The sequence below is a fragment of the Lissotriton vulgaris genome, chromosome 3_1 (assembly GCF_964263255.1).
Source record: "Lissotriton vulgaris chromosome 3_1, aLisVul1.2, whole genome shotgun sequence".
NCBI classification, from domain to species: domain Eukaryota; kingdom Metazoa; phylum Chordata; class Amphibia; order Caudata; family Salamandridae; genus Lissotriton; species Lissotriton vulgaris.
In genome coordinates this window covers 488552759-488624847 of record NC_141689.1, presented here as the reverse complement: position 1 = coordinate 488624847, position 72089 = coordinate 488552759, and positions in this window count along the sequence as shown.

Below are 72089 nucleotides of genomic sequence, written 5' to 3'. Positions count from 1 at the left end.
CTCTCGGGAATTTTTTTTTTTTTTTAAAAATGCTGCCTCTGAACTTTTAACTAACCAGAATGAATGTTTATTCATATGCAAATTTGTCTTCGCTAGACATATGCTAAGCATGCTTTATTAACTGCAGTATTCATATTTGCCCATGTTGTATCTAGGTGGTTCCTGACGCGATAGTGTTACAGCTTCAAGAATGAGAATAGCTGTACCTTGGTATGTAATTACACTCACTAGCATTAATGTTGCAATGTCTTTACCTTATATATGTTTGATGTGCTTCTTATTTTGTTTTGAAACCGTGCATCCTGAGGCACAAACGAGTGCTAGAGCCACCATTAATTCTATTTGGACAATTAAACACTCATCAAAAGTTAGACGGAATATGAAATGGTATTCACCACACGTGGAAAGTACCATTATCACATAACTCTTGATTCCAATCCCCGGTAAAACCTTATTTTTTTGCCCAAGGGTTGGAATTTAACTTTACACTTTTCAGGAGTGCATAAGTGTAAGACTTGATAGCGATCAATTTACAAAGGGTGTCTGGAAATGTTTCTCTGGTTAGCTTGGCACGGGATGTTGCATCATATAGTTACCTTAACCGCCATATTGTGCCTTCCATAATTATAAACCTATAATTTACCAAGGAATATACATATCGCCCTTGCCGCAAAATGATTTGCTCCAAAACATTTATCAAAACAACTCTCCATTCTGCCCCTGATACTGTTCCAAATCTTGAGAAAAACGGTTTATTTTTCTGTGAATTGTACACGAAAAAATAAAGGCTGAATTGGCTTGAAGTCCAGTATACGTCAATGTCTATCGGTCTAGTTTTACCAACCACATCTGAGTTTCTGTGTATACACTCCTGTTGCTCTGTCACAGACAGCGTGGCTGGTATCAGAAGACAGACAACGGTATTGTTTCTAATTGTTTTGATTTAGGTCTCGCTCAATCACAGCTTTAGTGTCTTGCAAGCCTCATGTAATATATAAAAAAATACATACTACTCCTAGTTCGCTTCCTTTAGGCTCTACTATGGTCTGCACAAACAGTCACCATAGTTTCTGGCCTGCTGTCCTACAAGTGACCTCCATGTGACTCAAAGGCACTGCAGGGTCAATTACCTCGTATGCTTTCTTTTCTGATACTTGTTTCTCCAGAATCACAAGCTATTTCAACTTCCTCGTTAACATGAGCTCGTCATCAATGCAATGATGTGTCCCAGTGCACAACGAGGGTGGCTGAATTAAGGCTGAGTCACCTGAGCAGGTTTATGTGTGGAAAATAGAAAAATTGATGTACATAAGGAGCGTTCATTTGCCCTCTCCCGTCCCCCTCCCTGTAGGCACCACGTATACCCTGAAATATTGACCGTATCACTCCGCCAGTAAAAGCCCGTGCCCATATGTACATGACAGCCATTTTAGGCACCTTGGCCTCTTGCCCACTCATTAGAATCACTGGCTTCCCTCCTGCGCGCATTTGAGCACCCCCCTCCCACTCTCACATGCATAGACCATGAAACCCAGCACTCTGCGCGACCCTGCTATGAAAGGCAACCCTCCTGCTTGACCCAGACACCCCCCCCCATTTCCCTCTTGAAGAAGCATCCTTCGCCTCAGCTGACATAGCCCCCCAGCTGTATCTGACTGCCCCTGTTCTCTCATGTACGGGCCATAAGACCTCTCTCTCTCTGTGCGACTCTGACCCTGCGCGCACCCTGACCCCCTCCTTCTCCCTCACATGGACAAGTCATAAACCTTCCTCCTCTGCAAGACCCTGTCCTTGGGAGTCACGGCCGCGCCTGACCAACATCTCCTTTCCTTTCATGAATAACCCCTCTGTTAGCAAACCCTCCCTCCGCGATGGACTGTCCACACATGTCCGAGGCCATCGCCTAAGCCGGGAGACACTGTTTACTGCCCTTTATTGTATGGAGTCACTCCTCTTCAAAGGACCCACTATTGATCCTGGCCTCCCCACCCCCTGGGCTACGATCAGGCGCACACATCCTAATAATCAGCGGAACATTCAGCTGCGTCATTGCCCCCTCTCTTATCAGCAGGTCAAGGGTCCCTATTGTGAACACATGTGGGGTAGGATTGACACGAGGATTATGGAGTTGTCTTTTCTTTGTTTCACAATGCTGTGACTGTAATGCCAAGTGTTTTGTAAAGTATAAAAGACAGAGTCTCAGCTCACTTGTTAGAGCACCTCCCGATGGCACCTTGTTTCGTGTCTGACATGACAGGCTCTCCTCATGAGAATTAAACTCTGTTCTTGATTCCTGCTTCCAGCGCCCGTCTCTTTATTTTGGTAATTATTCAGAATGGGAACTAAGAGGCGTCTTGCGCCAGCAGCCTGGGCATCGATACTAGTATGGGCTCCTTTTTCACATATGGTAGACCCAAGTTAGCAGGAGTAAGTCAGGCATGCTTCACCAGCAGCAACAAGGACCTGGGCGAATGTGGTCATAACTCCTTTGTTGCTTTCATTTACTCTTTTCTAGTCTGAAGTTAGCAGGAGTAAGTCAGGGACATAATGCACCCTTCACCAACATCAAGATGTGACTGAGGTTACTCCTGAGGACCTGGGCGGATGTTGTAATAACTCCTTTGTTGCTTCAAACTACCCTTTCGAAGACCCAGGTTAGCAGGAGTAAGTCATGGATATAATGCATTCATGACCAATAGCACAATGTGATTTTGATTGCTCCCAAGGACCTGGGCGGATGTGGCCTTAACTCCTTTGTTGTTTTCGTTTACCCTTAATTTAAACTGTGATTTACCCATGCCAAAGCCGGTATTGAAGTTATTTCTAAAGAAGTCAATAAGCACGATTAGTACGGCAAGAGATATAGCTTTACGTCATCTTAAAGCCCGTAACGGGGTGATCTGTGCGAGTGCGATGGGGAGCAGACCCCAGCCCTATCTTTCATGGAATATCCCACACGGAATCAGAAGGCTAATACTACTTTTAAGAACTAACTTGCTGCCCCTGAGAGAAGTAACGGGCATTTGGGAAAATACTCCTAGAGAGGAGAGAATCTGTGAACTCTGTTGTTCCCAAATACAGGATCTCAATCATGTGTTATTTGTGTGCCCAGAACTTCTAAGGGCAAGGCGAATGTTTTTGAGACCCTTATTTATTAAATGTAATATTCGTTCTGCTCAGGAGGCACGATCTTTTGTGTTGTCCCCTCCAAATGAAATGATTTGTTATAGAATATTTCAATTTTTTAAAACATTCCTGGATATTTATTAGAATTGTATTTGTTATAAAGTATGTCTTTTTTATTGTATTGGTGTATTTTTGTGGACCTTCGTTGGAGGCCCGTAACAAATAAACGAATTGATTGATTGCAATAGGTTTACCCTTTTGTAGACCGAGGTTAGCAGGAGTAAGTCATGGATATAATGCATTCATCACCAATAGCAAGATGTGATGGTGCTTGCTCACAAGGACCTGGGCGGATGTGGTCATAACTCCCTTTTTGTTTCCATATACCCTTTTGTAGACCCAGGTTAACAGGAGTAAGTCATGGATATAATGCATGCATCACCAATAGCAAGATGTGTTAATGCTTGCTCCAAAGGACCTGGGCGGATGTGGTTGTATCTCCTTTGTAGTTTCCATCTACCCTTTTGTAGACCCAGGTTAGCAGGAGTAAGTCATGGATATAATGCATTCATCACCAACAGCAAGATGTGACGGTGCTTGCTCCCAAGGACCTTGGCGGGTGTAGTCGTAACTCCTTTATCGTTTCCGTTTACCCTTTTGTAGACCGAGGTTAGCAGGAGTAAGTCATGGATATAATGCATGCATCACCAACAGCAAGATGTGACCGCGCTTGCTCCCAAGGACCTGGGCGGGTGTGGTCGTAACTCCTTGGTTGTTTCCGTTTACCCTTTTGTAGACCGAGGTTATCAGGAGCAAGTCATCGATATAATGCATTCATTACCAACAGCGAGGTATGCCGGTGCTTGTTCACATGGACTTGGGCGGATGTGGTCGTAAGTCCTTTGTTGTTTCGGTTCACCCTTTTGTAGACTGAGGTTAGCAGAAGTAAGTCATGGATATAATGCTTGCTGCTTGCATCACCAACAGCAAGATGTGACAGTGCTTGCTCCCAAGGAGCTGAGCGGATGTGGTCTTAACTCTTTTGTTTTTTTCGTTTACCCTTTCAAGACCCAGGTTATCAGGAGTAAGTCATGGATATAATGCATGCATCACCAACAAGATGTGACAGTGCTTGCTCCCAAGGACCTGGGCGAATTTGGCCTTAACTCCTTTGTTGATTCCGTTTACCCTTTTGTAGACCGAGGTTAACAGGAGTAAGTCATGGATATAATGCATTCATCACCAATAGCAAGATGTGATGGTGCTTGCTCACAAGGACCTGGGCGGATGTGGCCATAACTCCCGTGTTGTTTCCATCTACCCTTTTGTAGACCCAGGTTAACAGGAGTAAGTCATTGATATAATGCATACATCATCAACAGCAAGATGTGATGGTGCTTGCGCTAAAGGACCTGGGCGGATGTGGTCTTAACTCTTTTGTCGTTTTAATTTACCCTTTCAAGACCCCGGTTAGCAGTAGTAGGTCATAGATATAATGCATGCATCACCAACAAGATGTGACGGTGTTTGCTCCCAAGGACCTGGGCTGATGTGGCCTTAACTCCTTTGTTGTTTTCGTTTACCCTTTTGTAGACCGAGGTTAGCAGGAGTAAGTCATGGATATAATGCATGCATCACCAACAGCAAGATGTGACGGTGCTTGCTCCCAAGCACCTGGGCGGGTGTGGTCTTAACTCCTTGGTTTACCCATTCATTACAAGAGGCCGAACATTGACTCCCAAGTAGATGGGCACTTGGGTCATTCTGCTCCAATCTCTTCCTCACAAACTCACAAATGCCCTCACTGTCAGACTCCCTCTCATACTACTTCTCCCCTGCCACGCATGCACACTTCTCACTAAACCCTCTTTCATGCTCTCTGTCTCTCACGCACAAATGCTGCTCCAGTATGACTCTCTCTCCTTTTTTGCTTTATCGCCACCCTTTAATGCAACTTATTCCCTATCTTTTAATTCCTTTTGCAATTTGTGTCATTTATTTTCCCCTCACTCATAACCTCTTTTCCATTTTTGATTCTCCAGCACCACGCGGTCATATGAATTGCAACAGCGCTATGATATGATCACTTCGCTGCAAACATAAAAAAGTAAAAAACATTGTCATTTAGAACGCCAATAGCTCTAACTTTTAGAAATGCCAGACTGATTGCATTGCAAATGCTTGTTTTCTTTTCATTCATTCCTAGGTGCATTAGACAGATGACAATGTCCTGATGAAACCTGTTCATTGACATTGGGTTGACTTCCTATTGGACATACATATGTTAAATTATTCAGTATCCTACAGTATCCCTAAAACGTTCTGCACATTTTATCAACTTTGGGTCCTGACCAGTATTTCTTCACACTTTTGTATATGTGTATTTTCACTAATATGACCACCGTGCCACTTCTTTCACATATTGCACCTTTCTTAGTATCAGATTATGTATAATTCTGAGCAATAGAGAAAAGTGTGTGTTTTAATGCGTCCCACGTGACTGTTATTTTTACCCATCTGTGTGCTGTGCCTGCAGTTGGATTGGACGGTGCGCATGGAGGACCACTCTAGGAGGGAGCCTATGCGTGTGCGAGGCTTACATTGTATTATAATTGCATTTACATCGGTGGCCGCCATATTACAGAGGGTGGTGAGGCCCCAGTAGAAGGGGTCACGCGAGGGGCGGGGGGGGGGGGGGGGGTGATGTTAGAAAAACATAATTTAAAAAAAAAAATACAAAACTTACTTTTTTCCACTAGCTGCCTCTCATCTTCTTCCTGGGTCCCAGCAGCCACTGGGACCAGGACTACCATCCAATCCCTATGCTGCAGAGCAGCCGGTGATTGGTCTGAGCAGTCAGAATAGACGCCCTGCTCGGACCAGGGAATCTGTGGGGTTTCTCCATCCCGGCTGCTCAAAGGAGCTGGGCTGGAGAAAAAAACCTGAGATGGCCGACCGAACACACATGAGAACTTAGGGAGTGGAGTGCACTTGCCCCACCCCTCCCAACACGGCTGGCTAAGAGCCGGCAACATAAAATGATGCAAGAACATAATTTAATTTTACATTTGTTGGCTCTGAGCCAGGCAGTGAGGCGACGCTCCTCCGCACTGTGCATTTATTTAACTCTTACTGCCCCTGACGAGGGGTCGGCTCGGCAGCGCTTCTTATTTTCATTGTGTTTGTTTGTTTGTTTGGTGGGGGTACTAATATCTAAGTGCCCTCGATTGTAGTTTAATAACGGCTGTAAAAAAGCCCATCACCCATGGCTGGTACCTATAACTATGGTGAGGGTATTTCACAGCTGTTATTCTCCAGGTGTGGGCAATAAATCTAAATATGGCAAGCAGACGCACATTGAATGCCATGCAGTGACTCAAGGTGAAAAGCAGAATGCTGCAGATGCCTGTCTTGTGTGGCGCACTGCACATCTGAGGAGACATTTTCAGATTGGATTTCATTGGCTCCTATAACTGACCGTTGTCAATATAGGAATTTGTCAGTAGCTCAATTTACAATGTTTGTTGTTAGGACAACTTTGCACAATATGGTGTATGTTGTGGTGTTTCAGCACATAGTATTTTTCAAAATAATTTCAAGTAAAGCTAACAGTTTTTACTACCCTTTTTTCAAATACCACTCAAAAGAGGCAGCATTAGCGTGCCAAATTATGCAGATGTAATGAGAAAAGTAAGTGACATTAGATATAGTTATAGTCAAAATAACAAATGGAAGCACGTATCCTTGCCTTTCAAATTAACTAGTCCCGATAGCTATATCATTCTTTTGAAATTCCAGTTTCACATATGATCAATGAGCTCAGAAATTCTAATTCATTGCTCATGATTTTACATGAGCGAGACTTGTCGGAAAAATAGGTCTTTAGTCTAATTCTCAATATGTAGAGTTTTGAACTGATTGGTGCCATGTGTACATAAATTGTTGTGTAGAATTTATTGCTTTTTAATTATTATTCATTATTATATGCTTACAAACCTACGTTTTTTCGTGTCTTTTCCTGAAGAAGGCGCTGGTCGCCGAAACGAGCATCAGAGAAGATATTGTATTATGCCACAAAAATTTGTTTATATTATGCTGTATTTTTAATCCCCTATTTTGTTGTATGTATTTATATATTGATGTTTATGCATTGTATGCCCCGGTCAGGGTCATTTTTTAACCTTCGTCATTATTAATTATTTGTTTTTTATTTTAGAATTTATATTGATGTAACGTTAACACCTTAGCAGCTATGGAACGTCCAGCTCCAGTGCTGAACGTTCCATTGCGCAGGTGAGGTTCGAACTTCCAACGGCCGACGGCAGCACTCCTGAGGTAGTGGTGCCGTCGGCCGTTGGACTAGGCGCAGCACTTATTAGGGTAAATAAAATATTTTGGTACCATAACTTTGAGAATAGCCTTTAGACTTTAATTAATTTTTTCTGTGCGACAAGCTACTACAGTTGCCTAGATGTTTATTCTCACACATGACACATGTATACAGCAATATACTGGGAATTGTATGATTTTTAATGTAATTAAGAAATTTTAATTGATTGCTGACCGTTTTTTATCGTTTGAGGATGATGTATTTTGATCATGTGTTCTGCTTTTATGGTTGCTTTGTTCACCGAATAAAGCTTATTGAATCGAATCGAATCGCATACAGCAATAAAAAGCCAATTCTATGTCATAATGTGTGGAAGAAATATTTCGTTATTTTGTTAGTCCTACACTTATTAATAGCGTCAGGGGCAAAGTTGCACCTTGTTACATTAGACTAATACCGAAAGACAGAAATCGGCAACAGTTAACTTTCACAGAGGGTCTGCCATTGCACAGAGGGGGAACCACGTTTTTAGGGCTTGCCCCTTTCCTATTCCGCATGAATAGGAAAAGAGCCCTAATGCAGCCAAACCATACTTAAGGCCAAGGGCTCTCCAGCGGATTTTGGGAAGTGCACGCCTCGTGCACGAGCTTGCCTGAGCCTTCTGCCTATCAGCCTGCCAGTTCTCCTCCCCTAATTATTCACTTCACTCACTCTGGCTCTTCAAAGGCTCTGCTTCCCGCCCCCCGCCTGCACTTCACGGCCGCTTGCCTTCTGTCCCTTAATCTCCCCGTGACTCCCCCCTCACCTCTCCCACTCCACTGCTTCAGGCCCCCACCATTTGCTCAGGACATTGCTTGTTAATGCAAGCACTTAATTTAATTAGTCAGGCGAGGAACGCAACTAGTGATATCTGAGTGTTACATTTTCAGTTTCTTTGGTTAAGTTAGAAGATTTATTTTTCGTTAAATGAGATATGCAAGTTTTGCTTTTTGAAAGGCGTAGACGTGAAGAAAAAATTAAATGTCTTCCAAACCACATTTTCCCACTACATTTTCCAAGTTGTGTATAGCCTGAAACATATACACACATAAAAATATTTTTTATTTAAAAAAAGTTGCATCAAGATAGTCAGTCTCGCAACTACGGAGCAAGGAATAGGGACATTCTGATAAGCTGCCTAGACTAGAGCACAACAGCGGTCCAACTTTTATCCATAAGACTCACATCTATGTCAGATTTTCCGCATATTTACGTCAGATAAATCCATGTGAAATAAATCTGAATAGGAATCCATGTTGTTGTTGAAAGGTTCTAATGAAAAACAGTATGGCATTGAACCTCGTGGAATAAGACAGGACACCCACACACTTTCTTCAAGTGAGCACAGGGAGTGATTCACCTGCTTTCTACAGCATTCAAATTTCAGTTGCCATCAATTTTCAAACAAACTGTTCATGCTAAAAAAAAATCAGCATCATTCGCTTGCGTACACATGGATTATGTTTACACCACTGTCCAATCGCAAAACACTAAGAATTCTTCCCAGAGGCACTTCTGCTTTATTGGTGAGGCACTCGGGTTACTGCAATGTAATGGAGGATGGAGGTAATACACATGTCCCTTCTCAAAATACGTTTATGTCAGATGAATCTCCAGATCTGCCCATTAGCTATGACCCCTGTCACGACACACAGGTTACGGATTAATGTGGGGTTCAGCTTCATAAGTCACTGGGGTATTCCAGGAAACATCAGAGTTTTAATACGTCATCTCTTATGTCTGGCACTATTGTGATACGTTAGGGTATTTTTTTTCTTTCTCACCACAATGGTTGTATCTGTGTCCCACCTTTCTGCTCATTCCGTGTTCTCCCTTTTCCGTTCTACCATCTCCTCACCCACCCTTCCTTCACCCCTAACCCTCTCTATGCCACCTCACCCACCTAACTCTCTCTTCATGCAATCTCCCCACTCTCCAACTCCACCACCAACTCCACCTCCAACTCCACCACCAACTCCACCACCAACTCCACCACCAACTCCACCTCCAACTCCACCTCCGACTCCACCCTCCAACTCCACCCTCCAACTCCACCCTCCAACTCCATCCTCCAGCTCCAACTCCACCCTTCAACTCCTACTCCACCCTTCAACTCCTACTCCACCCTTCAACTCCTACTCCACCCTCCAACTCCAACTCCACCCTCCAACTACAACTCCACCCTCCAACTCCAACTCCAACTCCACCTCCAACTCCACCTCCGACTCCACCCTCCAACTCCAACTCCACCACCAACTCCACCTTTAACTCCACCTCCGACTCCACCCTCCAACTCCACCCTCCAACTCCACCCTCCACCACCAACTCCACCCCCAACTCCACCTGCGACTCCACCCTCCAACTCCACCTCCAACTCCACCTCCGACTCCACCCTCCAACTCCAACTCCAACACCAACTCCACCCCCAACTCCACCTGCGACTCCACCCTCCAACTCCACCTCCAACTCCACCTCCGACTCCACCCTCCAACTCCAACTCCACCACCAACTCCACCTTCAACTCCACCTCCGACTCCACCCTCCAACTCCACGCTCCAACTCTACCCTCCACCACCAACTCCACCACCAACTCCAACTCCACCTCCAACTCCACCCTCCAACTCCAAATCCAACTCCATCACCAACTCCACCTCCAACTCCAACTCCACCCTCCAACTCCAACTCCACCCTCCAACTCTACCCTCCAACTCCAAACCCACCCTCCAACTCCACCCTCCACCCTCCAACTCCACCTCCACCCTCCACCTTCACCCTCCACCACCACCTCCAATTCCACCCTCCAACTCCATCCTCCAACTCCACCCTCCATCACTCAGGAACACCACCACACACCCTCCAACTCCACCCTCCAACTCCACCCTCCATCACTCAGGAACACCACCACACACCCTCCAACTCCACCCTCCAACTCCACCCTCCACCCTCCAACTCCACCCTCCAACTTCACCCTCCAACTTCACCCTCCAACTCTACCCTCCAACTCCACCCTCCATCACTCAGGAACACCACCACATCACTCAGGGACACCACCACATCACTCGGGGACACCACCACATCACTCGAGGACACCACCACATCACTTGGGGACACCACCACATCACTCTGGAACACCACCACATCACTCTAATACACCACCACATCATTCTAATACACCACCACATCACTCAGCCCAACCACATAATCACTCAGCACCACAACAGCACTGTTCTTGCTTGCTGCCAACAAGCATTTCCATAGCCAATAGGACTCGCATTAGGAAAGTGTAAGCTATTGGCTTTGTGAATAATGATGCTATTAACTTATATATTTTCAAAGCCGACACATATTAAAAAAAGTGTCATTTACAATACCCATAGCTCACACTTTCCTAATGCGAGACCTATTGCATTGCAAATACTTGTTGTTTCTTTCATCCGTTTGAGCTGGAATAATTTTGGGTGAAATCTGCATATTAATGAAGCCGATCCTACCAACAGAAACCAGTTTACTGATTTAGCCAGTACTGCTGACAATGCAAGGTATTATAGACACAGGGCCTGATTCACAAAGGCACACTTACACTTTTGTGTAAGCTTACGTTTGTTTTGGTATTCATAAAACTGTACTTTAATAGTAAATTTACGTGTGTGGAGACTCCAAATTCGGTCGAGAACTCCGCTTATAAAAATATACGAAATGCCTATCTTATTATGTGTGGAGTCTCTACCCTCGTAAACTTACTATTAAAGTGCGGTCTGTGAAATCCAAAACAAATGTAAACTTACACAAAGTGTACATTTACCTTTGTGTATCAGTCCTAGTACTTTCTGTGTGTCAACTGGCCAAAAGGTACTGGAGGCCTATTTGCAAAGCTTTTTATGCCTGTCAAGGAAGCTCAGAAGTAGCTGGGAGGAATAAATGGTTTCCCAACTGCTTAATTGTATACCATGGCTGTATTAGCAGGTATGTAGGTTTGGGAGGGGAAGGTGGAAACATTACTTTGCCTTGAAAGCATCCTCAAACGTGTGAATTAAAATCATTCACAAACTCCTCTCTTGCCATTTCCCACCTTAAAAAAACAGAGGGAGGGTTACTCCACCAGCGGCTGAAGTAACTTACTTTTCAAGAGGGGTCAAGGGGAAAAGTACCCTCCCAAACTTTGTGGGGGCATTGGGGAAGTGGTTTCCCAAAGGAAAAATAAAATTACAACAAAAGAATGTGACGATTGCATGGTGCACTGCAGTCTACGTTTCCCCAATGTCGATGGGGCACCCTGCCGTACATCTCCGATTTGGGGAAATAGCTGACATTCGCATGCACGTTGCCAGAAGTACACCTGGAAAACAGTGTCTTGACGTGTAAACGTATAGCCAGGGCTTTCAGTTGGATGAAAAAACTGGAGGGTCCCGCAAAGGGACATGGCCAATGTAATTAAGTGCGTGGCTTTAAAACACTTAAACGAAAAAACTTGTACTTAGCACAGTGTGCCGCCCGCCTTGTATTTTGCTGTTTCTGTCATTGCATCTAGATATATGATACAACAAGTATCATCATACCTACAACAAGTCAGGACTATTGGCTGTGTCAATGTTTGTTAGTTGCATTAGATAAATAAGCAGCAACTATGGCTTGTTGTGTATAATATTGAAAAAGCTTCCACTTAAAGCCCTGGTGACACCACCAGAGCAGTGTTGCTGCTCCCGAGTTTCAAAAAGAGAAGGGAAATCCAGAGAAAAAAAATGACTCTCTTTAAAGGATTTCCCTTCCTCTACAAGGCTGACCTGGCATGACGTCATGCTGTAACTTCTCCAATAGTGAGAAGTGAGCAGTGTGAGCACATGCACATCGATGTGCCTGCTGTCACTGCAGTCTGGGAAAAAACGGAACGCCTGTGCCAGGGCACAAAACAGAGCCCTATAGAGACCCGTTTCGAGACCCCCATTAAAAAACTACCGATGCATAGACCCAGTGAGACCCGACCCACTTAAAGCCCTGTGGATAGCTTTTTCGGTCTTGCCTGAGCCTGCACGCATGCGCTGCTCTGCGAGACATTTTGTAAGGGGGGCTTCAAATTCTGACCACACACTTGTGCATGTGGGTTGTTTTTGGTCAGAGGCTATTGGCCTTTGCATGTGTCTTTCTAACACAATTGGGCAAAGGCGGGTGCATGTCCCGAATTTGCTCCGCCCACGGCCTATTGCTTGCGGTTACCCGCACAAGCACCATCTGTTTTGAATTAATGTGCCCAGACGTGTGTGCGATAATTCAAAACAGATGTCTTGCTGTGGCGCGCCCACCACTCGCGTGTTTGTTGTAGTAGTTGTTGCATCTCAGCTCATCCACTGTCTGTCTGTCTGGGTCCCTCTCTCTTCAGTATGTCTCCTCTCTTTATATCAGTGTGCCCTTCTCTCTCTTCCTGCCCGCTCGTTCCCCTGTCCTGACTCTCTCAAACCTCTCCTCAGTGTCTCCGCCTGTCTTCCGCGCTCCTGCTTCAGGGCCGGTCCGTTTTCCTATTCTCTGTAACTTTCCTTTCTCCGTCTGTGCGCCGACTCCCAGCCCGACTCTCTCTTGCCCACCCGTGTGCTCTGGGTCTCCTCTCCCCATCAGGGACCGCTCGGTGCGCGGCTTCTGCTGCACATGCGCTCTACCTTGTCTTACCTTTCACTCCCCGTCCCAACAACAGATATTATTGCCCCACTCTCTCCGGTGTCTTCTGCCAGCTTCCCATCTCTTTCTCTCCAAACTCCTGCCCTTGTCTTGAAGGCAGGTGTCCTGTGCCGGTCCGTCCTTGATTTTGGTGCTCTGGGCTGCTGGGTCCTGATGCTGGTGCCCTAAGCTGGGAGGTCCTGGAGGAGGGAGATCTGGTTGGTGCAGAAGGCGGGTTCCTTCCTATACGTGAGCGCTGCAGGAAGGTTTCCTGCACCGGTCCTGTTCTCTGCTGCACAGTCTCCTTTTCTCTGTTCCAGTACTGGTGGGCTGCTCCCGTCCTGCCTGAGCTCCACGGGCTGCTCTCCGCTGCCTCTGCCCGGTGCAGCCCCTTTCCCCTGGCCGGTACTGGCAGGCTGCTCCCGTCCCTCCAGAGCCTGTCTGCATATCTGTACATATATGGGGTTACCATATGTGTGTGCGCGAGCATTTTCTATTTCAACCAGTGTACCTGCACATATATAGATGTATACACACAAGCTGTACTTTCAGTGAGCGAGAGTTCAGACTGTAGACTCACAGATCGGAGCCGAGTGCACTCATTTCGAGGGACAGGATTCAGGAGCAGAGCAGGCCACGTTCATCCTAGGGGGGAGGCCACGTCAGAACAGACTAACGTTTTAGTACCGTGGGCAGGCGGTGCCACTAGCAAATTATGGGAAAAAGTGACGGGTGAAATGCTTCAGTTAATCTCAGCGTGGTTCTTCTTCGGGTACATTCTAGTCCATCTTTTGTGTTTTGCCCACCATGCCACTGTGGTCTCTTTTGTACTACATAGGTAAACCCTTATAAGGTCCCAAAGGCGAGACCTATTGGCTATGCCAATGCTGTTTTTGTAAATCGGGCACACTCCTTCTGAGATCATGGTAGCATCAAGGAAAAAGAGACCGCTGGATCCACATTGTGCTCAGACTGAGCACAAGTTACAGACCTTTGCAGCTATTCATAAGTGTAAGTTTAGCCATCACTCACACTCACTCCTGTTACCCGGCACACGAGACGTGTACCTGGCGGCAGGAGATAAAGGGCAGCAGAGTCCATTCAGTCAAGAACATGTTCCCCTAGCATGATGGCTGCTTCACTGACGCATCTTTTCCTCAAGAGCACATATTATTTAATTAGTGACTGTAAAAAGTATGTTTAACTGTGCCAGCCAGTCTAACATACAGCTTGTTTTGAAATGTTTTCTCTTTGAGTGACTTCTAATTCAAATATCTCTTAAATGAGACAGAAGTTGACAATAACTTTTAATTGTCATTGCTATGTTTATACACGCTGTCCTGTTGATCATATTGTAGAGCTGAATCAGGCCTGGGGAGGCGTGACAGGTATATCCCCATGCGCTCGGGATGGCTGCTGAGATGTTTACTTATAAGAGCAACGAAGTCAGCTTGCATTGTGTTTGTGTGTGTTTATCAATGTGACTACTCAGCTTTCTGCCTCGAGCGGCGCCCTCAGAGCAGCACTACCCAATTTCAATTAGCTAATCCTTTTACTTTTTACCTTTCCTCAGAATATTCCAGGGCTTGTTTTGGAATAGTAAATAAGAAGCCCCTTGGAGATGCAAGAAAGTTGCACTTTCCCCAAATAGTCACACACTGGAATTACGTGCAAATTCGCCAGCACGTTGCTTTAAGCATTTCACTATTAAAGTCTTAAGACCTGTTTTGCATTTTACGTTGTACATCAGCGCCATCGCGTGGAACTAACAGGTAATACCTATATTTTTACTGTCCCAGTTACAGGATGTCCTTCATATCTCGGGTTGGTGCTTCACAGATAAAGAATTACCAACTTTTTCAGTCCAACATTGATTCCGGTCCAGGTAATCATAAACCAGGGGTCTCCAACATTTTCTGTAAAGAGAGCTACTTCTGATCAGTGAAAATCTTTCTGAGTTACTGAAGACCAAGGGCCTTATTACGAGTCTGGCAGTCTTGCGACTGCGAAATTCGCGCAGGCGGTCCACCGCCCACCGTATTACGACTGTTACAACGCAATATGATGAGCAGGGACTGTTGCAGTCCCGCTCAGCATATTACGAGTTCCAGGATCGCCAGCCTTTCCATGGCAGAGCACTGCAATGATAAGGCTGAAGGTCCAGGAACCACGTGGTCCCTACAGGGCCCCCATGGCCCCACCGCCATGGGGATACGTTCAGGGTGGTACAACATGTGCCCCTCTGTCTGTATTCCCACAAAGTTCTAGCATGGCATGGACGTCCACGTCCATGCCGTGCTGGAACGTTCTGCCGTTCCCATTGCAGTGCCTGCTTTCCAGGCACCGAAAACCATATCACGAGTTGAACTTGTGTAACACAAGTTCAACTTGTGATATGGTCAGTGGTCCTTGCGCAGGTTTGACGCAGCGGAGCCGACGCTGTTTCGCCAAACTCCTAATCAACCCCAAGTAACTAGCGAATTGTTGTTACCAGACACCCCCCTCGCCCAGCTTCTCTGACTTTAAACATAATGCTCATGGAGCACGATAGTATGATCTGAACCTAATATTGTGACAAGGGTACTATGATAGGGCTGCCATGTGCATTAGTGAGTGCATGGTCTGTGGGGATTTATGAACATGTGTTTGAATGAACGGGATAAATGTGTATGGGCGTCTTAGAGCCTGTGTCATATGTTCTTATGGCATAGAACATACCTTTCACCATATGGGGCACCATCAAGAGTACAATACAAACATACATCCATTTTTTCTTAAAATGGGAAACATTTTAAGTGCAGAAAAAGTTTCTGCAAAAATGTTTGTAATTTTCTGCACTTTAATTTGTACTATTTAAAAATAATGGATGGATTTTTCAGTTACAAATATGGCAGTGTGTCTACTAGCCACTGGAAGCAAAATGCCTGCTGTGTGTAAATGAGGCACTTTGAAATGGGAGAAAAGTCTTTTGAAGAGTAACTTTATGTTTATATGCATTATATAAAACTAATAATTTTAATTTTCTCCCATGTCAAAATTTCTTTAGAAACTTCAGGCATATTACTCCCAGTGGCCTGTAGACATGGTGTCATGTTTGCAAAAGGAAATGCAGCGATTTGTTTAAATGAGAGGAATTTAGAGTGAAGAAACATGCTTCATAAAACATTAGGCCTTTACTGAATTAATTTAAAGTAGAAAAAAATATTAAATCAATGCTTCATAGAATCATTTTTCTTCACTTTAAATTTATCCCATTTGAAAAACAATGATTGTATTTTTCAGTTATAAATATGGCACTGTGTCTACCAGCCATTGGAAGCAAGATGCCTGCTGTATGTAAATGTGACACTTTTAAAAGGGGGGGGGGGGACATTAAAATGCAGAGTTAACTTAATCATTAAAGGAACTCTTCATTTTAATTTTCTCTCATTTAAAATCATTCATAAATATCATGTTGTTCCCATACTCCAATATTGAGTTGAGAACAACTTTTATTTAAGAGTTAAATACCTCAGTGCTTCTGTTCTGAACCTCTGTGACCCACCTGGGTCATAAATCTGAGTGGCACACTGCTCCTTATCAGGCTCTGTGATCTGCTGCCTGATAATAATGTAAAACATAGCATTTCCTTACTTTCAAAGTAAAATGCAACACTAATTTATTGCAGACTGGGAGCTAATCTGAAGGTTACTGCGAGCTACTGGTAGCTTGCGATCGACAGGTTAGAGACACCGGTCATAAACAAACCAACCCACATGAAGAAAAACTGGTAAAATTGGATACTGGTCTTCTTGCCCCATTTCACGCTGTTGACTGTAATACCTATCCTGGTTTTTGTTCACAGGTGTGTGGCCAGAACATATATATTCATAATGTAATGGTGTAGCTGCATTTTAAAGGGAAACAAATAAGTGCAGGTACTCACCAAAAGAAGTGGTGGACTTGGGTTGAGTTTGGGGTGGGCATTGGTGTGGTGCTATGGGTGGGGTAGAGAGCGGGCTTGATTTTGGACTTTTCTAAGCTTTGTATGCTATAAATCTGCATGCACTGGTAGAATGTCTAATGTATCTGTCCATGAATTATTACACCATTAACCCTTTATATAGTGCTTACTAATAAGTGCTTATCAACTAAAGTTACCCTTGTTTTACAATCTTAGCATAACAACATATTAAAAAAATAGGAAGGTTCCAAACATATGCCCTGCAGTTTGAATGCATTTCCCTAATGCGGGATCATGAATCCCTAAGCTATATGCCAAGGATTTTCACTTGTGACCTGTAGGTGACACAAGGATCTCTGCAAAAAAAACAATGACCATCTGAGCTATCTACATAAACAAATATGCGATCTTCATGTTTCATGCTGGGCTTTACGCAGGCACATTGATCCTCTATGTAATTTTATGCTAAGTCAAACCTTTTATCAGAATGCACACGGATCTTTCCAGCAAGTGCATGTCCTACCAGAATTATTAAAGTGCCATTGTACCTGGGAACTTGCTGGATGAGCAAAGATCCCTGTAACAGGTGATATTTAGAAATTCTGCCTGCTCTGATCAGTTAACCGCATCGCTGCTGCGGCGATTTTTGCGCTGTGCGGCTTTTTTTTAAAAGCCGCGTTACATGACGAGCTGAGCTCGTCATCAGCACACGCCACCCGTGGGTGATGACGAGCTGAGCTCGTCATCAGCATCGAAAGGGTTAAGCAAGTCAAAATAGAGTTATCACATTGGTCTTGCCTGAGTATTAAAAAATTAATAAGTTCAGCCTTTGCTCTTTCTGACTCCACCCAGTTTCTGCTGCCAACTCTTGGCCCTCCCCCAATTCTGAAAGAAATTCACAAAAGTTTACAAAATCACTAAACATCACAAACGTTTCTCTGGAAAAGACGGAGACGGGCTGTTAACAAACACATTCTCTCTATGCTAAAAGAAAGTCTAAATTCATTTGCCCGTTTTCAGACACATTCCACACACTCTTAATCACATTCAGTTTCACACAAACACACAAGCTCCACATTTCATTTTCATAGGAATACTCATGCTTGCAAGTTCACAGAATTTTTGCTTTTACTTTCCATCTTTCACACGTTTTCTTACACATGCACTGCCAGAAAGGGGCAGCTCTAAATAATTTTACTAGGTACAACACCTAGTCTGGATTTGCATTTTGTCTAATGTGCGTATTCTTCGAATACTTTATTTCGGTCTCAATGGACCATAGAAGTGCATGATAAAATACAAAAACAACACATTTCGATAATAAATAACATAGCACATATCACTAACAAGCACAATCATATATGTACACGCCTATTTACACTTTTAAAACCATCACATTTAAAAAAAAAACCTAATTAAACCGTTCTCAATAGTTATCAGAGGTATACATTTTTCCTAAAATACATGGGTCACCAATTTATTTCATTAAAGATTTTCTGCGTTTTATCCACATTCTGTTCAAGAAGCGGGAAACGGCAAAAACGATAGGAGGGTGCGTGTCGTATTTTAATACTCTAAAAGTGTTGTCACATTCTCTAATTCATCAAAAAGGGACAAGGGGAACCCATTAAATCGCTCGGAACCATGGGTAGCAAGTATTTATCAAAACAACAAGTGGTCCTGAGCATACGAGAATGAAGAAAAAATGGTATATATAGATCACAATGGAATCCTATATAGTTCAGGATTCCTTGACCAGACGGCCAAGGAATATTTATTGGTTCAATAAGTTTGTGATCTCAAAAATACAACAAATAACCCAAAGAGTAAGGGTTAAATTGGGGCACAGTCCTGTGCCATACAGGGAGAGGAAAGGTAAGAGAGTAAAGGTAAGTGAGGAGAGTTATCAGGCAAAAAGAGTGAGCTTGCAGGTCACTGATATTAGATATACATTAGCAGTGTATCCTGGAGTCATTCATACAAACAATAATATCATGGAAGTGCATGTATGAATTACTCTAAGGTCGACGTTTCGATCCCCAGCTCAAGTATCACGGGATCATCATCAGGACAAGAAAAATAGTTTTGCCTGAACAAAGTTATTTACAACACCAAGTTGGTGGCTTGAAGAAGGAATAGCTTCAATTGGGAAGGTCCTTTTTGGGTCGCCCACGCGATTCCTTCTTAGTGGGTGAACTGTTCTTCGAGATGCGGTTGGGTTGGGATCCTGAATAGGCGCCGGGATGGGTATATGAGTAAAACCCAATCTTCTGGGTTGTTAGGTTGAGTGACTCCGAAATCAGGGGTCTTGAAATTATTCAGTTAGGGACATCTGAACCTATGCGTTTATTTGCATGGTGTGGTGATAAGTATCATTGTTTGGCAGGAGTCCGTTTCAGTTACTGGAAATACAGTGTAATATATCTAGTTGGAGCACGATGCGCTGGCTAACCTCGGATGCCTTCAGGGCAGGATCGCCGTCCTCAAGCGTCTGGGGATAGCGCCGGGTGAGGAGGTGCGGCCAAACAAATAACTGGTCCGCGGTGGGAGCAAACAGTTCTCCGAAGGCGCCGGTCACTGAGAGCAGCCCCAGTGACCGGCGCCTTCGGAGAACTGTTTGCTCCCACCGCGGACCAGTTATTTGTTTGGCCTCACCTCCTCACCCGGCGCTATCCCCAGACGCTTGAGGACGGCGATCCTGCCCTGAAGGCATCCGAGGTTAGCCAGCGCATCGTGCTCCAACTAGATATATTACACTGTATTTCCAGTAACTGAAACGGACTCCTGCCAAACAATGATACTTATCACCACACCATGCAAATAAACGCATAGGTTCAGATGTCCCTAACTGAATAATTTCAAGACCACTGATTTCGGAGTGACTCAACCTAACAACCCAGAAGATTGGGTTTTACTCATATACCCATCCCGGCGCCTATTCAGGATCCCAACCCAACCGCATCTCGAAGAACGGTTCACCCACTAAGAAGGAATCGCGTGGGCGACCCAAAAAGGACCTTCCCAATTGAAGTTATTCCTACTTCAAGCCACCAACTTGGTGTTGTAAATAACTTTGTTCAGGCAAAACTATTTTTCTTGTCCTGATGATGATCCCGTGATACTTGAGCTGGGGATCGAAACGTCGACCTTAGAGTAATTCATACATGCACTTCCATGATATTATTGTTTGTATGAATGACTCCAGGATACACTGCTAATGTATACCTAATATCAGTGACCTGCAAGCTCACTCTTTTTGCCTGATAACTTTCCTCACTTACCTTTACTCTCTTACCTTTCCTCTCCCTGTATGGCACAGGACTGTGCCCCAATTTAACCCTTACTCTTTGGGTTATTTGTTGTATTTTTGAGATCACAAACTTATTGAACCAATAAATATTCCTTGGTCGGCTGGTCAAGGAATCCTGAATTATATAGGATTCCATTGTGATCTATATATACCATTTTTTCTTCATTCTCGTATGCTCAGGACCACTTGTCACATTCTCTAAAGCCCAGGTTCCTACAGATTGGTTTCACCCAACGACTACGCACCAACTGGTAATCAGGACAGAAAAAGAAGACATGAATTTCATTTTCAAGATGGTGTTTGCACGCTGGGCACTCAGTGTTTTTGTTCAGATCGCATTTACTAGTAAATGACCTAAGCGGCAAACTACCGATTCTAAATAACATGTACAGCTTCCTTGCCGATGCTGGATAAATCCGGTAAAGGAACTCCTCCTTTTTATACTCCTCTTTTATAAGAAGGAACTGAGAAGTCAGTCGGCCTGCTGAGCAGCTAACATGAAGGGCCAGTAAATTATGCTGCCTATACTGGTGTACCAGATCCGCCCTAGATGTTACCGGGCATGATACCTCGGGTGTTCCCCACAGCTCTGGTAGGCCAATCCTATCACATTGTTCCTTAATATGAAGTAGCCACAGGATTTTCTTAGTTCCAAATACAGTCCACACATCTCTAAACTCATTTCGATAGGAGGCCAGTTCAGGGGCAGACCAAAGTCTTCTCCAGTAAGTGAGTGGTCTTAGTGCCACCTCCTCCTCCATTGGGAGTAGCCCTAGGTCCAACCTGAGGGGCACTAGCGGTGTGCTAACTGGCAATCCTAACAAATTCCTCATAAATGAGTGTTCAACCCTAGTTAGACTTGTAGGCCTATAGTGCCCCCAAAGTTCCGCCCCATACATAGAAGCCGCTCTCACTTGTACCTTATAGATTTCTATAACTGGAGCGGCAGGCTTATAAACAGATACTCTGTGCATTTTTGATAGCCCACCCACCTTTTGGGTCAGTTTTAAAGCAGACTTAGCTACTTGGGCATCCCATCCCATATGTTCCGCGAGAATAATACCTAGATATTCAAAGGTCTTTACTCTCTCTAGTGGAATGCCATTCAATACAGGATTTGGGCGGGTCTGCCTTGGAGGATTAAAGATCATAATTTTGGTTTTGGATAAGTTTATCTCCAAGCCTTTTAGTGCACAGAAATCTGCAAAGCCGTCCAGGGCACGTTGGATACCCATTGGTGTCCTGGACAACAACAAGGTGTCATCCACGATCATCAAAGCAGGTACCCTACCTGAGGCTAGTCTTGGGGCATCGATATCCTTGACACCTAATAGGAAATCTATAAGCCCATTGATAAATATACTAAAGAGGGTGGGAGCCAGCACACACCCCTGGCGCACCCCCTTTTTTTATCGGGAAACGGGCTGTCAGTTCTCCATGTTTCCCGCATCTCACCTGGGCAAAAGTTTCAGCGTGGAGCCTTATTAGGACATCTAGGAGGTATAGTGGGATACCAAGATCCAAAAGAACTCTTCACAGTTTGTCCCTAGGGACCAGATCAAATGCAGACCTCAGGTCCACAAAAATGAGGTAGAGGCTGCCACCCTCCACACTGTTTTCCAATAAAGCACCTGAAGTCGTAATATCTGGTCGATAGTAGACGTACTTGTTCTGAATCCGGCTTGGAGAGTACTCAAGATCTCATTTTCCTCAACCCAGGCCTGGATTCTATCCAAGATTATTCGTCCCATCAACTTCTGGGCAATGTCTATCAGGCTGATAGGCCTGTAGGTAGAAGGTAACAGGGGGCAGCCTTTTTTGTGGATGGGAACTATCTCTGCACCACGCCAGGTGTCCGGCGGGTCCATCCCCTTTACGATGGAATTAAACAGGACACAGAGATAGGGGGCCCATATTTTCGGTTCTGACCGCAATAGGTCCCATGGAAGCTTGTCAAGCTTTAGGTGATAGCTTTATTAGGTAATAGCTTGGCGATAGCAGAATCCACTTCAATGATGGAAATCTCCTGCTCGATACTCATGGAGGGGGCCCAGAGTTGAAGGAACTGGATCGTCAATGCCCGGGTGTGCGTACAGGGTTTCTAAGTGGGCTTCCCATACTGCTGGAGCTATGTTAGGAGTTATTGCTGTTCTATCCTCCCTCCCGCCGTTGCTGACTATTGCCCAGAAGGATTTCAAATCATTATACTGTAGAGCTGATCTCAGGTCTTCCCATTTATCAACCTCCCAGGACTTTCTTTCCTGTTGGATCACCTGCTTGTACTGCCACCGGAGTTCCTTAATCCTTGGCTTATCCTTGGCCTTAATCGCTTCAATTAAATCTCTTTTCTTTTTACGGCAAGTGGCCTTGTACCATGGGTGGGTCAAGACCGCTTTTTCCTTGGTTGTTCCTTCCGGGTAAAACACCTCAAGCAATCTGTAGGTCTGCTGATTGTGAATTTCAACAGGCCTTGTGTCCCACCCAACTTTGGAACCCAGTATCCCAGCCCCAGCCATTTCACTAAGATGCTGCACAACCTGTTGGTATATGTGTGCTAACTTGTTAGGAGAACCCAATATGTGAGGCCATTTTACTCTCCGTCTGTTATTGTGTAGCAGGAGAGGTTGTTGTATGGGGTTGGGCTCTATTTGGTGGTTTGACAGTCCCCAGCTCCCTGACTTAAGTGTCATTACCAGAGCATTGTGGTCACTCTCTTTCCGCTGTTGGATCCGAAAATCCAGGACTCTATCTCAAGATCTAGATTAATTCATGATATTATCTATGATCGATGTTCAATCAATCAATCAATCATTGCATTTATATAGCGCACTACTTACCCAGAGGGTCTCAAGGCGCTGGGGGGGGGATCTGCTACTGCTCGAACAACCAGGTCTTGAGTTGCTTCCTGAAGGCGAGGTGGTCCTGGGTCAGGCGGAGGTGGGTCGGGAGGGAGTTCCAAGTCTTGGCGGCCAGGTAGGAGAAGGACCGTCCTCCTGTGGTGGCACTTCGGATGCGGGGGACGGCGGCGAGGGCGTGGCTGGTCGAACGAAGCTGGCGTTTGGGAGCGTAGAAGTTGAGGCGGCTGTTGAGGTATCCTGGGCCTTGGCTGTGTAGGACTTTGTGTGCGTGGGTGAGGAGACGGAAGGTGATTCTCTTGTTGACCGGGAGCCAATGCAGATCCCTCAGGTGTCCGGAGATGTGGCTGCGACGGGGGATGTCCAGGATGAGTCGTGCTGAGGCGTTCTGGATCCGCTGGAGTCTCTTCTGGAGTTTGGCGGTGGTTCCGGCGTAGAGGGTGTTGCCGTAGTCCAGACGGCTGGTGACGAGGGCCTGGGTGACCGTCTTCCTGGTCTCGGTGGGGATCCACCGGAAGATCTTACGTAGCATGCGCAGGATGTTGAAGCACGACGAGGAGACCGCGTTGACTTGTCTGGTCATGGAGAGGGAGGAGTCCAGGATGAAGCCCAGGTTGCGTGCGTGGTCTGTTGGTTTGGGTGCGCTGCCTAGGGAGGGGGGCCACCAGGAGTCGTCCCATGCGGCGGGTGAGGATCCCAGGATGAGGACTTCAGTCTTATCTGAGTTCAGTTTCAGGCGGCTGTTCTTCATCCATTCGGCTACCTCTTTCATCCCTTCGTGAAGGTTGGCTCTGGCGGTGGCGGGGTCGTTGGTAAGGGAGAGGATCAGCTGGGTGTCGTCGGCGTAGGAAATGATGTTGAGGTGGTGCTGGCGTGCGATGTCTGCGAGGGGGCTCATGTAGATGTTGAAGAGGGTTGGACTGAGCGAGGAGCCTTGAGGGATGCCGCAGATGACTTCGGTGGCTTCAGATCTGAACGGAGGGAGGCGGACCCTCTGCGTCCTTCCGGCGAGGAAGGAGATGATCCACTCCAGTGCCTTCTCCTGGACTCCGACGTTGCTGAGGCGTTGTACTAGGGTACGATGGCAGACAGTGTCCAAGGCTGCGGAGAGGTCGAGGAGGATGAGGGCCGCTGTTTCTCCGTTGTCGAGCAGCGCTCGGATGTCATCGGTGACTGCGATCAGGGCGGTCTCGGTGCTGTGGTTGGCCCGGAAGCCAGACTGCGAGGGGTCGAGGGATCCGTTCGTCTCGAGGAAGGCGGCCAGCTGCTTGTTGACGGTCTTCTCGATGACTTTAGCAGGAAACGGGAGCAGCAAGATGGGGCGGTAGTTTTTGAGGTCAGTGGGGTCAGCCGATGGCTTCTTGAGTAGAGCGCTGAGTTCGGCGTGCTTCCAGCTCTCTGGGAAGATAGCGGTGTCGAAGGAGGTGTTGATGATGTCCCGCAGGTGGGGTGCGATTACAGCGTCGGCCTTGTTGAAGACGTGGTGAGGGCAGGGGTCGGTCGGAGATCCGGAGTGGATGGAGTTCATCGTGCGGACGGTGTCTTCGGTGCTGATCGGAGTCCAGGCGCGGAGGGTGGTGGTGGGGGGCGGTGGTTCGGTCGTGGTGTTCGTCGGTTGAGTGCTGAAGCTGTTGTGTATGTCCGCGATCTTGTTGTGGAAGTAGGAGGCGAGGGAGTTGCAGAGGTCTTGCGAAGGGGTGATGTCGTTTTTTCCGGCGTTGGGGTTGGAGAGCTCTTTGACGATGTTGAAGAGTTCTTTGCTGTTGTGTGCGTTGTTGTCCAGTCGTTCCTTGAATGCCGTTTTCTTGGTGGCGCGGATGAGTTGGTGGTGTTTTCGGGTGGCGAGCTTGAGGGCAGTCATGTTGTCCGGTGTTGCGTCTCTGCGCCAGGTTCTCTCGAGGGCTCGGCAGTTCTTCTTGGAGCTCTTGAGTTTGTCGGTGAACCATGGGGCTTTCTTGCTGCCGGGTCTGCTGGGCGGGGTCCGCAGGGGGGCGAGCTCGTCTGTGCAGTCGCTGATCCACTTCGTGAGGTTGGTGGCCGCCTGGCTAGGGTTCGTTGTGCTGGTGGGAGGGTTCATGCTCAGGGAGGACGCGAGCTGGTCGGCTGTGATCTTGTTCCAGTTCCTGCGTGCAGCCTGTTGCTGGTGGTGGTGGATCGTGGTCCTTGCGAAGCTGAAGTGGACGTAGCTGTGGTCCGTCCAGTGGAGTCCGGTGGCGTGGGTGAAGGCGATGTCCTTGCTGGATGAGAAGACGGGGTCGAGTGTGTGTCTGGCGTAGTGGGTGGGGGTGGTCACGAATTGCTTGAGTCCCAGGTTGGCGAGGTTGTCCAGCAAGGGGGTGGTGTTGCGGTCGTTGTTGTTCTCCAGGTGGAAGTTGAGGTCCCCTAGGAGGATGTAGTCAGCGGAGCAGAGGGCGTGTGGGCTGATGAAGTCGGCGATGTCTTCGCTGAATTGTGTGCGTTGTCCAGGGGGTCTGTAGATGAGGGTGCCTCTGAGGGTGGTCTTGGGGTTGATGTGGACTTGGAAGTGCAGGTGCTCGGCGGTTGCGAGGGTGTCATCGGTGTTGGTCGTGATGCGGATGGTGTTCCTGTGGACGATGGCGATGCCTCCTCCGGTTTGGTTGATGCGGTCCCTTCGGATGATCTTGTAGCTGTCTGGGATGGCGATGGCGATGTCAGGCGCTGAGGAGGTGTTCATCCAGGTTTCCGTGAAGAAGGCGACGTCGGGGGCTGTGGTGTCGAGCAGGTTCCAGACCTCGATGGCGTGCCTGTGAATGTTTGCCCTTCTCTATTAAATGTCGATAGGCCCAGTCTGTCCGATTTCAATCTCCCATTACAAGACCTCAGGGATAATGAAAGAGTAAGTGAGTTAATTTGTAAAACCAACGGCGTCCATGCTTTGACCGGTGGGATCAGGGGTTCCGGGATGTTCCAGTACTGGTTCTCAGTGTCTGGGTCATCTAGACTTGTAATACCTAGGGGTTCAAACTGATAGTTGAAATCACCCCCTATTATTACGATATACTCTGGGTCAAGAGTCGATATATATTCTCTCAGTTGTTCGATAAAACTAGACTCTTTTCCACTCTGCGGTGGCCTGGAATAGATGTTAATTAGAGCAATTTGCTTTTTAGCTGGAAGGGTTAGGACGACACATTGTAAATCTAAAGAGTTTGTGGGCAGCTGTTCTGCTTTAGTTCCCAGGTGCGTGCCCACCCAGATGCTTAACCCACCTGATGGTCTGCCCCTACCCCTAGTTGTGGCTAATATATCAAAAGTGGCAAAGCCACTTCGCTGATTGTTTTCCAAAGCCCATGTCTCCTGCATAAAGCAACTATCATGTTTATCTATGAACAGACCCCAGTCTGGGCATATTAGTTTGGTTTTTATCCCTGCCACATTCCAAGAAAGAATGTTGATATTGCCGTTTATCTCACCTACTTTAATACTCCTATTAGTACTACAGCTAGTTAACTCACGTGTTATGTCAGCCTTTTGTATATGAGTCCCCCTGTCATCCCGCAACTAATCCCACTCTCCCCAGGTGCTCTGCCTCTGTCCCCTCCCTTTCTGAGGTTCCTTCCCATCCCCTTTATTGCTGTGGGTGGGGGCCCACTACACCTACTGAATGAACTCCCCTTATTGGTGCCCCTTGTTACCTCGAGAGTGCCCTCCCCCCCAAAAAAAACATATTTGATAATTTTACGCTTCATCTCTACAAAACCATCCCTAACCTGCAGGTGGCTCATATTAGTAATTTTAGTGATTGAAGCCGGTTTATACCTTGACGGTCAATCTACTAAATCCAGGACACTAAATCTGTTATTGTGGTAAAAACCTGGCAAGTGCCGGAGAACGATTGAGAGGGCCCTTTCAGTTAGCGCTACCTGAGAAGAAATTGCCACCCTGATTTCCTTGTTCCCCCAGTCCTGCCTTCTCCTATTGGAATCAGAGTAAAAGTTGCTAGAATCAACCGGGTAGAAGTAAGTTAGGGGAAAGGATTTTATTTGCGTCTCTTGGCTGTCTGCCTCCCAATCACAGATATGCTGAACAGCCCAGATATTCCTAAAATTAATTACAACGCAGCCGCCCTGTATATTTTTCGCCCGGCGCCCCACCCAATCAACACGTCTAGCAAAAAGAATTTCACTAGATCCCTGGTTAGGGAGAGGCCTATTGTAGTTTAGCCAGTGTATACATTTGTTTTTTAGCTCGCTATAGGCCTCCGTTTTCCCCTGGCGCAAGGTAGGAACCCCGGCTAAAACCACTACATATGGTATAGATTTGGGAAGGAGATCCAAACGAGGTAGCACAATTTTACATGCATCAGGGGTCTTTGCCATATTAACCATATTTGCTACTCGATCAAGACTTCAGGCCCCCATATCCCCCCCACCCTCCCTGATCGTGTCTAGTGCTAAGACATTTGGTACAACAGGAACAGTAAGTGTAGTATGATGTTCATTCAATGGGACAATTAATGCTGTTAAATCCGTTATGACATTTGTTGCTAACGAGGGTGCATGCTGACAGCCTACATTTGTTTGCCTAGGGAGCCCCTGGCTGTTACTAGCATAGTCCGCAACCCGCGTACCCTCCCCACCCTGTACCATAGTACATAACGATTCAAGATGAGAAAGTCTCTGTTCTATGGAGTGCAGTCTATCGTAGATAGGGCGGCAGGTCTCAGTAAATATTTGTTCCATTTTAACCCAGAAGTCTCCCCTACTCTCGAGAGGAATCGTATCATCAATAACCTGGGTAGTCAGAGACCCGTTTGCAGTTGACTGTAATGAATCCAAATCAGCTACGATTGGATTATTCTCCGGGTTGCCACATTTCTGTACTTTTGCTTTTCTGTTCTTTAATGCGGTTCCTCTTTCAACTGCAGCATCTGGCACCTGGTAAGTAGTCCCCGGTTTAGTACTAGATGCCGACCGAATTGGCAGTCCCGATTTGGTTGTTCCTGAACTTTGCGGGAGAATGCATGGATCAATTAATGCCGTAGCCACGTTCACTGGAAGGCTACACTGCCTACCGACTGTATCGGATGACTGGCTGCCCTCACCAGTGAATCCAGCGGGCAGTGTAACAGCCATTGTTAGGGTCACTGGCAATGACACCATGGGCCATTGTTTGGAGCACTGGTGGTGACACCTGGGCCGTTGGTTGGAACGCTGGTAATGACATCTGGGCCATTGTTTGGGACACTGGTGATGGCAACTGGGCCGTTGTTTGGGACACTGGTGATGACACCTGGGCCATTGTTTGGGACACTGGTGATACCACCTGGGCCAGTCTACCCAGCGACGACCGCTTGTTAAAAATTGGCTCCATAGATAGTCTCTTTTCGGTTATTTCAATTTCGCGTTGCAGCACTGATGATGCCCTTATTAAAAATTGATCTAGTGTCCCCACGATAGATCCCCTTGAGTGCGACTTTCTCCTCTTTCCCACACTAGCTGCAGCCATTTCTTAGACAGTTATGGGACAATGGCTCCAATTACTTAAAACACAAAAGAGCTTGGCGACTAAGAGGCAGTCCTGAATATCAAGCAAAAGTGAACTGACCTTGGTGTGGGGTTTGTAGGGAAAATTAAAGGGGGGGGCCCCGTCCTCGTTCGTGCTCGGACGGGCAAAGCGGGGACCGCGAGGAGTAAAAAGGCAGCTGTGGGCGGGAACTGCTGGGCGAGTCTGTGGCTGTGGCCGCTGGGTCCCAATGCCGGTAATCCAAACACACGTTGCTCCTACGAGCGGCACCCGTGATGTGGGGGCCGCGAGGAGTAAAAAGGCAGCTGTGGGCGGGAACTACTGGGCGAGTCTGTGGCCGCTGGGTCCCAATGCCGGTAATCCAAACACACGTTGCTTCTGCGTATTCACAATCGAAACATTTTAAGTGGGTCCCAAGGGTGTCTTATTGGAGCAGAGCTACTTAGGATTTGATTTGGCTGCTCCAAATCACCTTAGAAATTTTCATTTATCTGAGGAACGTTTAATAATAAATGGCACATTAGTAAATCAATAAATCAGTGTTTTTGTAATTAATAATGCATTGATTTAAGTCTAGATTCCTGCATAATATTTCCACTTCGAGCATCAGCAGGGCATCTAGTGCGAAGGATGATACTCTGCCAGGATGGGTCTGATCCCCTATTTAAAGAGATAGAAGGATGTATCCACAGCCCAGATTAATGCATAGAGACTGCGCCAGAAGCAGTAACCAGAAGGATTCAATATTCAGATTAATGCATAGAGACTGCGCCAGAAGCAGTAACCAGAAGGATTCAATATTCAATGTAAATAAAAACAAAAGCATGGCCATCGTTAATGTTTGTTTACAGGCATGATGTGTGTGGACTCCCACAAAATCTGTGAGCAGGGGCTAGTAATCTCAAGTGGCACCATGCTATGTGACATTTTCAATCTATACCTGATTGTTGCAATACATCCTTTGTATGGTGAGATTTGTTTTATCTCTTGCATAGAATGAGAAAAGGAAAGTACAAATCCCAGAATGCAAAATGTTGCCAGTTAAAACCCAAACCTGCATGAAAGTGTCACACCTTCCATAGAACCACCAGTCACAATTGCTTTAGATCTGGTTTTCCATTTGAAACTAGAGGCTGTCGCTTGTTAAACGTAAAAAAACTAACAAACATTTATTTTGCCTCTGATGTAGTTTTTCATTGAGGTTAATCGGGAAAATTGGTGGTAAGGGCAGTGATTTTCTTTCATGCAAATGGCTTTAGTTTAAATTGCTGATGGGTGAAGATTTGCAGGCATTTAAAACATGGGTCCTGCTAAACAAGCTGCACTGTCTTCAACAGTTCATCCCATACCCCTGCCCATTAGGTTTGACAGTCACCTTACTGCCCCACTGTGCAGGGGCGGCTCTAGGCTCATGGCGGCCCTGGGCAGGGAGCGTAGGTAGGGGGCCTCAGACGAGGGGGTCCGGGCGCGGCGGAGCCCCCCACAGCTCAGGAACTAGGAGGAATGCAGGCGCAGAGGACGGTGACGAGGGGGGGGACTGGGGTCAGGGTGTTTGGAAGTGGAACAGAGCCGGAGGCAGCCAAATCCCAGCATGTGACCACTATGCAAATATGTATCCATCCTCAGAGGATTATTATATTAAGGATATATATTGGTGTGGAGGCCCCTAGGATTTGGTGGCCCTGTGTAGGTGCACAGCTTGCACATGCCTAAGGCCGCCCCTGCACTGTGGAAGTTAAAAAGAACGCTCTGCCCTATACCCCTCACTCATAACTTACACAGCATCATATGTAGGTCGCTGGGCCCTAGAGAAAAGAGCTGCTGTTCTGCTGCTCTTGTACCAGCTCCGCCCAGGCTTCCACTGCTTGAAAGGCATGCATTTACCTGCGCAAGACATGCAGAAGCTGCTGCTGCAGCAAGAATTTATGAGCAACACTACTTGCGGCAAAGCCAGGCACCCTCCTTCTCTGAGAAAAAGTTCCAGTACTCAAGGGGAGAAAATATAAAAGTGCCGGTACTATGTTCTGGTGTGTACCAGCCCATTAAACCACTGGGTGGCGGTAGCAATACAAGTCCCAGAATGCCTAGCTCTTTTGAGTGAGAGAACATGCCTGTCTTAGAGTCACTCTCATGTACCTGCACCAGCTGAAAGCGATGGGAATGTATCAAGAAAGCATAACTGGCTGACTGTAGACCCAAGTTTTGACAATGCCAGCGGTCGACGTGCATTAAAAAAAGTAGGGGAACTGTGATGCTGCCTGCAATGGGGGTGGGGTCAGTGAGCGTGGGAGCGGGGTCAAAGGTGTGGCTAAAAAACTAAATATTCTGGACTTTTTTTTGGTCTTTCACCGTCAGGTAGTTACATATAGAATAAGCGCCGCCTAAATGAAAAATGCATGAAACAATGTTACTCAGTGAAAAATGCACTATAGCACTTTATGAAACTTCTATTACTTAATGCACTGCAGATGTCTTTGTGTAGCCAGAGAGCTACAAAATGTAATGTTGTTTGGTGTAGAGAATAGAGACTTGTATATTGTTTTTGCTGCGAGGTCACAGCTTGTGACAGAAGGCACTGTGAATATGTTACTCATTATTTTAAACGTGCATGAAAGACAGTATATGATAACCTGCTACAAAATGTCAAAAAGGTTTAAGATAAAATGATGCTTCAAAAATATAGGTTTTAGTAATACTCCGACTGTAGATCATGCAAATCTTTTACTTAACTGTCTCTTCAGCTCCTCACCAGGGATAGTAAGCACTATTTAAATACAATTACAATAAAAAGCTTGCACTTCACAGCTCAGTTGCTAACTCTTTGCACTAACACTCGGAAAAAAACTTTGTCATCACAAAGCTTTGAGTGATTCGATCAATTAAAGCTCCCAAGCATCCTTTACATTTGCATATTACCTTTTTACATTATCAGAATTAACTAATTGCGCAAATTTGCATTTCTTTCAGACAATCAGGCACCCTGGCAGGAAGGGTAGTTCAGTTGTCAGCCCGGCTTTGGTTTTACAGCAATGGTGTCTCACTGAATGACCCCTCAGCTGAAGCATTTAAACTGTCTGATTTAACCATCCTGGGACTGTTGTCTTTTTACAAAAAGGAAAAGGTTTTTCATAAATCAATAAAGAATGGGCACACCATGCCCCTCGATCCCGCCCACTTTGACCTCTGGACAACCCCAGTAGTGCTGCAATGAATGTTACATTACTGACGTCATAGGGATTGTGAAAAATCCAAGGGTTGCACAAAGAACAGGTATAGCAAATGAGCGATGCCCACTCAGCAGGAAAGTGGTAAATGTGTGGCATGTAGCCTTCGGTGCGTATTGCAGTACACTGTTGCAAATATATTACTAAAACATGGTGTGGAGAACACTGCCATTTACAAACAGTATACTTTCCATTTCAATGGGCAAAAAATAAATTCACGTGCAGTTTTACTGATACAATTATACACCACACAGCTGATAATGTGTGGAACACATGTGTCTGCAAATATTTATTATTTGCAAATCACCCACTAAAGTGTCTTGATTTGTTTTGATCTTATTACATTTTTTATTTCCATCCCACTTCCAAATTACAAAAAAAGTGCCTCATTGGTGCTTTCCTAAATGCTGATACATTCGAAAATATTTATACTGTTTATATACAGGCTTTTACATCTTGTTGTGTTTTAGGAGGAAAGAAACCCGACACCCTACAGCCTTTCCTTTCACACTCTATAAACCCCAGCAAGATTGCCAGATAGTTCACTTTACTAAATCCTCTCAGTTTACCATCAGAGAAAGAGAAACAAACATATGTCTCTGTGTTAACATAATAAGCACCAGTTCTGACATTTGACCTCTGTTTTTCAAGCACAGCAAGTGTGTTTATTGCTCATTCACCTTCTGAACGCCAGGAGGTGCTACAGCACTACCACAGTCTTACTTCCAGCACCTGTTGACAACGCCAATCATTTCGTCGTTTTTCAAGAAATACTAACAGGACAGATACAACACCGGAGGCGGCGTTTAGACCAGGAGGAGAGCAATGTATAGAGAAAGTGCCTACAGGAAACTGGCGCAAGACTTTTAGGTACTTCCGGGATATTCAACCTCAATTTTTATATAGTTTATCTGCTTATTCTGTGTTACTATTAGTCACCGCTTATGTTATCCCCTCTTGCATAAAAAAAGACATATTTATTTACACGATGAAAGGCTGAGTCTGGTGTTCAGAGAATCAAACATTCATTATGCTGTTTAAGTACAGTTCTCGTAAGAGGGCTATTAACCCACCACTAAAAGACACCGCGCCCCATCACTAAACCATTCAACATTCATTTCTTCCCTTTCGACATCCTCTCTCCGGCCTGGGGCCTTATTTATGAAGGCCTTGCGTCAGTTTTGCGCCGCCGGTGCGTCACTTTTTGTGACGCACCAGCGGTGTAAAAAATGCGCCCTGTTGCGTCATATTTAAAAAGTGACGCATCTAGGTAGATGCGTCACTTTTTAAACCCCTGCGCCACATTATACCTGCGTCAAGTATAATGTATGCAGAGGGGGCGTTCCCCCGCAAAAAGCCTCGTAATAGTGACGCAGTGAAATCTATGAGATTTCACTGCGTCACTTTTAGGACGCTGTTGCGTCAAAATCTTGCGCCTGCCTCACAGCAGGCGTAAGACTGACGCAAGCCCTTTCACATGGGGCTTTCCCCATGTGAAAGGACGCATTGCTGGAGTTGCGTCACTTTTGTGACACACTCCAACAATGCGTCACTTTTGCGCTTACAGGTACGTCAGAAATACTGACGTATCTGTAACTCCTTGCGACATGATGCGTCATACATTAAATATGACGCATCAGGAATGTCGCAAGGAGTGCGCAGTGAAAAGTGACGCATCGCTGTTTTCACGCAGCGATGCGTCACTTTTCATAAATAAGGCCACCGGTTTTCAGCAGTTGCCCTCATTTGTATGTGGTCAGAAGCGTCTTCCATCTTGGGTCCATGTGGATGACATATGCGTTTTTTTGTCATTTTTTCCACATAAGTGCACCACAGGAGTTTTGCATGGATGGGGAATTGTAGCAGAGGGGGATAAAAAGAGCCAAGCATCACACAGAGATAATAGGGCTTAGGGGCAAAGGCGCAGCAGCTGCTTCTCGCTGCAGGGACCGAGTTTCACAGGCTTGTCAGGCTGGGCCTAGCTGTGCTTTTTTCAGAGCAGGGGTACTGCTAGTGTATTTTTGTGTGGTGTTGTATGATTTGGAGCAGGTGGTCAGAACGGTAAGATGTTTTTGTGGGACGATGCATCTACTTTGGAAATCCAGAAGTCCGCTTTTCTCCTACTGCTGAGTAGTGTCAGGGAAGGGCTTGCTACTCACCGCACAGTGAAGCCGGGGCCTGGTAAAATAAGGGAGTCCCTGGGAGCAACGGGGCAGGGAGGGTGGGCACTTGGAGGCAGCAGGAGAAGGCCCCTGTGCAGAGGGGAGGAGAGTATGGTGCCAAAGGCGTCCGGCTGTCCTGCAGCAGCAAAATAAATTTAGGCGGTGTGTGGTGTAGATAAAATATTCTTACCATCCCCACTACTCCCCTCATTTACGTGGTGTGTGAAAGATTCAGGGGCAGATTTACAATAACTGGCGCATCCCCAGGGATGCGCCAGTTATTGTGCGCCACAGCTCCGCCACCCATGGTGCGCCGCATTTACAATGCGGCGCACCATGGGACAAAAACGGCACAGACGCATCTGTTCCATAAAGGCGACGCATTGCTGGAGTTGTGTCGCAAGCGCGACGCAGCTCCAGCAAGGCTTTGGGGGGCCATATCTGTCCAATGCTGCGTCAAGCCTTACGCCTGCTTCAAACAGGTGCAGGGTTTTGACGCAGCATTGGCCTAAAAGTGCCTGCATGAAATCTTGTAGATTTCACGCAGGCACTTTTGCGAGGCGCACCTGCCCCGGAACGCCCACCCTGCGCCGGAACGCCCACATGTGGTGCAGGGCTTTACAACGTGACGCATCTGCCTAGATGCGTCACGTTGTAAATGGGTTGCAGGGATGCGCCACGTTTACGCCGCCGTTGCGTGACGCAACGGCAGCTTAAACGTGGCGCAAGTCCGACATAAATCTGCCCCTCAATGTTTAGCAGAAATGGCAGGACTTGTGTAGTGCAACTACAGCGCTCCGGCTCCCCAGGCAATGAGGAGGGCAAAGCCGAATTGAGCGCACTTACCTCGAGCGGGGTCGACATGGATGCACTGAGAGATGCTGCCCAGATGAGTGGTAAGCTGACCTAGAGTCCTTCATTCGTGGGAGCCTTGTGATTAGGAGCCTTGTTTCCATGCCTTTGTTGGCCTGGGAAGGAGATTTAGGGAGAGGGTGCACTGATTTCCAGAGTGGTTCTGGATACCGTGTCAGCTGTGCATTACAGTCAGGCCTCACTACTCTGGCTCAGTACCTGTTGAAAGACGTGCCACACCACCTTTTTTTTTTAGATTACATGACTTTTTTTAGTTGGTTTATTTATTTAAAAAAATATTTCTGAAGAAATATAAATCATTCAATCCTCAAACTAAATACAAACAATAAAATTAAAGTGCAATTCAAGAAAAAAAATGTAATACATTTAAACTGTGAATAATAAATAGGGCACCCGGTTTTATGGTATTTATTTTTTCAACATTTCCGTCGGCTTTTATCCATATTTATTTTTTGCTCAGTTTTTCTGTATTTATCCGTTTTAATTTTGTGTTTTCTGTATAAATGAAGCTGCAATGTGTATTTTTACATAACTGAGTGCAGGTGTCTGACTTTACAAGACCTGTGGGCAATTGAGAATTAAAATATGAAATAAAGTAGAGCAATAAAAGCTAAACATGAGCGAATTTTGCGAATCTGGCGTTCGCAAATTTTACGAATTTACGAACTCGCAATCCGCAAAATCCGCGAATTCTCGCAAATTTGCGGATTATTTTTTTGTGTTCGCAAGGATTTCTGCCAGTTCGCGAGGGTTTTGTACCAGTTTGCAATTGCGAACTTACATGTCGGCTCGCAAGGGTCGCGATTATGTTGTTTCTACGTCTGGTTCATCATCACAGGTTCCCAGCACCCTCTGTTTCACCCCTGCCACCCTCTGTTTCACCCATGCCACCCTCTGGTACATCAATGCCACCCTCTGGTTCATCATCACTGTAGATTATGGGGGCAAAAAGCAAGCACACCTGCTCTTCTTCAACTGACATGAATTAATTTGGGGTTGATTTATTAATGTGTCACTGTTTTAAAATTCCAGTCTGGCACCTGCTTCCTTATCTGTAATTTGCTTTCTGTTGCAGTGCAATTTTTTTTTCCAGGACCTTTGTGGTCTACTTATAGCTATTCTATGAGCCTGCTGTGAGGGTCAGAGCAGGGTCATACAATTGTTGCAACTAGCAACTGAACTCTGGAGGGGCCCCAGTCAGGAAGCACTACAGGGAATGGTTACTAATGATGAGTTTGAACTTTTGAACCTGCTGAATGCTTTCACTTTTGCAAAACTCGTTTTTCTGCAGAACAGCATTACAGCAACTGTAATGCCCCAAACAAGCTTACTTGTGAAAGTTGATTTCTAATCCAAAAGTGATCCAAAGAAAGTAAAAAGGCCTCAAATCCAAAAAGTGCAGGCAAATGCCAACCTGAGGAGTTATTCTGATAAAAATCATCATTTTCAGAAGGTCTATGCTGCTTGCTAGTGGATTTCTTGTGCAGAATTGCAATTTTTGTAATTTCGCGAGTGCGAGATTGCTGCTGCCCGCCGCACCTACATGTTCGCAATTGCGAACTTACACCGCACGCCACAAAATTGTATTACCAAGAAAAAAAAATCCGCTGCGTGCGAATTTGCGGATTTTCGGTAAATTCGCGAGCGTTCGCGGATTGCAAATTTACCGAAAATCCGCAAAATTCGCGAGCGGAACGGATTTTCCGCCCATGCTTAAAAAAGCTATTTAAAGCAGATACTCGCACTTGAATGTCCAAATGGTTTCAGCAGTATACAGCGCAATAGTGTTATCTGAAAACACATGCATTGCAGACTAGCATAAATAACTGTAGATCTGCACTTAATTAAGCTTAATTAGGAAATCTATTATCTTTTTTCATCTCTCCTACCTCTCAATCTGTACACCTACTGACTTGGTTCTCATGACTAACAGTAGAAAAAATTATTTAAAGAAGGCCAATTTTCCGTATTTAAAAATAAATACAGACAGGAAAATAAATAGTTTTCTGTCTGTATTTATCTGTAAAAATCAGTAAAAATGGAAAACTGGGAGCCCTAATAATAAACAATAGGTGTCACCATTCAGAAGGCCATTGGGAATGCAGGGGCTACTGGGCTCAACCGAGAGGATAGAGGCCTTCTACTTTTGATTTCCCGGGGCCCGACCTTCTGTGGACTCTCGGCAACTGGGCCAAGTTCCCCTTTAGCATTTGACTCATAGGGTATCCATAGTCCGAGCATTCCAAGGCCCTCTGGGAGGGGAAGGGTGGATACAGGTGAGCGAATACAGGAATACACTCAAAATGTGCACAGCAGCAATAAATCATTGTACAGCCAAATTCTCACTTTTATGAAAAAAGAGTTCCTAAATGCGCCTCGTCTGCTGCTGAATTCAGATGAGTCTAACGCATGCGGCCCTGGTGACAGACGTAAAGTCTCTCACTCGCAGTTGTGCTCCTAATGCGTCTGGAGGCTCTCTGCGGCTACTCCTGTTTGGTACCTGCTTAGTTGGTCTCCTGATGAGGAGTGGCTACAACGATCCTGTCTGGGGTCCCTCACCTGGGGGATGATGCGCAGGTGTTTCCCCGGCACCCTCACTTCCCTGGCAAGGGCTGAATGTGTCACAGTCTGTGCCTTGTGTTTATAAAGCTTTGTGGGTATGACCCAGGGCCTGTTTCTAGTCCCTCTCAGTTAATTCGATCCTCATATTTGATGACTATTTCTCACTAACATTGACATCTTGTTTTCTGTTTTTTTCAAAGAGTAATTACCCTTCCTTTCTCTCTTTTCCCAAAGAGTGAAGTAACTCTATCATGTAGAAAGTGAATGGTTCTGAAAAAAAACTCTCCACCCACTCCACAAGTTAAATGCAGGGCATTGACTACTTTCGACTGCATAGTAATAATTGCCCTCTCAGGGCTTCAAAATCCTGGTCTGAGTGTACCTGAGTTGTCAAGATCTGTGAACATCTGAGATGCTGTACATTTGCATCTTCATTGGTCTGTAGTTTCATGGTCCAGTCATAACAGCTCTTGGTATCCTTGGGGTATGTCCTACCCCAACAGATGTCTGCCTGTGTTTAGTAATTAAGGCAGATCTTTCCAAGGGTCCTTCGGGTTAAGGAGAATTTGTATAAATGATTGAAACAAGAGTACTTCTGTTCTATACAGTGCCTCCAATGGAGTGGGTGTGAGCCAGCCACTCTGGCCACCCATTGCATCTGAACTGCCACATAATAAAGCTAATAGTTAGGGACTCTCAGGCCTTCATCTGATGTAGGAGCTAAAGTCTGTGCAGCACCAATATGTGCCTATCGTCATTAAAGAGCAGTGATAGCAGGAGGATGTCTAGTTCTTATCCTGCCTGAGAGTATCAATTTGTTACTTATCCGAGCGGGATTCAGAGTAGAATACACCATCTGTAGAGTGCTCCTTTGTGTTTGCACAGTACCATTAGTTGCTAATTGAAAAGGAAGGCCTCAGCATCTCAGAAGTTAAGCAGCACAAGTGCAGTGATGACAGCATACCATGTAGTAATCAATAGGAGTGGATAAGACCTTTTTCACTTGTGTCACTGGAATGAGGCCCACAGGCTAATTCACTTTTAAAGGTTTGTTGCTGGGTGCTTAACTCACCCTTGGCCTACATCAGATTGGTGTGAAGCACTGCACACCACAAAGGTGGTGTAGCTGCGCTGGGTGTTTGTGTGCCTGGGAAGGGTACAATGCAGGAATGATTCAGTACTGAGAAGTGTGCACATGATGAATGCATGAGCTGGACGTGCATGTGCCCATGAGTGGTATAGTACCTGAAGGATGTAGTGCTGTGCTGTGCGTGCAGGACACATGCATGTACAGGTGTATGTGTACCTTTGAGTGGTACAATACACGAAAAGTCTAGAGTTTGCATGTTAAATGCATGTGCTGGGTGAATGTGTTCCTATGAGTGGTACAATACACGAAGGGTGCAGTTTGTGCATGTTAAATGCATGTGCTGGGTGAATGTGTTCCTGTGAGTGGTACAATAAATGAAGGGTCTAGTGTGTGCATGTTAAATGCATGTGCTTGGTGCATGTGTTCCTGTGAGTGGTACAATATATGAAGGGTGCAGTTTGTGCATGTTAAATGCATGTGCTGGGTGAATGTGTTTCTGTGAGTGGTACAATACATGAAGGGTCTAGTGTGTGCATGTTAAATGCATGTGCAGGGTGAATGTGTCATCCAAGGACTTGCTCTTTGCTGGATCTGCTTCTTCTTAACAGATAGAACACAAGCTGTCAGTCTGGCACCTTACTCCTTGGAAGCCCGTAACTCATCTGCGAAGTGCCTCAAGGTTCATCCCTCAGCTACTCCCTCTGCTATGCATACCGGACAATGTCTTCTGCACATATTGACTGCTGCATGCTCAAGACATGCAACTCATACTCTCCTTCTCGTACAAGACCCTCAACACAAGAAACAAGTTCACTGCAACCATGAATGTAGTCACTAACTGGATGAAAGCCAGCTGTCTGAGGCTCAACACCAACAAGACAGAAGTGAGGATCTTTGGCAAGAACACCTGCTAATGGGACTCCAACTGGTGGTCGGCCGAACTCGGACCCACACCCAACACCCATTACATGAACCTCAGAACTGTCATCAACAGCAAACTGAAGATGACTGAACAAGCCAACAGAGTCATTGCATCTTGCTTCCATACCCTGAAGATGCTTAGGAGGATCTTCAAATTGCTTGCAAGCAACACCAGAAAAAAACACCACTCTCTCCCCACTAGCCAGCACGTTGAAATGCTGCAACACCCTCTAAACTAGGATCACCAAGCAACACACCAGAAGACTACAAACCAGCCAGAACTCAGCAGACAGACTTATCCTCGACCTCCCACACAGATTTCACATCACACCACAGCTCAGGGAAATCCACTGGCTCCTGATACACAAATGCACACACATGCCTGAGGCCGTTGATTGAAAAGTTGTAATTTCAACTCTTTGAGCAGTGGGCAGATGAACATTATTTTGGCTTTATTCTCCTTCATCTTGAAAACTTGTTCTTTTTACAGAATACCTCAGTTGCTGTAGGTATAGTCTGAACACCTTCAGCACAATCGATGAAGCCTCATCTGCAGATAGGAGGATCATAATCTTCCCTTCACACATTTCTTGGCACATTTTGGTGGCAATGATTACTGTAAATAAAGGGTTAGTATACATGTTAATTGAGGCAGTGGGTAGCAAACAACTTTGCTTTACTCATCCGTTGTTATCTCTGCTTTTTCTCCTTTGTCCTCACAGACCAAACCTTGACTAAATATTGCTGACTGCTTGGAGATTGATGGTGGTTTATCTGAGCTGGTTGTCTGTCTTCAGTTTATTCAACTTACTCCAAAGGCTACGAAAGTCTACAGCATAAAATGCCATGGTGTGATGTATTCACCTCTCCATTGGCTAAAAATCTAATATAAGCCAACCACTGACAGGCAGCTACAAAGGGGTGGAGACAATTCTCAGCCTATCAGGAGAAGGCCCATCCACACAATGGAAAGGCTGGGAACTGGAAGCCAAGAGCAGGCCTAGTTATTGCCCACGGATGACGGATTCTGATTGACTGTCCAGCTCTCAGTATTTGGATTATGCTAAAATTACTTATTTCACCTCATACAATTGAAAGCTAAGACTGTGCCTAGGCTTGGGAAAAGACTTAAGGCTAACATTACACTGAGTTTAAGATTACTTTATAAAAAAATTACATTAAAATGAATTTAACTAGCCAAATCCAGAATTACAATCAGAAGGATTAAGGCAGTCAGGCATGAGACTGAGACGGCTGTACTCAGAAATAGAAGGCATGCAGAGGATGTAAAGTAAGAAGAGGGTCACTGAAAAAAGAAAGGAGAGGAATCAAGCGGAAGTAAGTCAAAGTCAATTTTCATGCAAGGTTTAGGCGTACAGTGGGAGCCAGCTTTCTGAAATAGCAAGCAATTAGAGGATGTATCCTGTAGAGAAAAACAACATTATACATTTCCTCCATATCTGGAACAGACATCTTAAATACATTGTGAGTGTGCACATCATTCAAACATTAAGAACACAAGCCTGCCATGTTTCAAGCCTAGGGCAGTTCTTTTAAATATGATGTGGGGTATCCCAACCTTGGGACAGGGTCTACATGCGCATGGGGAGATAGACGAAAAAATGAAAAGGTCTCGTTTAGAGACTGCATCACTTTTCTGTAATGAATGTTTTTTCACTCACCCAGTAAAAATGTGTTAGTTGGTACTATTTGAGAGTATCTTGCCAATGCACAGTCAGATTTAAACCCTCCTTTGGCACCTAATACCACCTAAGTTCATGTTTGTGTATATGGCCATTGTTGTATGGGCATTGTATGTATATGCAAAGCAGAGTGACGGAGGCCTGTGGGTTCCATTTTAGAAGTCCTGGGCCTGTTCCTATGCACAAGATAAGGATGATGTTGTTTTTCACAGACAGTGGACGTGTACAGAAGGGAGGAGACTTAGACCATAAAGTGAATAGAGGAGACAAGACCCCTATAGAAATTTGATTAGGTTCTTCCTGTAGCACTGCCACTTGATAGATTGTGGGGTGAAGAGAGTTGCAGTCTCTGTTGTTCAGAGTGAGATGGGTCTTTGGGCACTGCCTGATTGCCCCATAGGCCAGTCCGACCATGTCTGTGACTAACATACATGTGAGGCTTCTGGAGTATATCATCACACATTGATCACAGCTGCCAGCACTGCACAAACCTGTCTCTAAAAATGGCCGGCTAGGCAAAAGAGGAGTGACTTTATCAAGAGAAGTTCTCCTTTTTCTCAAACACCATCCGGGTATCCAGGACATAGGACCCAAGGACTTTAATTATGAATGCTCCTTTCACCCTTGCGCACAACCAGGCAATAATATGGATAAAGGGACACTTCTTTTGGTTAGGGTTTGTTCTACTGAGACTAATACCTAAAATTCGGGAGTTTTTTAAGTCTCTTAGGGCCCAATTTATGAGGCCCTACTGGCACGTTTGCGCTGCCAGAATGTCACTTTTTTAATGTTCCACAGCATATTTATAAGACCACGTAAAGCCACTTTATGTGGCTTTTCATGGCCTTATAAGTATGTTCACCTTTCACACAGAAAACTGCCTGAAAAGGGCGTTCCGTGGATATTGCTGTGGGTGTTCCCACACTACACCCATGGAACCGGACACATTCCCAGATTTACGAGGAATTGTGAACTTGGGAATGCATCAGAACCTAACGCCACCAATGGGGGGTGGCGTTAGGGAGGCGCAATGAGAAGAAATGTTTAATATCTCCTCGTGCGTTCCTTTTTATAGAAACAATAAATCGCCTGAATTGATCGATTTTGTGCAGGAAGTTGTCCCTTCGTGCACAAAATCAATCAGCCTCACAATGCAGTTACCCTTGCACCATGGTGAAACGGTGCCTGGGTTGGCGCACGGCATCCCATTGTGTGCCGGTGCTGGGGAAAATGACAAGGAATGCGCCCTATCACATTGATATGGCGCATTCCGGCCCTTTTGTTTTGACGTAGGGCGCGCAGTAAGATTCCTTGAATGAGGCCCTCAGTTTTTACCATGTCTTGTAAGGGGGTGCTCGGAGATCTTAGGGTTTCCAGAGGAAGATATGATTTGTCAAGTCAACCTCCCAGGGTTATACCTTTGGTCTGCAGGTGTTTGTACAGCAGCAGTGGCATAACATTAGCCCCGTCAGCTCCTAGAGTGCGGGGGCCCGAGCTCCAGGGTTGGCCTCCTCTGGCACTGTGCAGCGTCGGTGAGTTTCTGTGCCAAAGGGCTACTGACTGGGTCAGAGAGGGTGGGGCCCTCGTACTTTGCAAGGGGGGCCTAAGTTTCCTTATGCCACAGGACATCAGCTTATCTGGGCCACATCTGCAGCTGGAGATTAGCACCCTGTAAGCATCGTCATCCTATGGGAGCACTGAAGGAAAAATGTGGGTGACCCCAATGGAAATTAGCTGAACCCCAACTTCCACCACTGCGCAAAGATGGGAGCTTGGTGACATGATGAATGAGTGAGGGAATGCACAGCTACCAACCTACCCATATTACAAGTGTGGAGAGCCAGACTTAGTAACAACACAAAAGCATACTGGGAATTGTAGTTTAGCTTGCTCCGTTCAGTGGTCGAAGTGGGCTGGATTGGCAGGGCACGGCATACCCCTTTTTTTTAATTTAATAGAAACAGTTCCCCTACTTTTACATTTTTTTCAAAATTCGTCCCTGGACGGCAGAAATAGCCAAGGCCTAAAGATAAGGCTCGGCTGCTCGTGGCCGTTCGGGGATGGGTGGGTATAGAGAAGGAAAAGGACTGTACCTCTTCCTTCTTGTCCACTTCTCCTGCTCTGCAGCCCACCCTCCCTCTCTGCCTCTTATTCCCTCTCTTTCTGTCTCTGTCTCCCTCCTCCTCACTTCCTGAAAACAGTGACTTCAAGAAACGGCTCTTAACCCCTTTTCTCTCCTTTCCTTCATCCGTTCTCCTGTTATATGGATCCAAAAACATAAGAAACACTTTTGCTGGAAATGTCATCTTTTTTTTACTGAACATGTGGATTTATTAAAAAATAAATCTAGGAACGTACTACATCACTGACAAAGCTGAACCAAAACGGTGGCAGAATGAATCCAAATTCAAATTCAAATTCAAGCACAAACATACTTCTATTTGGCACATTTCCAAAATGCAAGGTAAAATGGACATTTTCGTACTCATTTTAATATCGGTGTTACTTAAACTACTGTTGTGAAAACTTTCATGCAGCTTAGTAAGAAAAGAAACCAACAATTTTAAAGTACCTTGTAAACTAAAGGTTCAGTTGATCAAAAGTAATAATAATAATAAAACATTTACTGCACAAATCCAAGTCAAGGAGCAAATCTGCTCTTCCTAGTACCCCACAGAAGGCAATGCTTTGGACTGCTGGAATCCCCATAGTGCATTTGTGATTGGACCCGTGTTTCCACTCTCTGGGAGTCCCAATGATCTCTCCCTAGAATTCAGTTTTTTTTGTTATTTGTCATGTGCAGGAACATCAGAGGATAGCGTCCAAGTTGCATGGGTGCAGGAGGGGTCGGGTGGGTCTGGGGAAACCTTAGTTGACCCTCTAAGGCAAGGAAAGGCTCCATTAAGACTACGATAGAGGAGATGAATTGAAATCACCAGGAGGAAGGAGTGGAGGGAGAAAAGCATTGCTGAGAATTGACGACTCAGAAAATGTGGGGACTGATGTGGAGATAGTGGTGGAGGCATTGATTAGAATAATAGTGGCATGGATGAATATGAAGGGCTACATGAGTCGTGTGTTGAAGTAGATGGAAGCAATGGGGTTGATCAAGAGGGCAGTGATGGGACTTGATGTGTGTGTCTAAAAGTTGAGGAGATGGTGGAGAATTGTTGAGAATTGGTGGCAATGGGATTGTTGCAGACATTGGGGCTAACGTTGGTGGATGGTGTGGTGGTGGAAGAGGTGGTGGAGGCACGGAGTACAGTTGGCTATAAAAATGTGGCATGTTATGCTTTGGCCAAATCATGTTTGTATTTATAGGTCGGGGAGAACTTTGCTACATTGTTTCATAGACTGCTCACCACCCCTGGGGGCATATTACCGAGGGGGGCGATAGGCAATTATCGCTGGTTTAGTGGCCATTTTGGCCGCTAAGCGGCGATAATTCTATCGCTATATTAGCAAGCTGTCGCTGACTGATGTTAGCGACAGCTTTTAGGCGAGATTAAGCAGTTTGGGGCCCGCTTTGCATGTCAGCGATATTTATCGCTAATGACATGCAAAGTGGGTGTACCCAACCTGTTAGCGACTGAAAGCAGTCGCTAACGTCGCTATCGCCTATTAGCAAGGCGGGCGTAGCGATGGAAATATTCCCGCCATCGCCAAAAACTAACGCCTGCTCAGACCAGTTCTAAGCCATGTTATCCAATGGGAGGTGGATAACATGGCTAAGAGCATTTTGCCGCTAATTCGTGAATTTTGCTGTATTCTCAGCGATATTCACGCTATCGCCGGAAAAATTATCGTTTTGGAGATAAATGTTGCTAATAGCAATAATTTCCGGCCATGCTTAGCGATAAAAAATTCGTTGCTAAACCTAGTTAGCGATAAATATCGCTACTCGTTGGTAATATGCCACCTGGTTAGGTAAAGTATTATGTTCTTGCTTTGCATCAAATCCTTGCTGATAATGTGGTGGGCTCATATTGGGCCTCTGGTTCCACTAGTTTGAAGTAAAATCTCTTGAACCTGACAGTTTCAAACTGCTGTATTGGTGTGAGGGATATGAACTGCTCTGCTGTCTAGATTTATTTGATTCCGATACTTTATAATTTTAAAATCTTTACACATATTAACAGTCTCCTCCATGATTTTTCCTCATTATTACCAGTGTAAAATACAAATGAAGCAGTGTGAAAGGTGACCAGTCAAGCTTTGCAAAGGGCCATCCACTTCTTAGCAATGCAAGTCAAATGTATTCAACTTTAGATTTGTTTGAGCTACAAGTAATTTGTTTAGTTAATATTTTCATATTTTGCAGCAGAATATACATTATGTGGCAAATATGGCAGAGCCATAACTATGTGGAAAACATTTGCAAATGAGGATATTTTGCTATTCATGTTTGAACTGCCCTTGCGGAAAAAAGTAGGAGACGTGCTGATGACAAAAACTTCATGGTTCGGAGACAAATTGATTGTGATTCCACTTTTAAGTGAACTTGGGACATTCTATGATTGGAAACACATCCCACTTTGTGAATGTATTTTAATGCTAAAAACCTTAAATAAACTGGACTATCCATTTGATCCATTAAATAACATAATAATCTGTTACTGGTCATTAAAACAGCAAATACAAAAAATTGGGATGTTTTGCTCTTTCTGGTCACATCTCTGACTCCGCCCATTGACCAATCCTCAGGTTATTCTCGCCCTCTGATTCTCCACTCACAGCTCCCCTACATTTTTTCCCCACTTCGACCACTGGTTCCGTTATATATAGGAAAGATTTTAGATACCAGCTTGCAGGCTCATTTAGACCTGAACAGCAGACTAAAGTCTTTGCACCTATTCCGACAACAGTGTCTTAGGAAATGTGCCTGGATTGTGCCTGCTCATGTTATGTTATGTAATGTTAAAGGCACTTATAGAGCGCATGGCTTCCCACGGCAACAGGGCTTCCCAGCGCTAAGTCTTAGCAGATCGGAAGAGCGAGGAGCCTACTAATTGGAGAAGAGCCAATGTTTCATCCCAGACGCTACCCCCTCTCTTAAACTGGTGATAACTGCTCAGGTAAAAGGTATGAAAGGGGTATTAAGAATGGGCACAAAGTGGCTCTGCGCAGGTTAGTTCAGATTTTTTGCTAATGGGTGCATAAGGCCTGGACGAAGATGTCATTAGGTCTCAGCTAGCGTAGGCTGCGCATGCCACCCGCTGTCCCCTCTCCACACTCTACGGGCGCCACCCCGCTCCTTTAAATATTTACGCGGGTGCCTTCCCCGCGACTTAATGTTTTAATGATTTAAATATTTAATTTGCGCGGATGCCTCTGTGAGCTGCATGCGCCCGCCTTCCGCCGGCTCCTCCTCCCCCCCTTCCCCGGCTGAGAGCAGAGAATGCTTCCCCCGCTGCATGCGCCCGCCTTCCACCGGTTCCTCCTCCCCCCTTCCCCGGCTGAGAGCAGCATGAGGACCAGCAGCGCCAGCCCACCCACCGCCGCCAGCCCAGCCCTAGTCGCCTGCACGATGCCCATGACTGCACATGACTGGTGAGTGCATCATTAGCTGCTGTACTTCATTCTGTGTGCACTGTTGATGAAAGAGCACTAGATGTAGGAGCGTGCACGGCGCGAGCCATGGCTGTGTCCATGTAAATGATGTATACTTGCAGCTTTCACGAATTTGCACACAGTGGCCGTGTTTGAGCAGAATACAGGAGCCATGTAGTAAGCAATTGTTTTCTCAACGTGGGTACATGTTAACATGTGCTGTTTGCACAACTCTCGCTGCTAAGTAGGCATTTCACGAGGGATCACCCGTTGTCTTGTACACTAGGTGCAATAATAGTGTGTATGAGGGTACACTTTGAAGCCAAAGGGTTAATGACTCCACATGTACCACTGTTCACTTCATTGGTAAGTGGACAACATGCTCTCATTTCCACACAGTCGGCACATGTAAACAATACTTGAATATGCCCTTTGTCTGTGCGTACACTGCACGGACGGGTGCACGTAGATGGTAGGTGGATACATACATGACACAGCATGCAGGAGTTTACACGGCACACCCTTGTGAACTGCCTGAAACTTGCACACCATTGAAGTGTAGCAGTTCAAGGGGAAGGAGTGTGATCAATAAGTGACTACTAAAAGCGTAATTAAGCGTGCACGACATGTACAGGTGTCCTCATTCATGAGTGAATACATTACCTGCCCAGACTATATGAATTAACTTAATTGACAATCATGCGCATTATGAATGAGTGCCGGAGTTTGGACAATACAGGAACACGTAATTTGCATGTCAGGAGTGTGCACACACCACAAATGATTGTGCACTTCCTATAAGAATATGTCAATAAAAGACATTTGTCCACAGAGTGCAAAGGAGCGTGATAACTGACAGATTTGCATAGAACATACACTCCTTCATTTGTTGTGCTCTGTGTTTAGTGTATTTCATGGGGATTGTGCACACCACTGGGGAGAAGATACTTTGAGAAGTGCATTGCAGGCATAAGTAATCACATCCTTGCGGAATTTGCACTAAATTCACGAGAATGCACATTCATTATGAGCCAGTGCATGACTGTTTGGGCAAATTACTGGCAAATGTGCACTGTAATGGGGCATGTACACCAATTCTGGGTGTGTGTAAAAAGGTCAGTTGCGTGAATACAATAAATGTGTGTGTGCATCATTTAGTGCATACTTTGCCACCTTCTTCGAGAGCGCATACAGTGTTCATTTGCGAATAATTGGCCATTGTGCACTGCATAATTGGCGAGTTATTTTCATAATTGTCATATAAACATATAAGTGATGAACGTGCTCCCAATTCATTACTACTCTTTATTGGTCAGTGTGCAGCCCAAAGGAAGTGTTTATAATAGAACAGTATGTGCAATATTGGTTAGTTCACAGCATTGGTGATTTAACATCCTTCGCTTCTTAGCACAGGATGCCTAAGTACCAATTTCGACTTAATGTATAAAGTCCAAACCTTTCACAGCGCAGGAAAGTGTAAATTTCATGTGCACATCACTGGTGCACACACCATGTAGGGATTTGCTCATCATTTGGGATAGATGTATTCTTTCAAGTAATTTAAAACCATCACAATATAAAAACCACAATCAAGGGAAAATAATTAATGGCTTAATCATTCAGTAGATACAGCAGCACTCAACTCTGTCAGGAGGCAAATCCACTAAAGTGCGAGGTGCAGTGCTGACCACATAAAATCAATAAGACTAACACATAGAGTGGAGATAAACCAACTCCATACACATTTTGTTTGTCAGAAGTGTTTTGCCTCTGTTGCCTGGGGCGTTACTGGGCAGAGAGCTCTGTGTGTGTGTTGGGCTCTGTGTGTGTGGCTCTGTGTGCGTGTGTGTTTTGGGCTCTGTGTGTGTGCGGCTCTCTGTGCGGTTCTGTGTGTGTGTGTGTGTGTTTGGCTCTGTGCGTGTTTGGCTCTGTGTGTGTTGGGCTCTGTGTGTGTTGGGCCCTGTGTATGTTGAGCTGTGTGTTGGGTTCTGTGTGTGTTGGGCTCTGTGTGTGTTGGGATGTGTCTTGGGCTCTGTGTGTGTTGGGCTCTGTGTGTGTTGGGCTCTGTGTGTGTTGGGCTGTGTGTGTGGCTCTGTGTGTGTGTTGGGCTCTGTGTGTGTTGGGCTCTGTGTGTGTGTGTGTGTTGGGCTCTGTGTGTGTGTCGCTCTGTGTGGCTTTCTGTGTGTGCGTTGGGCTCTGTAGGTGTTGGGCTCTGTGTGTGTTGGGCTCTGTGTGTGTTGGGCTGTGTGTTGGACTCTGTGTGTTGGGCTTTGTGTGTATTGGGCTGTGTGTGTGTTGGGCTCTGTGTGTGTTGGGCTGTGTGTTGGGCTCTGTATGTGTTTGGCTCTGTGTTTGTTGGGCTCTGTGTGTGTTGGGCTGTGTGTTTGGCTATGTGTGTGTTCGGCTCTGTGTGTGTTGGGCTGTGTGTTGGGATCTGTGTGTGTTGGGCTCTGTGTGTGTTGGGCTCTGTGTGTGTTGGGCTCTGTGTGTGTTGGGATGTGTGTTGGGCTCTGTGTGTGTTGGGCTGTGAGTTGGGTTCTCTGTGTGTCGGGCTCTGTGTGTGTTGGGCTGTGTGTTGGGCTCTGTGTGTGTTGGGCTCTGTGTGTGTTGGGCTGTGTGTTGGGCTCTGTGTGTGTTGGGAAGGTGTTCATTCCTGCACAAAATCAATCAGCCCCACAATGCAGTTACCCTTGCACCATGGTGAAACGGTGCCTGGGTTGGCGCACAGCATCCCATTGTGTGCCTGTGCTGGGGAAAAGGACGTTACTGGGCAGAGAGCTCTGTGTGTGTGTTGGGCTCTGTGTGTGTGGCTCTGTGTGCGTGTGTGTTTTGGGCTCTGTGTGTGTGTGGCTCTCTGTGCGGTTCTGTGTGTGTGTGTGTGTGTGTTTGGCTCTGTGCGTGTTTGGCTCTGTGTGTGTTGGGCTCTGTGTGTGTTGGGCTCTGTGTATGTTGAGCTGTGTGTTGGGTTCTGTGTGTGTTGGGCTCTGTGTGTGTTGGGATGTGTCTTGGGCTCTGTGTGTGTTGGGCTGTGTGTGTGGCTCTGTGTGTGTGTTGGGCTCTGTGTGTGTTGGGCTCTGTGTGTGTGTGTGTGTGTTGGGCTCTGTGTGTGTGTGGCTCTGTGCGGCTTTCTGTGTGTGCATTGGGCTCTGCGTGTGTTGGGCTCTGTGTGTGTTGGGCTCTGTGTGTGTTGGGCTGTGTGTTGGACTCTTTGTGTGTTGGGCTTTGTGTGTATTGGGCTGTGTGTGTGTTGGGCTCTGTGTGTGTTGGGCTGTGTGTTGGGCTCTGTATGTGTTTGGCTCTGTGTTTGTTGGGCTCTGTGTGTGTTGGGCTCTGTGTGTGTTGGGCTGTGTGTTGGGCTATGTGTGTGTTGGGCTCTGTGTGTGTTGGGCTGTGTGTTGGGATCTGTGTGTGTTGGGCTCTGTGTGTGTTGGGCTCTGTGTGTGTTGGGATGTGTGTTGGGCTCTGTGTGTGTTGGGCTGTGAGTTGGGTTCTCTGTGTGTGTTGGGCTCTGTGTGTGTTGGGCTGTGTGTTGGGCTCTGTGTGTGTTGGGAAGGTGTTCATTCCTGCACAAAATCAATCAGCCCCACAATGCAGTTACCCTTGCACCATGGTGAAACGGTGCCTGGGTTGGCGCACAGCATCCCATTGTGTGCCTGTGCTGGGGAAAAGGACGTTACTGGGCAGAGAGCTCTGTGTGTGTGTTGGGCTCTGTGTGTGTGGCTCTGTGTGCGTGTGTGTTTTGGGCTCTGTGTGTGTGTGGCTCTCTGTGCGGTTCTGTGTGTGTGTGTGTGTGTGTTTGGCTCTGTGCGTGTTTGGCTCTGTGTGTGTTGGGCTCTGTGTGTGTTGGGCTCTGTGTATGTTGAGCTGTGTGTTGGGTTCTGTGTGTGTTGGGCTCTGTGTGTGTTGGGATGTGTCTTGGGCTCTGTGTGTGTTGGGCTGTGTGTGTGGCTCTGTGTGTGTGTTGGGCTCTGTGTGTGTTGGGCTCTGTGTGTGTGTGTGTGTGTTGGGCTCTGTGTGTGTGTGGCTCTGTGCGGCTTTCTGTGTGTGCATTGGGCTCTGCGTGTGTTGGGCTCTGTGTGTGTTGGGCTCTGTGTGTGTTGGGCTGTGTGTTGGACTCTTTGTGTGTTGGGCTTTGTGTGTATTGGGCTGTGTGTGTGTTGGGCTCTGTGTGTGTTGGGCTGTGTGTTGGGCTCTGTATGTGTTTGGCTCTGTGTTTGTTGGGCTCTGTGTGTGTTGGGCTCTGTGTGTGTTGGGCTGTGTGTTGGGCTATGTGTGTGTTGGGCTCTGTGTGTGTTGGGCTGTGTGTTGGGATCTGTGTGTGTTGGGCTCTGTGTGTGTTGGGCTCTGTGTGTGTTGGGATGTGTGTTGGGCTCTGTGTGTGTTGGGCTGTGAGTTGGGTTCTCTGTGTGTGTTGGGCTCTGTGTGTGTTGGGCTGTGTGTTGGGCTCTGTGTGTGTTGGGAAGGTGTTCATTCCTGCACAAAATCAATCAGCCCCACAATGCAGTTACCCTTGCACCATGGTGAAACGGTGCCTGGGTTGGCGCACAGCATCCCATTGTGTGCCTGTGCTGGGGAAAAGGACAAGGAATGCACCGTATCACATTGATATGGCGCATTCCGGCCCTTTTGTTTTGACGTAGGGCGGCGCAGTAAGATTCCTTGAATGAGGCCCTCAGTTTTTACCATGTCTTGTAAGGGGGTGCTCGGAGATCTTGGGGTTTCCAGAGGAAGATATGATTTGTCAAGTCAACCTCCCAGGGTTATACCTTTGGTCTGCAGGTGTTTGTACAGCAGCAGTGGCATAACATTAGCCCCGGCAGCTCCTAGAGTGCGGGGGCCCGAGCTCCAGGGTTGGCCTCCTCTGGCACTGTGCAGCGTCGGTGAGTTTCTGTGCCAAAGGGCTACTGACTGGGCCAGAGAGGGTGGGGCCCAGGTACTGTGCAAGGGGGGCCTAAGTTTCCTTATGCCACAGGACATCAGCGTATCTGGGCCACATCTGCAGCTGGAGATTAGCACCCTGTAAGCATCGTCATCCTATGGGAGCACTGAAGGAAAAATGTGGGTGACCCCAATGGAAACTAGCTGAACCCCAACTTCCACCACTGCGCAAAGATGGGAGCTTGGTGACATGATGAATGAGTGAGGGAATGCACAGCTACCAACCTACCCATATTACAAGTGTGGAGAGCCAGACTTAGTAACAACACAAAAGCATACTGGGAATTGTAGTTTAGCTTGCTCCGTTCAGTGGTCGAAGTGGGCTGGATTGGCAGGGCACGGCCTACCCCTTCTTTTTAATTTAATTGAAACAGTTCCCCTACTTTTTAATTTTTTTCAGAAAATAGCCAATGCCTAAAGATAAGGCTCGGCTGCTCGTGGCCGTTCGGGGACGAGTGGGTTTAGAGAAGGAAAAGGACTGTGCCTCTTCCTTCTTGCCCACAGAAGGACGGTGTCCACTTCTCCTGCTCTGCAGCCCACCCTCCCTCTCTTCCTATTATTCCCTCTCTTTCTGTCTCTGTCTCCCTCCCCCTCACTTCCTGAAAACAGTGACTTCAAGAAACGGCTCTTAACCCCTTTTCTCTCCTTTCCTTCATCCGTTTTCCTGTTATATGGATCCAAAAACATAAGAAACACTTTTGCTGGAAATGTCATCTTTTTTTTACTGAACATGGGATTTATTAAAAAATAAATATAGTACATCACTGACAAAGCTGAACCACAACGGTGGCAGAATGAATCCAAATTCAAGTACAAACATACTTCTATTTGGTAAATTTCCAAAATGTAATGCAAGTTAAAATGGACATTTTCGTACTAATTTCAATATCGGTGTTACTTAAACTACTGTTGTGAAAACTTTCATGCAGCTTAGTAAAAAAAGAAACCAACCTCAGACAATTTTAAAGTACCTTGTAAACTAAAGGTCCAGTTGATCAAAAGTAATAATAATAATAAAACAGTTCTACTCGCAAGTTGTATGTAAAGCAGCTACATCATGACAAAAGATTCATTATGCTGCAGGAATTTTAAAAGACATTTCCAATAGGGAGGAACATTTACTGCACAAATCCAAGCCAAGGAGCAAATCTGCTCTTCCTAGTACCCCACAGAAGGCAATGCTTGGGACTGCTGGAACCCCCATAGTGCATTTGTGATTGGACCCGTGTTTCCACTCTCTGGGAGTCCCAATGATCTCTCCCTAGAATTCAGTTTTTTTTGTTATTTGTCATGTGCAGGAACATCAGAGGATAGCGTCCAAGCTGCATGGGTGCAGGAGGGGTCGGGTGGGTCTGGGGAAACCTTAATTGACCCTCTAAGGCAAGGAAAGGCTCCATTAAGACGACGATAGAGGAGATGAATTGAAATCACCAGGAGGAAGGAGTGGAGTGAGGAAAGCATTGCTGAGAATTGACGATTCAGAAAATGTGGGGACTGATGTGGAGATAGTGGTGGAGGCATTGATGAGAATAACAGTGGCATGGATGAATATGAAGGGTTACATGAGTGGGGTGTTGAAGTAGATGGAAGCAATGGGGTTGATGAAGAGGGCAGTGATGGGACTTGATGTGTGTGTCTAAAAGTTGAGGAGATGGTGGAGAATTGTTGAGAATTGGTGGCAATGGGATTGTTGCAGACATTGGGGCTAACGTTGGTGGATGGAGTGGTGGTGGAGGAGGTGGTGGAGGCACTGAGTACAGTTGGCTATAAAAATGTGGCATGTTATGTTTTGGCCAAATCATGTTTGTATATATAGGTCGGGGAGAACTTTGCTACATTGTTTCATAGACTGCTCACCACCCCTGGGGGCATATTACCAAGGGGGGCGATAGGCAATTATTGCTGGTTTAGCAGCCATTTCGGCCGCTAAGCGGCGATAATTCTATCACTATATTAGCAAGCTGTCGCTAACTGATGTTAGCGACAGCTTTTAGGCGAGAGCAAGCAGTTTGGGGCCCGCTTTGCATGTCAGCGATATTTATCGCTAATGACATGCAAAGTGGGTGTACCTTACCTGTTAGCGACTGAAAGCAGTCGCTAACGTCGCGATCGCCTATTAGCAAGGCGGGCGCAGTGATGGAAATATTCCCGCCATCGCCAAAAACTAACGCCTGCTCAGACCAGTTCTTAGCCATGTTATCCAATGGGAGGTGGATAACATGGCTAAGAGCATTTCGACGCTAATGCGTGAATATTGCTGTATTCTCAGCGATATTCACGCTATCGCCGGAAAAATTATCGTTTTGGAGATAAATGTTGCTAATAGCAATAATTTCTGGCGATGCTTAGCGATAAAAAAATCGTTGCTAAACCTAGTTAGCGATAAATATCGCTACTCGTTGGTAATATGCCACCTGGTTAGGTAAAGTATTATGTTCTTGCTTTGCATCAAATCCTTGCTGATAATGTGGTGGGCTCATATTGGGTGTCTGGTTCCACTAGTTTGAAGTAAAATCTCTTGAACCTGGCAGTTTCAAACTGCTGTATTGGTGTGAGGGATATGAACTGCTCTGCTGTCCAAATTTATTTGATTCCCATACTTTATAATTTTAACATTTTTACACATACTAACAGTCTCCGCCATGATTTTTCCTCATTATTACCAGTGTAAAATACAAATGCAGCAGTGTGAAAGGTAACCAGTCAAGCTTTGCAAAGGGCCATCCACTTCTTAGCAATGCAAGTCAAATGTATTCAACTTTTGATTTGTTTGAGCTACAAGCAACTTGTTTAGTTAATATTTTCATATTTTGCAGCAGAATATACATAATGTGGCAAATATGGCAGAGCCATAACTATGTGGAAAACATTTGCAAATGAGGATATTTTGCTATTCATGTTTGAACTGCCCTTGCGGAAAAAAGTAGGAGAAGTGCTGATGACAAAAACTTCATGGTTCGGAGACAAATTGATTGATTGGTGCCGCTCGTCGAGGGGTGCCGCTCGTCGAGGATTCTTGGACGCTGTGCTGTCTTTGCCCATTTGGAGTGCTGGAGTGAACCTGCCCAGGAAGAGAGTGCTGCTGGCTCAGGAGGACGGGACTGCGAGGTCCAACAGGCTGTGCGTGCAACAACGAGCACACCTGCCGCCTCTTCCCGTGTCTCCGCCTCCCGCCTTGTGCCTTTTAAAACTCCTCGCGGCCCCCGCTTCGCGGGAGCCGCTCGTCGAGGATTCTTGGACGCTGTGCTGTCTTTGCCCATTTGGAGTGCTGGAGTGAACCTGCCCAGGAAGAGAGTGTTGCTGGCTCAGGAGGACGGGACTGCGAGGTCCAACAGGTTGTGCGTGCAACAACGAGCACACCTGCCGCCTCTTCCCGTGTCTCCGCCTCCCGCCTTGTGCCTTTTACAAAACTCCTCGCGGCCACCGCTTCGCGGGTGCCGCTCGTCGAGGATTCTTGGACGCTGTGCTGTCTTTGCCCATTTGGAGTGCTGGAGTGAACCTGCCCAGGAAGAGAGTGTTGCTGGCTCAGGAGGACGGGACTGCGAGGTCCAACAGGTTGTGCGTGCAACAACGAGCACACCTGCCGCCTCTTCCCGTGTCTCCGCCTCCCGCCTTGTGCCTTTTAAAACTCCTCGCGCCCCCGCTTCGCGGGAGCCGCTCGTCGAGGATTCTTGGACGCTGTGCTGTCTTTGCCCATTTGGAGTGCTGGAGTGAACCTGCCCAGGAAGAGAGTGTTGCTGGCTCAGGAGGACGGGACTGCGAGGTCCAACAGGCTGTGCGTGCAACAACGAGCACACCTGCCGCCTCTTCCCGTGTCTCCGCCTCCCGCCTTATGCCTTTTAAAACTCCTCGCGGCCCCCGCTTCGCGGGAGCCGCTCGTCGAGGATTCTTGGACGCTGTGCTGTCTTTGCCCATTTGGAGTGCTGGAGTGAACCTGCCCAGGAAGAGAGTGTTGCTGGCTCAGGAGGACGGGACTGCGAGGTCCAACAGGCTGTGCGTGCAACAACGAGCACACCTGCCGCCTCTTCCCGTGACTCCGCCCCCCTTTAACAGTACGTATAAGACCTGGTTACATAACGCGTTAGCGGGACGCGTGTGCGGGACATATCCCGGGACAAAGCCCGGACTAAGGGCGGACCCTCTGAGACCCTCCGAGAACCACTGAGACCGGACTGGACATTAAATCCTGGTATTTATAATTGAGATTATTGCTACTAAACCTTTGTGCTTTCGCGTCCTTGAAAAACCATCGTTGTGGTTTTATACTTTTATTTATCATGTCTGACAAACAGGGAGCATTGCTAAATAAAACCCTTGATGATTATTTCACCAAAGCTTCTCCAGACATTCCACTGGAAAGTGTTTTGGCAGAGCGTCGTGCTGATCGCCGCCGCTCTCTGGAAAGTTAAAAAAATCGGCGCTTGTCGCCACTATCCTTACCTCCCGTGAACATTGGTGTAAGTTCCCAGCTAGCTGATGTCATCGTCCACACAACTGATAGCCAACCTGTGGAACTAGCTGCTACCACTCCCTGTATAACTAACTCCCCTCAACTGGATACGATTGGTCCTGATGTTATTACACAAACAAGCACCCCCAATGTTTTAAAACCTCCCACTCCTATACCATCAAAAATAGTGCGCAGTAGAGCAAAGAAACCTATGTTAGCCCCAAGGGTACATGGGCCACCTCCATGTAAAAAAAGGCGAAAAGGGGGGGTTCCATCACAAACAAAATTAAGTCATTCAGACTTTGGAAAAAAGGCGAAGACTCCTGTAGCTAGCACTGACATTACTTCAGTTGCTACCGAAGGGCCTATCACCATTGCATCTCCGCCACCCCCTGTGATGCCCTTAGACATGGAGGATATTATGGAAGTTTCTGTGCTGTCTAAAGCGCCCCTCATAGTTCGCGATTCTGCAACTTTAGATTCCATAGAAAGCTTAATTAACACCTACTCTGCATCGATCTTGGAGAGGCTGATTGAAGTAGAATTAAGACTAAGCTCACTTGAGCGTGTACTGGGAAACAAGGGCGAAGCGAATCCAAAAACATTGAACTTAGTAACGCACAAAACATCTAGCGTGACTAAGCCTAGCCCAGCCGCTCCAGCCCCACCAGTTAATTCTACTTCGTTGGTGAATCCTTCTACCTCGGTGCCTAAAGGGAACACTATAACAACTGTTCAACCAATTCCACTTCCAAAAAATCCACAGAACAAAACGGCTTCTACGCCAGTTACTGTTATACCTAAACCATCTAATGATATAGTCAACATCCCAAATGAAAGCCAAACGACGGAGGCGAGGGGACAAAAGCCAAGATGGGGAAGGCCCAAACCGGTCCCAAAGCCAGAATTACCACCAGAGGCGGTGCCCTTTGTGGTAGTCTTAACAGGGGTCCCGGTGCTACAAACTAGCAAGAGGGAGAGTTTCGCTCAATTAAAAAACAAGATCATGCATTGGCTAAGCCTATACAGGCCAATAGCACCCCATATAAATGGTGAAATTGTCCATGTTCGACGCCTCCAGTGGTTGGGAAGTAGACCAAAAAATATTGAGGGCGACGTGGTGGTTGTAAACTTTAGGGATCCCAATGCAGTCCAATTTGTATTAAATTGGCCCCCGGGCATTACAAGTAACTGCATAATACCCAGACCGTTGACATATTTTTATCCTAGGCCTGTGGGTTTTCCCTCTCAGCAACAACCAGCCTCTTATACAACATCTCAAATTATACCCTGTTCCTATCCATCAGTTATGCAGAGGGCTGGTAATACACATCAAATGATGCAACCACTTATTAGACCTAATCCTATGGAGCCCTTTTACCCCCTAAACCCCGTACCTGCACCTGATGTTTTTGGTTGGAATTGTGTCCCATACAGGCAAACCAAACCTAATAACAGAAGAATGGACCACCTAAAGCCCTTCACCCCTTTTGAAACCATTAACAGATTTGACATTTTCAGCGGTCTAGATGACTGTGACTGATGCCAAATGTCAAAGGGGTTTGATGGAAATGATTTGGAGAATGGCAATTTGTTGGGGAAAAGGGGAGTAGGAAGTGAACTTTGTCTTCAAAGAGCTGGTGTTAATATTAATGAAACCACATTTTTGGGGAATGTAAACTTATTGCCTGTGTTGGTACCAATAACTGGGGATAGCACAATACTAAGAGAAAACGTTGTACTCCAAAATGATTTGATGTCTTTAGAATCTGATGCAACTAGCCCAGAATGCCATATTATAGTGCCTGGGGAGGTGGGAAATGTAATGATGCAAAAAACTTTGGAAGTACGTCAGCCCATAAAACTGGTTTCCTGGAACATAGCAGGGGTATCAAAGAACTTAAGGGACCCGGAATGGGCAAGTTTTATTGACACCTTTGATTTTTGTATGTTGCAAGAGACCTGGTCAGTTGAAATTACACATAGGCTAGGATACAAATCTTATGGCACCAGTGCGATTCCCTCTAGGAGTGGAAGACCCTCGGGAGGGTTGTTGATCTGGTTAAAAGTTAACCTAAAAGTGAACATAGAAGTGATCGACACCAACTCCCTTGATATACTGATTTTGAAAATCACTGTCTGTAAAGGGAAAAAACTTTATCTAGTGAATGTTTACAACAGACCAACACCCATCACAAGAGAATCTCCTTTATTAAACCATCTAGATTTCCTGTTGGGTAACCTGGATACTAGAGAGAATTATGTCATCATGGCAGGTGATTTTAATTGCAATTTTGAACCCATTGTGGGGTTTAGTGACATCTTCTTAGAAGAAGATGAGGCAAATGGGATCCCTGTTTTAGATAACATCAAACCAGTTAAATGTTCGCCCCTGGCCCTCCAAATGACGAAACTATGTGCAGAATACTGCACTAGAGCGTGCAATGGACGGCTACCATCAGATATTGTGAAGAAACCTACTTTCTATAGAGGGAGCTACAAAAGTAATATATATTTTATTATTGCCTCAGTGTCATCATGGGAATTTCTCCTTGACATGGAGGTAATAGAAAGATTAGAAAGTGATCATTTCCCCCTAGTCCTTCAGATTGAGGAATCCCTATTTGGAGACACAGTTTCCTTTTTGACTGGAGAAGCAACCAACGGTGACCAAAATGAGATTCACATTAGTAACAATAGACGTTCTCTCAAATGGCCACTAATATTGGGCAACGGTGAAATCATAGCAGAAATTTATAAGCTCTTTGTTAGCATCTTTGGAACATATCCAAATGACACCCCAAAGGAGGGGAATGACAGTCATTTTATGAAACTACATCAAAAATTCTTTGATGCTTTAAAGCTCTTAGTTACCAGGATGCCGAAGAAAGGGCAGCAGAAGACACATAACTTGCCCCATAGCAAACCCTGGTACAATAAGGACTGCAGTGAGTCCAAGAGGGCACTTTTAACTGCGGTTAAATAGAATGCACAACCGGACATTATGTCAGCCAGGAATAATTATAAATTGGTCCAAAAGGCATGTAAAATGGCATGGAAGGAAGCAAAATGGGCAGATTTGCTGTACGCAGCAAAAACACGAGATAACATAGCCTTCTGGAGGTTGATAGCGAATGGGAATCACCAAGGCAGAGTGGTCAAGGACGTCTATTTAGACGAACAGACCTGGGTAAACCATTTTTCTAACCTATATAAGGAATATGAGGAACCCATTACAGATAGGACTCCAAGCTATGCCATTCCGAGTGATACCTTGGATTTTACTCTAGGAGAGACAGAATTGGCAATAACCCAGATCAAGTCTGGTAAAGCCCCTGGGTTAGACAAGATTCCGGGAGACTTGTACAAACACGAATTAAAAATATGGGCTCCCTACATCAACCATCTGTGTAACGAGTTATCCCGGAATCTAGACTTCCCAGAGAGCTGGAAGGGGGCTGAAATTGTTTTAATTTATAAGAAAGGTGACAGGATGGACCCCTCAAATTATCGTCCAATAAGCCTAATGGATATATTACAAAAAATCTACACAAGACATATCCTATTTCGTGTTAATGATTGGCTGGATGAAAAGGCAATTTTGTCTAGATACCAAGCGGGATTTAGACCCAAAGTTAGTACAATCGACCAAATCTTCCGCTTTTGTTGCCTATATTGGAAGTACATCAAGATTAAAAAGGGCCAACTACATGTCGCGTTCGTCGACTTAAGGGCGGCGTTCGATTTAGTCCTACGTAATTTATTGTGGGAAACATTGAGCTTAACAGGGATGCCACCCACCCTGATAATGCAAATAAAAGAGCTCCATAGAGGTAACTTTGCGAGAGTACGATGGGGCCCAAAAGGTGAACTAACCCCCAAAATCCCCATCGAACGTGGTGTGCGCCAGGGGTGTGTACTGGCCCCCCACATTGTTTTCGCTATTCGTGAATGACATTCCTGTATACTTGGAGGGATGCAAAAATGACTCTCCCAAGTTGAATGGCGAAAAAGTTACTTCCCTATTGTTCGCGGACGATACCATTTTGATTTCCCAGACAAAAAAAGGTCTCCAGGCTCTATTAAATTCTTTCAACGATTATTGCAACAAGAAAGGATTGGAGATAAATGGGAAAAAGACAAAGTGTATGGTCCTACATCCAACTAAAATTGACAAGGGTTGTTTAACTTTAAATGGATCGAAACTGGAATCAGTCCCGTATTTTGGATACTTGGGGGTAACATTGGACTCCAATTTTACATGGAAAGCCCAATTGGAAAAATGTAAGATGATGTTTAGCCAGAACACAAAACCCATTCTTAGAGAGCAAGGCCAAAGTACCAGCAAGGCCGTGTCTCCTGCAGTTGAACTTTTTAAATTTAAGGTTCAACCTGCAGTGCTATACGGTTCAGAAATCTGGGGCCCAGGGTCCAAAGATACTTTCAGGGTCTTGGACAATAACTTCTTGAGAAGTTTGGTCAGAGTCCCTAGAAGTACTCCTCTGGTCCCACTTCAGCTTGATTTAAATTTTCGTAGAACGGACCATCATATTATTCTACGTCCTTTATTGTTATGGATCAGGCTGTGGCGTGTACCCGAGCTGCAAGTATATAGAGATGGGCTCATAGAAATCATGGAGCTTGATAGCTTCAAGGTGATAACCTGGTTTAAACATGTTAAATTCTGGCTTACCTTACTAGGTCTGACGCATTACTGGGAACATCCAGATCTACTTCCACCTCATTCAAAAACTATGGTAAAAAAATGCTTTTGGTCGTATATTACGAATATGACCAAAAACGCTTCATCTAGTGGGTCACTTGTAACAAGGTTCCTTACCTTTAAAGATGATCCATTCTTCGAGACCTTTTTGGATGAAATAGAACCGCCTTTAGCAAAGACCCTATTTCTGAAATTCAGATATGGCAATCTCCAAATCGGCTCAACATTAGCTCGTTGGTCTGGTGGTGTAAACCCGGCAAATCATGTAGAAGATGAATTATGTACCATGTGTGGATGTAATCAAAAAGAAAATGAGTTACATATCCTCTTCTTCTGCCCAGCATATACTCAGGCTAGAAGAAGATGGATTAAACCAATATGTTTAACATTAGGTGTAAGATCATGTTCTCAGGCTTTAAGGATTCTTTTGTCTAACACTAGCCAACCAATTGTATTTAGTGTTAGCAGATTCTTGCATAGTATTTTTTTCCAAAGAAGAAAATTGGGTTATAAATTGTAAAAAGTTGATATGCCAAATTGCCGCTTATTAACAACAGAGGGATAATTGATGAAATTTTATTCCTGTCGCCCATAACTGTCTCTACCAAGATTGAATAGCTATTATGAATGTTTCAAACTTTTTGACTTTATTTTTAGAATCGACATGAAAATCGAATTAATTTATATAGCATGTTGTGCATTTTAAAAGAAATGTTTTATTGTATTTATGTAATTGTTCTTTTATGGTATTCATGCCGAAATAAAGATTGAAATGAAATGAATGATTGTGATTCCACTTTTAAGTGAACTTGGGACATTCTATGATTGGAAACACATCCCACTTTGTGAATTTTTTTTAATGCTAAAAACCTTAAATAAACTGGACTATCCATTTGATCAATTAAATAACATAATAATCTGTTACTGGTCATTAAAATGGCAAATGCAAAAAATTGGGATGTTTTGCTCTTTCTGGCCACACCTCTGACTCCGCCCATTGACCAATGCTCCGGGTATTCCCGCCCTCTGATTCTCCACCCACAGCTCCCCTACATTTTTTCCCCACTTCGACCACTGGTTCCGTTATATATATGAAAGATTTTAGGTCCCAGCTTGCAGGCTCATTTAGACCTGAACAGCAGACTAAAGTCTTTGCACCTATTCCGACAACAGTGTCTTAGGAAATGTGCCTGGATTGTGCCTGCTTATGTTATGTTATATTATGCTAAAGGCACTTATAGAGCACATGGCTTTCCACGGCAACAGGGCTTCCCAGCGCTAAGTCTTAGCAGATCGGAAGAGCGAGGAGCCTACTAATTGGAGAAGAGCCAATGTTTCATCCCAGAAGCTACTCTCTCTCTTAAACTGGTGATAACTGCTCAGGTAAAAGGTATGAAAGGGATATTAAGAATGGGCACAAAGTGGCTCTGCGCCGGTTAGTTCAGTTTTTTTGCTAATGAGTGCATAAGGCCTGGACGAAGATGTCATTAGATCTCGGCTAGCGTAGGCTGCGCATGCACAGTCTCGCTGGCGAGATCTTATGTCTCAGAGTAGCGAGGTTTAAACCCGCCCCTCTTCTCCATTGGCTGGCTCCCTAAACGGCAGCCAGCCATTGGAGAAGAGGTTTCTGTGACGTCATTTGTTGTAGCTAAGCCCAGTCCGTTTCGGATTAAGGGGCGTGTTTTTTGCATTTCTTTATCTGGCTTTAGCCCATCCCTTTGTGACTGGTGGGCGTTTTGTTTATTTACATTTTTTTTATCGGGTTTGTTTCTCTGGCTTTAGCTTTGTAATCGTTTTTTTATCAGGCTTTTTTTGGGTTCCTTGCTGTTTTAAGGTAAGCCAGCACGTTATCTTTTTTCCTTTCTTTTGTTTAAATTTCAAATTTTTTCTATTCCTGGTCTACCCCGGTCTGGTCCATGTTTCTGTGTTGTTCTTGCCGGCTCGGGCTGCTCCCTCAGCAGCCCCCCCAGACACCCCTGTTTCAGTGAGCACGCGCCCTTTAATCCCACCGCCAGTCCCCTCTCCACACTCTACGGGCGCCACCCCGCTCCTTTAATTATTTACGTGGGTGCCTACCCCGCGACTTAATGTTTTAATTATTTAAATATTTAATTTGAGCGGATGCCTCTGGGAGCTGCATGCGCCCGCCTTCTGCCGGCTCCTCCTCCCCCCTTCCCCGGCCGAGAGCAGAGAAGGCTTCCCCAGCTGCATGCACCCGCCTTCTGCCGGCTCCTCCTCCCCCTTCCCCGGCCGAGAGCAGAGAATGCTTCCCCCGCTGCATGCGCCCACCTACCGCAGGTTCCTCCTCCCCCCTTCCCCGGCCGAGAGCAGCATGAGGACCAGCAGTGCCAGCCCACCCACCGCCACCAGCCCAGCCCTAGTCGCCTGCACGATGCCCATGACTGCACATGACCTGGTGAGTGCATCATTAGCTGCTGTACTTCATTCTGAAGTGTGTGCACTGTTGAAGAAAGAGCATTAGATGTAGGAGCGTGCATGGCGCGAGCCATGGCTGTGTCCATGTAAATGATGTATACTTGCAGCTTTCACGAATTTGCACACAGTGGGCACATTCGTTAGCTTGTACATTATTAGTGCATGTGACCTGCATTCACCAATTCACACATTGCCGTGTGTGAGAAGAATACAGGAGCCATGTAGCAAGCAATTGTTTTCTCAATGTGGGTACATGTTAACATCATGTGCTGTTTGCACAATCACTACTAATACTAAGTAGGAATTTCACGAGGGATCACCCGTTGTCTTGTACACTGGGTGCAATAATAGTGTGTATGAGGGTACACTTTGAAGCCAAAGGGTTAATGACTCCACATGTACCACTGTTCACTTCATTGGTAAGTGCACAACATGCTCTCATTTCCACACAGTCGGCACATGTAAACAATACTTGAATATGCCCTTTTTCTGTGCGTACACTGCACGGACGGGTGCACGTAGATAGCAGGTGGATACATACATGACACAGCATGCAGGAGTTTACTCGGCACACCCTTATGAACTGCCTGAAACATGCACACCATTGAAGAGTAGCAGTTCAAGGGGAAGGAGTGTGATCAACAAGTGGATACTAAAAGCGTAATTAAGCGTGCACGACATGTACAGGTGTCCTCATTCATCAGTGAATACATTACCTGCCCAGACTATATGAATTAACTTAATTGACAATCATGCGCATTATGAATGAGTGCCGGAGTTTGGACAATACAGGAACACGTAATGTGCATGTCAGGAGTGTGCACACACCACAAATGATTGGGCACTTCCTATAAGAATATGTCAATCAAAGACATTTGTGCACAGAGTGCAAAAGAGCGTGATAACTGACAGATTTGCATAGAACATACACTCCTTCATTTGTTGTGCTCTGTGTTTAGTGTATTTCATGGGGATTGTGCACACCACTGGGGAGAAGATACTTTGAGAAGTGCATTGCATGCATACGTGAGCACATCCTTGTGGAATTTGCACTAAATGCACGAGAATGCACATTCATTATGAGCCAGTGCATGAATGTTTGGGCAAATTACTGGCAAATGTGCACTGTAATGGGGAATGTACACCAATTCTGGGTGTGTGTAAAAAGGTTAGTTGCATGAATACAATAAATGTGTGTGTGCATCATTTAGTGCATACTTTGCCACCTTCTTCGAGAGCGCATACAGTGTTCATGTGCGAATAATTGGCCATTGTGCACTGCATAATTTGCGAGTTATTTTCATAATTTTCATATGTACATATAAGTGATGAACGTGCTCCCAATTCATTTCTGCACTTTATTGGTCAGTGTGCAGCCCAAAGGAAGTGTTTATAAAAGAACAGTATGTGCATTATTGGTTAGTTCACAGCATTGGTGATTTAACATCCTTCGCTTCTTAGCATAGGATGCCTGAGTACCGATTTTGACTTAATGTATAAAGTCCAAAGCTTTCACAGCACAGGAAAGTGTAAATTCCATGTGCACATCACTGGTGTACACACCATGCAGGGATTTGCTCATCATTTGGGATAGATTTATTCTTTCAAGTTATTTAAAACCATCACAATATAAAAACCACAATCAAGGGAAAATAATTCATGGCTTAATCATTCAGTAGATACAGCAGCACTCAACTCTGTCAGGAGCCAACTCCACTAAAGTGCAAGGTGCAGTGCTGACCACATAAAATCAATAAGACTAACACATAGAGTGGAGATAAACCAACTCCATACACATTTTGTTTGTCAGAAGTGTTTTGCCTCTGTTGCCTGGGGCGTTACTGGGCAGAGAGCTCTCTGTGTGTGTGTTGGGCTCTGTGTGTGTGCGGCTCTCTGTGTGGCTCTGTGTGTGTGTGTGTGTGTGTGTTTGGCTCTGTGTGTGTTGGGCTCTGTGTGTGTTGGGCTGTGTGTTGGGTTCTGTGTGTGTTGGGCTCTGTGTGTGTTGGGCTGTGTGTTGGGCTCTGTGTGTGTTGGGCTCTGTGTGTGTTGGGCTCTGTGTGTGTTGGGCTCTGTGTATGTTGGGCTGTGTGTTGGGCTCTGTGTGTGTTGGGCTCTGTGTGTGTTGGGCTCTGTGTGTGTTGGGCTGTGTGTTGGGCTTTGTGTGTGTTGGGCTCTGTGTGTGTTTGGCTCTGTGTGTGTTGGGCTGTGTGTGTGGCTCTGTGTGTGTGTTGGGCTCTGTGCGTGTTCGGCTCTGTGTGTGTATTGGGCTGTGTGTTCAGCTCTGTGTGTGTTTGGCTCTGTGTTTGTTGGGCTCTGTGTGTGTTGGGCTGTGTGTTGGGCTCTGAGTGTGTTGGGCTCTGTGCGTGTTGGGCTGTGTGTTGGGCTCTGTTTGTGTTGGGCTGTGTGTTGGGCTCTGTGTGTGTTTGGCTCTGTGTGTGTTGGGCTCTGTGTGTGTTGGGCTGTGTGTTGGGTTCTGTGTGTTGGGCTGTGTGTGTGTTGGGCTGTGTGTTGGGCTCTGTGTGTGGGGGGCTCTGTGTGTGTTGGGCTCTGTGTGTGTTGGGCTGTGTGTTGGGCTGTGTGTGTTTTGGGCTCTGTGTGTGTTGGGCTCTGTGTGTGTTGGGCTGTGTGTTGGGCTCTGTGTGTGTTGGGCTCTGTGCATGTTGGGCTGTGTGTTGGGCTCTGTGTGTGTTGGGCTCTGTGTGTGTTGGGCTCTGTCTGTGTTGGGCTCTGTATGTGTGTGGCTCTGTGTGTGTGTGTTTGTGTGTTGGGCTCTGTGTGTGTGTGGCTCTGTGCGGCTCTATGTGTGTGTGTTGGGCTCTGTGTGTGTTGGGCTCTGTGTGTGTTGGGCTGTGTGTTGGGCTGTGTGTGTATTGGGCTGTGTGTGTGTTGGGCTCTGTGTGTGTATTGGGCTGTCTGTTGAGCTCTGTGTGTGTTTGGCTCTGTGTTTGTTGGGCTCTGTGTGTGTTGGGATGTGTGTTGGGCTCTGTGTATGTTGGGCTGTGTGTTTGGCTCTGTGTGTGTTGGGCTCTGTGCGTGTTGGGCTGTGTGTTGGGCTCTGTGTGTGTTGGGCTCCTTGTGTGTTGGGCTCTGTGTGTGTTGGGCTGTGTGTGTGTTGGGCTGTGTGTTGGGCTCTGTGTGTGTTGGGCTCTGTGCGTGTTGGGCTGTGTGTTGGGCTCTGTGTGTGTTGGGCTGTGTTTTGGGCTCTGTGTGTGTTGGGCTCTGTGTGTGTTGGGCTGTGTGTTGGGCTCTGTGTGTGTTGGGATCTGTGTGTGTTGGGCTCTGTGTGTGTTGGGCTCTGTGTGTGTTGGGCTGTGTGTTGGGATGTGTGTTGGGCTCTGTGTGTGTTGGGCTGTTTGTTGGGCTCTTGGTGTGTTGGGCTCTGTGTGTGTTGGGCTCTGTGTGTGTTGGGCTGTGTGTTGGGCTTTGTGTGTGTTGGGCTCTGTGTGTGTTTGGCTCTGTGTGTGTTGGGCTGTGTGTGTGGCTCTGTGTGTGTGTTGGGCTCTGTGTGTGTTGCTCTGTGTGTGTGTGTTGAGCTCTGTGTGTGTGTGGCTCTGTGTGGCTCTCTGTGTGTGTGTTGGGCTCGGTGTGTGTTGGGCTGTGTGTTGGGCTGTGTGTGTATTGGGTTGTGTGTGTGTTGGGCTCTGTGTGTGTTGGGCTGTGTGTGTGCCTCTGTGTGTGTGTTGGGCTCTGTGTGTGTGGCTCTGTGTGTGTGTGTGTTGGGCTCTGTGTGTGTTGGGCTGTGTGTTGGGCTCTGTGTGTGTTGGGCTGTGTGTGAGGTTGTGTGTGTGTGTTGGGCTCTGAGTGTGTGGCTCTGTGTGTGTGTGTGTTGGGCTCTGTGTGTGTTGGGCTCTGTGTGTGTTGGGCTCTGTGTGTGTGTCTCTCTCTGTGTGTATGTGTGCTGGGCTCTGTGTGTGTTGGGCTTTGTGTGTTAGGCTGTGTGTGTGTTGGGCTGTGTGTGTGTTGGGCTGTGTGTTGGGCTCTGTGTGTGTTGGGCTCTGTGTGTGTGTTGGGCTGTGTGTGTGTCTCTGTGTGTGTGTTGGGCTCTCTGCGTGTGGCTCTGTGTGTGTGTGTGTGTGTTGGGCTCTGTGTGTGTTGGGCTCTGTGTGTGTTGGGCTCTATGTGTGTTGGCTGTGTGTGTGGCTCTGTGTGTGTGTGTGACTCTGTGTGTGTGGCTCTGTGTGTGTAGGTGGGTGCGTGTGGCTCTGTGTGGGGCTCTGTGTGTGTGGGTGCAAATGCAATAGGTCTCGCATTTGCGAGAGATTAAGCTATTGGCATTGTAAATGACAATGCCATTTATTTGTTTTAAAAACAAAAATAATGTCATGAGCAATGCCAATAGCTCTAACTTTAACAAGGATGAGACCATTGCATTGTAAATGCTTGTTTTTTGTTAGTAAAAGGGTGTTTTTGCGCTTGATAGTAATAAGATGGCTAAACAACCCCACAAAAAGCTAGTCCTGGCTCAAGGTCTCCTCTAGGGCATGGCGTGTCCGAGTGCCAAAGTGATATGTACCATTAAATGGGCAAACGCAGCTCTGCAAATAAAACTAATTTACACTGGGAACCCTAACAATGGGGCTCTGTCTGTGTTGGGCTCTGTGTGTGTGTGGCTCTGTGTGTGTGTGTTTGTGTGTTGGGCTCTGTGTGTGTGTGGCTCTGTGCGGCTCTATGTGTGTGTGTTGGGCTCTGTGTGTGTTTGGCTCTGTGTGTGTTGGGCTGTGTGTTGGGCTCTGTGTGTATTGGGCTGTGTGTGTGTTGGGCTCTGTGTGTGTATTGGGCTGTCTGTTGAGCTCTGTGTGTGTTTGGCTCTGTGTTTGTTGGGCTCTGTGTGTGTTGGGATGTGTGTTGGGCTCTGTGTGTGTTGGGCTGTGTGTTGGGCTCTGTGTGCGTTGGGCTCTGTGCGTGTTGGGCTGTGTGTTGGGCTCTGTGTGTGTTGGGCTGTGTGTTGGGCTCTGTGTGTGTTGGGCTCTGTGTGTGTTGGGCTCCGTGTGTGTTGGGCTCTGTGTGTGTTGGGCTCTGTGTGTGTTGGGCTGTGTGTTGGGCTCTGTGTGTGTTGGGCTCTGTGCGTGTTGGGCTGTGTGTTGGGCTCTGTGTGTGTTGGGCTCTGTGTGTGTTGGGCTGTGTTTTGGGCTCTGTGTGTGTTGGGCTCTGTGTGTGTTGGGCTGTGTGTTGGGCTCTGTGTGTGTTGGGATCTGTGTGTGTTGGGATGTGTGTTGGGCTCTGTGTGTGTTGGGCTCTGTGTGTGTTGGGCTGTGTGTTGGGCTTTGTGTGTGTTGGGCTCTGTGTGTGTTTGGCTCTGTGTGTGTTGGGCTGTGTGTGTGGCTCTGTGTGTGTGTTGGGCTCTCTGTGTGTTGGGCTGTGTTTTGGGCTCTGTGTGTGTTGGGCTCTGTGTGTGTTGGGCTGTGTGTTGGGCTCTGTGTGTGTTGGGATCTGTGTGTGTTGGGATGTGTGTTGGGCTCTGTGTGTGTTGGGCTCTGTGTGTGTTGGGCTGTGTGTTGGGCTCTGTGTGTGTTGGGCTGTTTGTTGGGCTCTGTGTGTGTTGGGCTCTGTGTGTGTTGGGCTCTGTGTGTGTTGGGCTGTGTGTTAGGCTCTGTGTGTATTGGGCTGTGTGTGTGTTGGGCTCTGTGTGTGTATTGGGCTGTCTGTTGAGCTCTGTGTGTGTTTGGCTCTGTGTTTGTTGGGCTCTGTGTGTGTTGGGCTCTGTGTGTGTTGGGCTGTGTGTTGGGCTGTTTGTTGGGCTCTGTGTGTGTTGGGCTCTGTGTGTGTTGGGCTGTGTGTTGGGCTCTGTGTGTGTTGGGCTGTTTGTTGGGCTCTGTGTGTGTTGGGCTCCGTGTGTGTTGGGCTCTGTGTGTGTTGGGCTGTGTGTGTGTTGGGCTGTGTGTTGGGCTCTGTGTGTGTTGGGCTCTGTGTGTGTTGGGCTCTGTGCGTGTTGGGCTGTGTGTTGGGCTCTGTGTGTGTTGGGCTCTGTGTGTGTTGGGCTGTGTTTTGGGCTCTGTGTGTGTTGGGCTCTGTGTGTGTTGGGCTGTGTGTTGGGCTCTGTGTGTGTTGGGATCTGTGTGTGTTGGGATGTGTGTTGGGCTCTGTGTGTGTTGGGCTCTGTGTGTGTTGGGCTGTGTGTTGGGATGTGTGTTGGGCTGTTTGTTGGGCTCTGTGTGTGTTGGGCTCTGTGTGTGTTGGGCTCTGTGTGTGTTGGGCTGTGTGTTGGGCTTTGTGTGTGCTGGGCTCTGTGTGTGTTAGGCTCTGTATGTGTTGGGCTGTGTGTGTGGCTCTGTGTGTGTGTTGGGCTCTGTGTGTGTTGCTCTGTGTGTGTGTGTTGGGCTCTGTGTGTGTGTGGCTCTGTGTGGCTCTCTGTCTGTGTGTTGGGCTCGGTGTGTGTTGGGCTGTGTGTTGGGCTGTGTGTGTATTGGGTTGTGTGTGTGTTGGGCTCTGTGTGTGTTGGGCTGTGTGTGTGCCTCTGTGTGTGTGTTGGGCTCTGTGTGTGTGGCTCTGTGTGGGTGTGTGTTGGGCTCTGTGTGTGTTGGGCTCTGTGTGTGTTGGGCTGTGTGTTGGGCTCTGTGTGTGTTGGGCTGTGTGTGAGGTTGTGTGTGTGTGTTGGGCTCTGAGTGTGTGGCTGTGTGTGTGTGTGTGTGTGTTGGGCTCTCTGTGTGTGTGTGTGTTGGGCTCTGTGTGTGTTGGGCTCTGTGTGTGTGTCTCTCTCTGTGTGTATGTGTGCTGGGCTCTGTGTGTGTTGGGCTTTGTGTGTGTTGGGCTGTGTGTGTGTTGAGCTGTGTGTGTGTTGGGCTGTGTGTTGGGCTCTGTGTGTGTTGGGCTCTGTGTGTGTTGGGCTCTGTGTGTGTGTTGGGCTGTGTGTGTGTCTCTGTGTGTGTGTTGGGCTCTCTGTGTGTGGCTCTGTGTGTGTGTGTGTGTTTGGCTCTGTGTGTGTTGGGCTCTGTGTGTGTTGGGCTCTATGTGTGTTGGCTGTGTGTGTGGCTCTGTGTGTGTGTGTGACTCTGTGTGTGTGGCTCTGTGTGTGTAGGTGGGTGCGTGTGGCTCTGTGTGGGGCTCTGTGTGTGTGGGTGCAAATGCAATAGGTCTCGCATTTGCGAGAGATTAAGCTATTGGCATTGTAAATGACAATGCTATTTATTTGTTTTAAAAACAAAAATAATGTTACGAGCAATGCCAATAGCTCTAACTTTAACAAGGATGAGACCATTGCATTGTAAATGCTTGTTTTTTGTTAGTAAAAGGGTGTTTTTGCGCTTGATAGTAATAAGATGGCTAAACAACCCCACAAAAAGCTAGTCCTGGCTCAAGGTCTCCTCTAGGGCATGGCGTTTCCGAGTGCCAAAGTGATATGTACCATTAAATGGGCAAACGCAGCTCTGCAAATAAAACTAATTTACACTGGGAACCCTAACAATGGGGCTCTGTCTGTGTTGGGCTGTGTGTGTGTGTGGCTCTGTGTGTGTGTGTTTGTGTGTTGGGCTCTGTGTGTGTGTGGCTCTGTGCGGCTCTATGTGTGTGTGTTGGGCTCTGTGTGTGTTGGGCTCTGTGTGTGTTGGGCTGTGTGTTGGGCTCTGTGTGTATTGGGCTGTGTGTGTGTTGGGCTCTGTGTGTGTATTGGGCTGTCTGTTGAGCTCTGTGTGTGTTTGGCTCTGTGTTTGTTGGGCTCTGTGTGTGTTGGGATGTGTGTTGGGCTCTGTGTGTGTTGGGCTGTGTGTTGGGCTCTGTGTGCGTTGGGCTCTGTGCGTGTTGGGCTGTGTGTTGGGCTCTGTGTGTGTTGGGCTCTGTGTGTGTTGGGCTCCGTGTGTGTTGGGCTCTGTGTGTGTTGGGCTCTGTGTGTGTTGGGCTGTGTGTTGGGCTCTGTGTGTGTTGGGCTCTGTGCGTGTTGGGCTGTGTGTTGGGCTCTGTGTGTGTTGGGCTCTGTGTGTGTTGGGCTGTGTTTTGGGCTCTGTGTGTGTTGGGCTGTTTGTTGGGCTCTGTGTGTGTTGCGCTCTGTGTGTTGGGCTCAGTGCGTGTTGGGCTGTGTGTTGGGCTCTGTGTGTGTTGGGCTCCGTGTGTGTTGGGCTCTGTGTGTGTTGGGCTGTGTGTGTGTTGGGCTGTGTGTTGGGCTCTGTGTGTGTTGGGCTCTGTGCGTCTTGGGCTGTGTGTTGGGCTCTGTGTGTGTTGGGCTCTGTGTGTGTTGGGCTGTGTTTTGGGCTCTGTGTGTGTTGGGCTCTGTGTGTGTTGGGCTGTGTGTTGGGCTCTGTGTGTGTTGGGATCTGTGTGTGTTGGGATGTGTGTTGGGCTCTGTGTGTGTTGGGCTGTGTGTTGGGATGTGTGTTGGGCTCTTTGTGTGTTGGGCTGTTTGTTGGGCTCTGTGTGTGTTGGGCTCTGTGTGTGTTGGGCTGTGTGTTGGGCTTTGTGTGTGCTGGGCTCTGTGTGTGTTAGGCTCTGCGTGTGTTGGGCTGTGTGTGTGGCTCTGTGTGTGTGTTGGGCTCTGTGTGTGTTGCTCTGTGTGTGTGTGTTGGGCTCTGTGTGTGTGTGGCTCTGTGTGGCTCTCTGTGTGTGTGTTGGGCTTGGTGTGTGTTGGGCTGTGTGTTGAGCTGTGTGCGTATTGGGTTGTGTGTGTGTTGGGCTCTGTGTGTGTTGGGCTGTGTGTGTGCCTCTGTGTGTGTGTTGGGCTCTGTGTGTGTGGCTCTGTGTGTGTGTGTGTTGGGCTCTGTGTGTGTTGGGCTCTGTGTGTGTTGGGCTGTGTGT